This window comes from Ixodes scapularis, unplaced genomic scaffold (assembly GCF_016920785.2).
Source record: "Ixodes scapularis isolate PalLabHiFi unplaced genomic scaffold, ASM1692078v2 PGA_scaffold8__174_contigs__length_109621045, whole genome shotgun sequence".
Taxonomy (NCBI): Eukaryota; Metazoa; Arthropoda; class Arachnida; order Ixodida; family Ixodidae; genus Ixodes; species Ixodes scapularis.
In genome coordinates, this window is record NW_024609883.1 from 36,819,716 (window position 1) to 36,891,804 (window position 72,089).

The 72,089-nt window shown below is 46.8% G+C and overlaps 1 protein-coding gene and 1 pseudogene across 2 annotated transcripts; one reads left to right on the plus strand and one right to left on the minus strand.

Annotated features, from left to right (window-relative positions):
- The first annotated feature begins 12,810 nt into the window (after positions 1-12,810).
- Positions 12,811-17,821, plus strand: LOC115331843. Of its 2 annotated transcripts, none has more exons than XM_029994100.2 (2): positions 12,811-12,994; positions 17,194-17,815. In XM_029994100.2, exons 1-2 carry the CDS (start codon positions 12,834-12,836, stop codon positions 17,765-17,767), a joined length of 735 nt encoding a protein of 244 aa, XP_029849960.2. In that variant the 5' UTR covers positions 12,811-12,833; the 3' UTR covers positions 17,768-17,815. The 2 variants fall into 2 exon arrangements, with proteins under 2 accessions (XP_029849960.2, XP_029849961.2); XM_029994101.4 differs by having other exon boundaries at positions 12,859-12,994; positions 17,222-17,821.
- Positions 17,822-27,984: 10,163 nt separating this feature from the next.
- LOC115322481 lies at positions 27,985-28,748 on the minus strand (annotated as a pseudogene).
- Positions 28,749-72,089: the final 43,341 nt, after the last annotated feature.

Consider the following 72,089-nt stretch of genomic DNA (forward strand, 5'->3'; position numbering starts at 1 on the left):
GGCGACGTGCGCGATAAAAAGTGTAGCTTTGGCCGGCCGATCATGATTAGTAAAATGTTGAGTATGACGTCAACAAAGAATTTCTCATCAACAAAAATAAGAGTAATGTAAGAAATTAAAATGTGTTGGTTTCATAGCGCCATGATTACAAGCTTCCATCATGTTCTTTACGAACCTCCTTGAGCTCGTTGCTCGCACGTTACTCACGTCACGAGAGGGAACCATAATAGGGCGCCACCAAAACATCTCGCCGCTAATAGGGTTCAGGTGGCAGTGGTAGGGCGGCAAGCGCAAAACTGTCTGGCCAAATTGTGCGGCAGTCTGGTGAATCAGGTAATAATCCTTTTCGTCTGTCACTGTAGACACGCGCTTCAAAAGCTCGGGCTTGAACAGCCCCTTGCTCCACGTAATGCCCTTTGCAGAAAGCCCGTCGTGCATGTCCTTCTTCCGTGTGACCATTCGGGGAAACTTTCTCAGTTTTCACTGAGAGATATGGAGCGTTGTACATCACAATGGACGCTGTTACGAGCAAGATTCGGAAGAAGCCGCTCCGTGAACCACTTCCCGCAATGAGGGCCCTCCATTTCTTTGTGTTGGTCGCCGGTGTGCTCTCTGGCTCGGAATACTTCCGCAGCACCGTTAACAAAACCACTCTCATTGCCACATTGTGAGATGAATAAGCGCTCAGCTTTACTTGTCTGCTTTTTGGGGCCAGTAGTAAGGTTTGAACGTTTTGCTTCACTCTCGCTGGTGACCATCATGTCCCCCCAGACCTGGAATTTCGTGTGGCCGGCGTTGGCCCAGGTTTTGCTGGGGAAGTATATTGATATTTTTGTTGGCGGTACTTCTCAATTTTGCGAAAATAATTACTACGCCATTAAATAATGTTCAAATACTCGACCAGATGGACATTTCTTGACCCTTCGCCGTACCTAAAGCAGAGCTTCTCTAGCGTGCTATGCAGCGTTTCAAGCGATACACTGGGTAGGTCGCTGTTCAGGTCAATGTACTCTTGCAGCTTCGCGACAGTAAGGACCTCGTTCCTCTGGTACGACCCATGCACAATTATTTTAAGCACGCCGAGGCCAAAGTTGTCCAGCGTCTTTTCCCGCTAACCATGCTTTCCACCTCAAAGCATGGTCAGTGGAGACGTAAGGTAGCCGTCTTTCTTGTACTCAGCCATCCACTTGAATAGAGCCCGTTCCCTTACATTTGTCAACTTAGTCGTTTTCTTAACGACGGTCCTCAGGCTGACTGATTTTTCCCCTCCTCCGGCAGGGCTCCTATATTATTAAAAGCGACTTGCTTGGCCTCTTTGGGGTATTATACAGGCCTAGCGCGGTACTGCACCGGTGTCTCGGCAGCTGCCACTTTTTGCGAAGCGAAGCACCGCCTGAATACATATCTCCGCTTCGTCTTAATTGAAACGCAAGGCACATTTTTATTTTCAATATAAAATATATTCGAACGTCATTTATGACACAACGCACTACTCCTTTTTAGAAAGGCGCCTTTTTGCTTAACCACTGCTAATAATTTGTACGTGACTGTTTGTGGGATCTCTTTCTTGCGTGTTAGTGCATCGGACAAAACCTATATTCCTCACTGGATGGTTAAGACAAAAAAGGAAGGCGGCTTACAATCAGACGAGCTAAAAGCAGCTTAGAAACATGGACCTTTCTAATCTATTAAAAGGTAAAGAAGGAAAACACGGAAGAATTTTATAGAAGTATAGAAGGACGCGCCACACAACTTTTATCTGGTGCTGTCCACTTAGTGTGCGTGCACCCCGCAGCTTCCAAAATGTTGCACGGAACTTCTGAGACGAAGTATAGGAAGCAAACGATCATCCTGCATTTTCTCGTGGCACATGCCTTTGCGGACAAGCACAGTAATGGTTGCCGTTACTAGTAAAAAACGCGAAGCGTGAATTTTTTTAAAGGGCTTTGACAAATACTAGGGAGTTTTAGAATAACGTACGCAATTTTAGAGCACGCTAGCGCTAAATTTAGCGCTTATATTAGCGCACGCGATGCGAGAGAGTTTTAAGGCCGGTTCACACATACAGCGGAGCGCTAAGTTAGCGCTACGTGAGCGCTCGAAGGAGCGCTCGAAGGAGCGCTCATGTGGCGCTTCCTGGCGCGTGATGTAGCGCTCTGTTAGCTCTGTTAGCGCTCTCACGCCCCTTGTGCCGTGCTTGCTGCTGCGGAATAGCGCGTGCACGGCCATTCCTTTGTTGTTGTTTTTCCTTTGGTATTGAAAGAAGAGGAAGTAAAAGTGCCGCTCTCTAAGCAGAGGGTCGGGCATACGATCCAGAGTCATGCACTCTGAGCGACTAATTAATTGGGTACGACCTCATAGCTTTCAAGTCGATATATGTGACGCTGGCTTCAAGGACACGCAGGTAAAAAAAAATAGTTCCAGGCTTCCTTTTTTCAACACTTCTCTCTCTCTCAGGTAAAAATAATCGCCTTCGAAAGAGCTCTGTGTCTCGGTCCCTCAGCCTAGCAACAAGGTTCGCCGGGTACCCGTCGGTATATTTCGGTGGCGAAAGGTTTCACGCACCCAGAAGGCTTTTCTGAGAGTTAAGTCGTCCACACAGATATGCACCAATCGCGTATGTAAGAGCATTTGTGGTATTTCTATTTCAGTATCCCACATGTCCGCCATTGTGCTGCTGATGCACACCTAACCACAGGAACCGAAACCGCAGTGCTCCTGCTAAGTCGCAGCCACCGCGGTACAAGAAGCGCTAATGACGCGCAAACACGGCGCTACTGAACCGCTAACAAGGCGCTATATTAGAACGAAGTCACGCGCTGGAAGCGCCACATGAGCGCTCCTTGGAGCGCTCACGTAGTGCTAACTTAGCGCTCCGCTGTATGTATGAACAGTCCTTTAGAATAGCGTTTCTCCGTCGCGACGCAAAAGCCCAAGCATCTCGCGCTTGCGACGCCACCAAGATACAGTCACAATTTTTATTTCACACACGAAATGCTGTAACTTAAGAAAAAACGTTTTTTGGTCCAGAGTATTTTAGATTTGTTTAAACGTGAGAATGCGACGCGAGCGGTTGACAGGTCGTGTCCGCTTGCGTCACCTCGGCAAGAGAGGTCTCGTGTATTGACCTTCGCACATCGTACCTTCGACGAGAAATGTTCGCGCGTCACAAGTATCAAGCTGTCGGTGATCGTTGGGAAACCAAGTACAATGTCGTCCCGTATTGAAAATCGCAGCCGCGAGGATGCCGCCGACGTCGCACTCACGACGTCGCCAAAGCAGCCGCTGACATAATCCTGGAAGCCGCCATTTTTTTTTCAACTCTGCTCGTCTTGGCTTTAGCCAACTTCTCATCACGAATCCTACTTGGAGAAGCGCAAAGACCGCAAAGACTCTTTGCGTACGCACGCTATTTCCGAGAAATAGCGCAGGCTAAAATTGCACACGCAAAGCGCAAAATCTGGTTTGCGTTCGGAGCATGCGCAGTGGCGACGACGCTATTCTTTGCGCACGCAAAGCTTTAGCGTGCGCTATTCTAAAACTCCCTACTATCTATACACGTATTCCCGTCAAGAACCGTAGTGAAACAAGTACGGCTCCCCTAGGGCGGTTTGCTCATCTTGCGGCCGCGGCTGTGGCCAAGGGGGATTTTGTCGTCACGCGACCAGCTCTATGGGGACAAGAAGGTACCTAGCGTCCCTGCCTAATGGCAGAGAAACCCGTATCGCTTCAAGCACAAAAACCTAACTTCGCTCGCAGAAACTGACTGCAGGGACGTTCAACTGGAGTCCAGTTGACCGCCCCTTTATACTGTAGGAGCGGCAGGTAAAGTTGCGGCAAGGGAGAGTAAACATGAGCCAAAATAAAGACAAAATCACGCAAGATAAAAGCAGTCGATATCTGAACCCGTGATTTTCACGCCGCGACGTCAAGTACCGGCGCTCTGACCTCTCAACCTTTTTTTTTTTTTTTTTTGATTATTGCAGAAGACGCGAGCCGTCGGCGCTGGCGGGGTATATAAATATATTGCCACCGCTTTGATCTCGCGTGTTTTTTCCTTTATTTTGGCTCATATTTACCCTCCGTGGCCGTAACTTTACCTGCCGCTCCTACCGTATAGAGGGGCGGTCAATTGGACTCCAGCTGAAAGTCCCTGCAGTCAGTTTCTGCGAGCGAAATTAGGCTTTCGTGCTTGAAGCGATACGGACTTTTCCACCATTAGGCAAGGACGCTAGGTACTACCTTATACCCCATGAAGCTGATCACTTGCCATACAAATCCTTCTTGGCCGCGACATGAGCAAACCCCCCCCCCCCCCCCCCCCCCAGGGACATGCTCTAGGGGGTATTTACTGGACGCCATATCTGAGGGCGCTGTTTAGAGCGCATGCTCTGAACAAGCTCACATTAATGGGCTGCTTAGATGGGCAATCTTGATGGTGTGGAATGCACGTTGCAAAAGAAATGTGTAACCTCGCCGTCAGCACACGCTCAGCGGTCGCGCACACCACCCTGCGGTGCTCCTGTCTTCGACGTCCAGGAGAACTTCCAGTTTATAAAAAGAATAAACCAAGTACACCTTGGCACCGCAGCTTGAAATGTCGATAAAACGTTTAACCACCAACTTTCCGGGTAAACGCCAGAAAAAAAAAGCGCGAGAGATCTGTTAAAATTTTTCGAATATGCTTGTAAACCAACTTGCCTTTTTTACGACATTAAATTGTGCAGCCGAAGGCCGTCGCTAAATCTGCAACTTTTTTACCCGTGTAGCATTTATGCTTTCTAGCACTGACCAAGCTCGTCAGGCTTGCAAAGACGGGGAGACCGGAGTCGTTTCGGACGCAAGCGGCAGTTCGAGTTTGTAAACAGCAAAAGGGTCTTTACTCCGTTTTGTACGTAGTGCACGTAGTGTACGTGGTTTGATCTCACAGATGATTTTCACGCCAAACGCATGGAGGCAATAACCCAAATGTAGCCAAAGTCAGCAAAATTCGAAGTTGTCTATACAAAAAAAAATCATAATTGACCTACCAATTTCCAGATATATACAGTGCCCAAAATTCCCATCAAACTAGCAAGATTTCTCTTATTCTCACATAGACATGAATACTACGTTAATCTCGGAGATCTCCCTCGATCTGGCAGCCCTGGAAGACTCCCTGTCCCGCTTGGTCCCGCCGTGTATCATGGGGCCCATGGGCAAGTCGTGGCCACGCCACACCGTTGTTCTTAATTGCGAAAGCTACTACTTCGAGCTCGATAAGATGTCTTTCTTTTCGAATGGCTGTTAACAATTACCTTCCACTGTGCTTTGCTAGCCAACCTGTAGTTATGTGCAGCAACCGTAGAAAACCTTAGACTGCCAGGTGTTATCTCAAAATTTGGACACAGCTAAGCCGTGAAGAGCGAGCCTCGTACGTTTCGTCTAATTTACACAATGTGAAGGGTATGGTTCCACAAAAGCGTTTATAAGGCTAAGTGTATATCATAAGTATTATACTCATAAAAGATATCATATTCATTTTCTCTCGCGTGTTATACATGACTTGCACGTGACGCTGCCGCTTCGTATCAGTGGTCAATCCTACTTGTCCTTGCCGAGTAAATCAAACCGGGGGGGGGGGGGGGGGGGGGGGGGGGGGTTGGGGGGGGGGGTATGTTGCAGAAAGTACGAACGCAACAATAAGGTCCTTCCCAATGGCCATTGATGTTACGTCACTGAAAAAAAAAAAAACATGTATATGATGCATAATTCTTTCGTTGACATACGTATACCTCATTTTGTTATGAACGTTCTTGCGTTTACAGAAGGCGAGCATTCCTAGAACAAAATGGCGGATGGGTGCGAGAACGCTCAACTGAATTTATCCTGTTTTCTTCTTTTGCTTCGTCATTTACTGAGTGTTCAGTGTAGGCATTGGGTATGGCTGTTTGTCGTCACGCTATGTCATAGGGTGTTTTCACCTTACGACATAATTTTGTCCGCCATTTTGTTGTTATGAGCTGGGGGGCCTATGTTGCACGCTTTGGACTCCCAGGAGACTAGGGAGAAGGAAGTGACGCCAACAACGCTCTATGGATGTTGATTGGTGGAGTCGCTGATGACGCGTTGCGTGGTGCTGCTAAGATACGTCAAGGTTATTTGGATACGTTAATTCACAGCTACGTCACTTCCTTCTTCCTAGTCTCCTGGGAGTCCAAAACGTGCAACATAGCCCCCCTGCCTGGCGCTGGCCGAAGGCAAGCATTACAAATATTCACGTGACACCCTCATATACGGAATACCCAAGCTCCAATGGGTTTCGTTGAACAACAAAATGGCGGATTGACGTTTCGTGAAAAGACCCAACAATCGAAAGCGTAGGGTTCCTCTGGGCCGACTGCTTTCCAAAATAAGGGATGATACGATATTCAGCTATACGTTCAGCAGGACCCAAGAAGAAATCATTCGTCTTACCTCCGCGCCGGTTGTGGCAACGACGTGATTCACTTGTTCTGTGGAACGACAAGAACGCAACTGTTATCTGAAGAATGTCGTTCTTTGCACGCTGACCTCGAGATGACGCTCACCACGTGGAGCCCACTCTTCGTCGTTCTTGACTCCGCAGCTCGCGTGAAAACCGCTATACACCAAGGAAAATACAAGAAAACGTAAAAGCAGAGTTAATCAAAATGTGAACATTGTCGTTAGTTTTATCTGCCACCTTCCAAACATACTATTTCTAAATTGCAGTTACTATGTGATCCCGCAGGGGGATTACAAACCTTTTTTTTAGAGCAATGTCCGTTCTCCTACTTTACCGCCGAGCATAGAAACAGCCAATTAGTGTCACTCGCGCAACAAAGCCAGCTAATGGTGAGGCACCGATAGCAATTAAATTCCAACACAAATCGCACATCCTAGCCATCGAGTTACACTCCACCAGGGCGCTATCAGCGGCTCGTCGCTCGCTGGTCACCTTCCGTAAACGGCAACGAGAGGTCCCCGCATGCACTACAGGAAAGTAAACGCACGCGAAAGCTCGTACAATTATACCTTCTTAAACTACGGCTTTGTTACCTACGGCCACTGATGGCTTAAGGAACTTCGGGGTGTGATTTATTCAATTAAAATTACCTGTTGGGCTAGTTGATTAAATATCTTAATTACAAAAGCGCAAAGGACAAGGACAGGACAAAGAATGAACAGGACAAGCGCTTACTAACAACTGATTGTTTAATGGATAATAAGAGAAAGACGAAAATGAGAGGAGATTTGATAAATTAAGGCTCCAATTGTTTTCCAGCTTAAAATGATTAAAAATGATTTGAGAAAATTTAGGACTGACAGAAAAATAAAATTAAAGAAAAGCATCCAGATTAAGAAAAAAGGTTGAGGTACCCTATCTCTTTCTCAGACAGTGAAATTGATGGTGTGCTAATGCACGTGTCTCCATTTTCGATTATAGTTTTTGCCTCGAAAATCTCTCTGGCTCTTTTGCTCCGAACGCGTTTCAGTATTTGCGTTTGATTGAAAAGGGGGGTGCATTTATGGGGTGCTATGTTGCGCTTTTTGCACTCCCAGGAGACTTTCAAGAGGGAAGTGACGTCAACGACACAGCAAATGCAGATTGGATGTTGACAGAAGAAAACGAAATCAACACCCAATCTGCGTTTGCTGTGTCGTTGACGTCACTTCCCTCTCCCTAGTCTCCTGGGAGTGCAAAAAGCGCGACATAGCCCCCATGGTCTCTGGCATGTATGGCCAAGTGTCCAGACGGTGACGCATGCAGGGAAAGCTCATGCTCTCGTAGTGTCTTGACCGACGTACACTCTCCCACATGTGCACGGAATTTCGTAAACGATGTTTACGTTGCAGTTGATATATTTATGTGTGTGCTGGACTGAGCAGTGTTCTTGTCTTTCGTTCTGGGAGTTGATTTTTGGAAGGGCTTAAACCCAAAGTGATACAAGCAAAATCTCTCCAACTTTGCAATAGATTGGACTTAACTCAACTCAGAAAACAGATTACCGCGGCAAAAGGTGTCCAATTGGAAATGTTTTTTACGGCAAAAACTCATAAGGAAAGTTGCCCATTTCGAGTAGTGGTAACAGAAAAAGGATCATGGCAGGGAGCTATGTCTAGATTCATTCTAGACCACCTTAAAAATATTGAAATCAACGATCCTTTTTTGATTCCCAACTCGCAGACATTGATAGAACACCTTAAACAAGATGGCACGACAGTGAGGTATGGGTTTTCGCTTGACGTTGAAGACTTTTTTTACTCTGTCCCACACAAGGAAATGTTTGCGGCAACCAGTGCGTGCATCGAAGAACATGGAACTGTGTCCTTCCAAAATCAGTGCGGTATCTCCGTGGAGTCATTCATGGAGCTTCTGAAGTTCTACCTCACCTCCACTGTAGTGACGTTCACCAACAACACATATATCCAGAAAAAAGGAATATGCATTGGCTCATGCGTGGCACCAGTTCAGTGTAACATCTTCTTATCCCAATGTGACAAGAACATAGCCCAGAAGCTCTCAGCAAACCTGGTATCACGGGTGTTCAGATATGTTGATGATTATCTTGTCCTACTGCATGAACGACCTAAACAAAATGACTCAACTGTAAACAATATCTGCACCACGTTCCTTACTCAATCTCAGGGACTAAGCTTTACCCACGAGCTACCAGATAAAAGCAAGCTTCAATTCCTACATCTTCAGCTGTCCTTTGAAGACAACCATACTTGCTGGACATACAAACCACGGTCCAAAAAATCACTTCTACCATTTGATTCGGCCCATTCTAAAATAATCAAGAGAGGAATTGTAAAAAGCTGCTTCATAGCAGCCTTGCAAAAATCATGCGAGCACACAGCCAAGCAGAGTTTTGAGGCACAAGTTCAAAAACTACAGGAATCTGGGTATACCAGCTTTTTAATGTTCGATGTAGCAGAGAGCCTGACCACTCACAATGAAAGGAGAAGAAGAGATAAGACACGGCGCCCGGCAGTGATACCCTACCAACACAAAGTATCACACAACTTGAAACGAATAGCGTCGAAATAGGACGTACAGGTTGTAACATCAGCTCCTGACAAACTTAAAAAACTGTGTCCAAAAATCAACTCCCAGAACGAAAGACAAGAACACTGCTCAGTCCAGCACAAACATAAATATATCAACTGCAACGTCAACATCGTTTACGAAATTCCGTGCACATGTGGGAGAGTGTACGTCGGTCAATCTGGGCGCTGCGTTAATGTGCGACTACGAGAGCATGAGCTTTCCCTGCATGCGTCACCGTCTGGACACTTGGCCATACATGCCAGAGACCATAAATGCACCCCCCTTTTCAATCAAACGCAAATACTGAAACGCTTTCGGAGCAAAGGAGCCAGAGAGATTTTCGAGGCAAAAACTATAATCGAAAAAGGAGACACGTGCATTAGCACACCATCAATTTCACTGTCTGAGAAAGAGATAGGGTACCTCAACCGTTTTTCTTAATCTGGATGCTTTTCTTTAATTTTATTTTTCTATCAGTCCTAAATTTTCTCAAATCATTTTTAATCATTTTAAGTTGGAAAACAATTGGAGCCTTAATTTATCAAATCTCCTCTCATTTTCGTCTTTCTCTTATTATCCATTAAACAATCAGTTGTTAGTAAGCGCTTGTCCTGTTCACTCTTTGTCCTGTCCTTGTCCTTTGTGCTTTTGTAATTAAGATGTGATTTATTCTCTTCGCGCTCTTCGAACTTCGCCACTCGCTCTTCGGCGTCCTTGTTGGCTGGTGCCCAAATCCCATTGGCTGACGAGCGATAATAGGATGTTCGAGACGCACCATGCCCTGAGCTTCTTATGCTCTTGGAGCCTATGCCATCTTTCTCGATGAAAGAAAAATGAAACACTCATTCATCTCTTCATAGATTCATTAATTTGTTAATTGAAGTTATGGAGTAAACGGCACGACTTTCAAGGCTGCCATCCTCTCCGCAATTTATTTATTTTATCTATCTCTCTTTCTTTTTCTCTCTCTCTCCCTATCTCCATCTGTATTATTTTGCACACTTTTTATGTTTATAAACGTTTACTGACCACTGTGTTTCGTTCTTTTTTTCCGGCCAAGCCCAAAAGGCGTTCTATAGCGCAAAAGGCTAGAAACCTGACGAATCACTGGTTCCTTACAGTTTCCTTGAGTGTCAATGTCAATTAAAAGAAGAAGGAGTGCATTCAGCTAGGAGTTACAAACTCAGACATAGTGATCGGCATCTTGCCGATAACATAGTAATATATAAATAGCGAGAAATCAAAATACACAAGATACTAGAAGCATCGAATATATGAACGTAAACAGATAAACGCGAAACCCATACCAGCATAAAGCACAAAACACTTCATGATTTTTTTTTATTACAATGCGGCTTGCCTTTTATTTACTTATATTTCTGCCTACCAGTAGTGTCCTAGAATCTTTTTTTAATATTGTACGGTATTGTTTATAGTTTATATCGGTTGTGTTATTAATAAAGCTAATTATTTGATATTGTGAAATCTGCGTTTTTTAATTAGTTCGGAAATGGGGTTTTACTTGTGCAACATGACGCAAGGTATACCACAATGTTTTCATTTTTCTGGAAGTAACATAGATCTTTCTTCTATATTTCATTGTTGTAATCTAAAATAACCCTCGTGATTCGCCTTCAAGATATTATATTCAAGGGAAGGTGGCCGAGAGCGCGCTTTCTTGTGTTTCTTTTATAGTTTTCAAGTATTGGTTGAACTTTTTTTTTCTTTCTTTAGTTAGTAATTTGCTATAACTAGATAGTGTTGCTGTACACCACCATCAAATGAAACTTTAGTTCCGTGGGTGCATTCTAGAGAAACCGTGGTAGATTACTTCCGAGAATTCCTGCGTGCAACACAACGCGCGTTGCATTATAAAGATGCCCTGGTTGGCCACGGAGGGGAGTGGCATAACTTCGATTTCGATTGCGCCGTTGACGAAGTAGCGCATCTCAGCACTACTTCGTCATTACCCGCTTTCATTGCTCCAATTCATCTTCGTAAAGCCCCCGATGAAAAACGGACCTTCAGCGGAAGTAAGGATCTGCTTAGACTTAGCGGGGAATAGGTGTACGGACGGTGGCGCATACGTCTCTGGCATCCTGGGGGGCTACGTTGCATGTTTTAGACTCCCAGGAGACTATAGGAGAAGGAAGTGACGTAGCTGTGAATGAACGTATCTTAACAACACCACGCAACGCGTCATCAGCGAGTCCACCAATCAACATCCAAAGAGCGTTGTTGACGTCACTTCTTTCTTCCTAGCCTCCTGGGAGTCCAAAACGTGCAACGTAGCCCCCCTGGCTACTACTCCAGAGTGAAGCATTACCCTCCCGGGTCACGGGTCATTTAAGAAGCTTAGGACATTAAGACGATGGAACAAGGTGATGGGCCCAGTACACTTCTTCGTATGTTTACCTTTGCGTATACTCTGGTCACTTCGGGAGCCCCGAAAGAAACGTGCCCCAGCATTCTGTCTGTATTGGATGGCAACACCCACAGCATTATGAATTCAAAGAAAGTCACATACACGAAAATGCAGTGTATGCATTTGGTCATAACTGGAAGGTGAATCGGTGGCCCAGTGGGCTAGCGCACACCAGCTCGGAGTACGTAGAGCGAAAGCTCGCGCTGCAGAACCCAGGGATCCTGGGTTCAATCCCTACCCCGCCTGTTTCGATCTGGATGAGCATCCTACAGCGTGAGGTCGTCTATCGTTACTGCGTGGTGCACGTTAAACTCCTCAGGCTAGCGGCTGTACCGCACTGGCTAAATTTCTCATGTACAGCGAGTGACTCGTCGCAACATTGAAATGGCTGATCAACTATAATCTTTCTAAATATCCACAAAAAAATTGGGTTGTGTGTGTGTGTTTATACAGCCTAGAACTTGGTCTGCCTCACAGGGGCGACGAGTCTCCCAGGTGTAGATGAGAAATTTAGCCAGTGCGGTACAGCCGCTAGCCTGGGGTCTTTAACGTGCATCACGCAGTAGCGATACACGACCGCACGCCGGTACGATGCTCATCCAGATCGAAACGGGCAGGGGTGGGGCTCGAACCCAGGATCCCTGGGTTCTGCAGCGCGAGCTTTCGCTCCACGTGCTCCGAGCTGGTGTGCGAATATCCACACAACCCAATTATTAGAGAGTTTTAGTAGATCGTGTTTTCAGGCCAGGCTAATCGTAGCTGAAGCTCGCGCTGCCACTTCGATGCATGCTCTGAAGCGCGCGCCCGTAGCGGCAGCGGGCCTTTCAAAACTATCTACTAAAACTCCCTATTATTTATCGTGACGGGATGTTGCGAATTGAGGTTGGCAAATCGAAACCGAAACCGTGAGCAATGGGCTCCTAAGATGCTTTGCAAGGCACTTCGCCGCTAGGATCGCTTTAATTTTTGAAGAGGTCTATCCACAGGGTCGACATATCCAAGCCGGATCCCGACTTTGGTATGATATAGTTGACGGCGCAGTTCCGAGAATAATACTCAGAATATACAGAAACGAACTGTACACTGAACGGCAGACAGCACTAAGTACACTTCCTATGTAAGTGTTGACTGGACTTCCAGTTCCTAATATACGAACGCACATAGTTACCAGTGCGCAACACATGATAACGCCAGATCAGGGTCGTGCCAAAGACCGCCTGCCCTTATCCACAACTGATTACCTTTGGAGAGGCCCACATCAACCTGCCCTTACGTGAGAAAAGATAGGCGGGGTATCTTGTCAGAAACGCTGAAACGAGCGTGGCAGGTAGCGGGGACATTGTCTGGCTCAATATGACGCGCGTTATCTGGACGTCGGATACAGTTCTTAGATACCGCCCCTATCAAAGCCACTGGGAGAGTTCAGGACTTGCGATTCTCGCAGGACGCAAAATAAAGTGCGTTATTTGGGCTGCGTTGGAGTTACTGCTGACATCCCACGCAAGAAGGAAAAGGTACGTTGTAAATTGTATATCAAAACTGTTTCTTTCTCTCTTAATTTGAGGGAGGCAGGATTGCTTAAAAAAGAACGCTGTAACCTATTCATTGACATTCTAAAATCCAAGACGAAGGCGAAGAGGAATGACAAACGCAACGTTTCAAAGATGTTGTGTTTGTCCTTTTTTTCCTCCATCGTGGGTTTTAGTAACAACCTGCTTGCCTGTTTAATGATGTTGACTAACGTTTTCATGGTTAAAAACTTTCATTGGACTACTAGATTCTGCTACATATTCACAAAACGAATCGCAATATGTTCCTTACTGTACCCCTTTTCACTCGAAGTGCGACCGTTGCAGTAGCTGCATGTCCAAACTTCAGGCTTTCGGTGTCCCTGCAAAGAAACGTGCGGTCATGCCGTGGTAGGAGGAAAAAACGCTTATTCAGACCTCTTTGCGGGGACGGAGGTAGGGGAATGAGTCGATGCCGTCGAGGCCTGGACTCGCGGTGTGGGATATGCACTTGTAAAGCAGCTTCGTGATTAATACGCAGAGGCGTGTGTGCAAACATCGCGCAGGGTGATTTAAAATACCGGTAATATGATCGTGCACGTAGCCTCGACTTCGCTCGTACATAAGGTGAAACGAACTGTACCATAATTCTTTTTAATACACATATTATTCTGCAAGATAGTGTACTAAAGTAATGGACCGGCAACCGATGATCAAATAAGCGTTTTGTGGAGCAGTGTGGGTAAGTGGATACAACGAAGATCAGAACTTCGAAAAGCAATATGTTCCACCCGTTGCGAATTCCTACCCACCGGCCCTCGACCGCGGAAAACGTCAGGAATCAATGGGCGCCAAATTTGTTACACAAATATTCGGAGTGGCCAAACAACTAAAAGTCAAATCAGGTTTAATGGCATATGACAGGGCAAAGTTTTGCGGCAACCCTGGGTCCTGTCAACTGTTGCTAGACCCTATTAGGCTTGACAAACGCCTAATTTATCGAGGGGAAAAAAAAAAGAACATAACTCGGATTACGCGTTTCTTCTCCACCGAACTTTGAGTAGGTATATATACTGTATATAAACCTGCTGTTTTCTTTTCTATGCTGAAATCAAAATGTCTCTGCTTTCCAAATTTTTTTTTTTCTGGCGCGTATTTACAGCGATTCGATCGTAAATTTCTTGAGCCGTGATTCCCCTTTACGCTTTACACGGCACTTTGGTTACAACACACCACGAGACGGAAAGCATGCCACTATTTTCACTGAGAGCTTGACAGACGCACGGCGTGGTCCAAGTCCACAGCATCTCCTTATCACTCGACAACCAAACAGACTGCGCCATTCAGCGATGAAAACACCTTAGAACCAATCACGCACCAAGAAGAAGAATAGGCCACACCCTACATTCCTCAAGTTGTCAGTGAACGTGCAATCTCGCATAAAACAACTATACATGTTGTTTTATTTCGAAAATCCTTTGAATTCTGACGTAGATGAGTTGGGCCAAAATAGTAAATCGCTTTATTTACCGACTGAAATGCGCTAGAATTCAAGAAGTACGAACCAATTGCTCCACCTTTCTGTTGGCTATATTTTTTTTATCGTAGTTATGCTTAAACTATTTACTTTAGTTTTGGGTGCCCAACCCGACCGCGTCATATTTCAGCCTGGCAAACGTCACACAAAAACGGTCTACAGTATACTTTGTTTCACCTTCAGACCTGACGCAGCCGACGCTACGAGCTGATGGGACCAATCAGACAGCATCAAAAGTGCACCATCATGCTGTTCATTGTGTTTATGCACGTTTTCTTTCATGGCTGAACCAATCATAAACACGAAGGCCCACAGACTTCCCGTTTTTAACGCTGCTTTAAAATAGTTTGTTGTTGGGCGAGTTGGTGAACGTTTGGATTCACGGTTTTGCGCAAAAAAGACGGACACAAGAGAGAGAAACAAACACGAGCGCAACTTACAACTGTATTGAGGAAAACCTCAATACAGTTGAGGTTTTCCTCAATACAGAAAATCACTTATAACTTTTGATTAAGTTATCGGATCGGGCTAGAACTTTGACATCTGGTTGTGACCTCTAGCTCTACCTTTGGGCGGAGAATGAGCGTTCGGCGATGCCTAGTTTATTTTTGCGGTAAAAAAGACCATGTAAATTTTCTTTTGTGACACCCTGTATATATACAGGGTGTATTTTTTATCTGCACCAAATTTTCAAAAACAAGGAACGTGGCATAGAGTAATTTAAGCCCTGGGGAAGTGTTAATGGCCATGGCGGCCACTAGAACAAAGGTGAGATTAGGTAATTAGTTAGCTAATTAACTAAAATGTTTTAACTAACTTTTTTATTTTTCACTTGAGAGTACGTAGTCTATTAAAGCATTGAAGCTCGACCTGAATATAAGCTAGCCCTGCCATCAAAGTTTGATTAAAAAATGTTTAGTAGGTGCTAGGGAGTCGAGAAATTTCACTTCGGTACACGTCGTCAAACCGAACCTAAGCGAGAAAGAGCGCCGGTAGAGTTTTTGCTTCACCCTTTCGGGCATGCGATTTGTTATTATTACGGCCGGCTCCACTTGTTTAGGTGAATCTGGCTGCGATAACGACGATTCATGGGGGCCGGAAGGGCGGAGTAATTACTTTACCGGCGCTCTTTCTCGTTTATTTTCGGTTTCACGCCGTGTACCAAAGTGACATTTCTTGACCTCGTAGCACCTACTACAAATTTTTAACCAAACTTTGATGGCAGGGCTAGATTATATTGATGTCGAGCTTCAATTGTCTAAATACACTATGTGCCCTCAAGTTAAAAATTAAAAAGTTCGTTAAAAATTTTTAGTTAATTAGCTAACTAATTACCTAATCTCATTTTTGTTTTAGTGGCCGCCATGGCCATTAACACTTCCCCAGGGCTTAAATTACTCTATCTCACGCTCCCTTTTTTTGAAAATTTGGTGCTGCTAAAAAAAACACCCTATATATATATATATATATATATACTCAACACAATATTAGCCCTTAAAGGAGTTAGCCGAGGAGGTTGCCAAAAAGGAGATCAGTATATATATATATATATATATATATATATATATATATATATATATATATATATATATATATATATATATATATATATATATATATATATATGTAAAACTGAGAAGAAAAAACCCTTAGTGAAAACAGCAACAACGGACGATTTAATCTTTGACGTTTCGGCCGGAGTTATTTACAATCAATGGCCAAATAAGGACTACAATGACATGACGGTAAAATGCAATCCTTCCTCCCAAAAGAGATTTGTTGCTACGAATTCTCTTCTTTGACGGAATCACCTGTACACACCGGCAGCAAAGACCACAAATAACAAAAAGGTACGGGGTCTAAAGTATGTGACGAGAGCTGCACGATCAGGCGTATCATACCTATCCCAAAATTTCACTGACGCTGGGAGACCCTGCAATTAGGGTATATCCCAGGGGTGGCCAAACCGCGGCTCGCGAGCCGCATGCGGCTCTTTGGTGGTCCAAGTGCGGCTCGCAGATCCCTCGAAAGGGGACAAACCCCCCCCCCCCCCCTCTTTCGCCCCTTTACGCGTTTCCCCAGGAAAAAAAAGAGAGGATTTCAGAATAAAGCACACTGCAGCTTGCAGTTTGACAGCGTTGTACTCCCACGCGTACAGTCGTACAGCCTCGTGCCCCCATACGTGCAGTCAGACTCTGAACAAAAGTTAAGTCCCCCCCCCCCCCCCCTCCCGCAGCTCTAAGGAGTTCCGTGGTTTTGTTTGCGGCTCTTGAGCCAGGCCAGCCTGGCCACCCCTGGTATATCCTATAGTAACTGATAGGCTAGGAGCGGTAGGCCCTTTCCTTTAGAATGTACAGCCTCCAGTACGCGCTTGTTGCCTTCCGTCGTGCACTGGCTGCACTCGCAAACTCGATGCTCACGACACGCCAAAGTATTATCGAAGCTAGTCACTGATTTGGTGAGAACTCCGGGGAGGGCTTTTAGTTGTCCCACATGCAGAGCGAGCTTCGTACCTTTGATAACACCTTCGGCTTCTCGTGAGTCTCAAGTGTTCACGAGCAGCCAAAAGCACCGCGGAAGGCAACGAGCTCTTGCAGGATGCCGGACTTTCGAAAGAAACACCCTACCATTCTCACCTTGTAAGTGACTATGCTTCATACGCACACAACTCAAACGAAGCATCTATTACCCTTCAGCGGATCAGCGCAAGAATGCGTCCAATCCTGATCCTCACGCTTCTAGTCTCAAGCCTGGCACTGAGCAAGGGCAACGCCAGTCACAAGCGCGTCCGCTTGGTGCCGCCTGCCAACCTGTCCGTCACGTGCCCCAGCTCCGCGTTCTCGAGGCCGAGTTTCACCCTCTGGTACTACCCCAATGGCACGTTCATCGAGACCAGAGACAGGGTGATGGTCAACGAGGAAACGGGCGCTCTGTTCATCCAGGACCTGACCAACGACGACTGCGGCTTGTACTATTGCACGTCCCTGGCGGACGGAGGCGGTCCCGGTAGATCTGCCGGACTCACATTCGTGGAAGTCTACACCGTCGAATCTAAGCCTTACTTGGATAGGGCGTTTGCCGGCGGTGTGGCTGCCCTCTGCGTACTTACGACGGCGGTTTTCATAGCGCTGGTTGTTAGGTTTAGATATCGAAGCGAAGAGGAGAAGAAAAAAACCGTTCTTCCTGTGGTCTCGAGGACGAATGTAGGTTACGATCATACAGAAAGTTCTACGTCTTTTTAGTCTTTGTTTTCGGGAGGGCTCGGCCATGTTGAAATAAAAGATGATTATTGAAAACTAGCGTGTTTTTCTCACTTCCTTTTTTTTGCGTTCCTCAGAAACGTCTTTTTCTGTTGTTGTTGTTGTTTTGTTTTTTTCTTTTGACACATAACAGTTACGGAAACGGCCTCATCCTTTACGCTTTTGCACCGAGATAACAAAATTATCTTTAATGCCCTTTCGAATGCAGCATCATAGCCTCCTATATACTGACAAAGTTTGGCAGATCGTCATGAGCAGCAGCCGCCGAAATGGAAAAGGTGGAGCGGCAGACAACGAATGAGAGAGCCACATGACTGCCATCCCGCTGTGGCGAGACGCCGACACACACTTCTCCCGAGCGAACAAGTGTGTTTCGGGTCCTCGCCACTGTAAAAGCTGTGCGCTGACGTACAATTCCGAAATGGCTTTTTGATGCACAGTTCTGCCAGATCACCGCGCTCCAGATCAGCAACCGGGCACTTTATGGCCCCGTCATTGATCTGCCAGGCTCTGTGAGTATAAAGGAGGCGATGGCAGTGGCAGTACCAAGCCACCCTATATTGGAGAAGAGATTCAGCCGTTGTGCTCCCTCTAGCAGTTCAACTGAGAACTAAACCGATGTGGCAAGAACAACATGAATCATCTTTCTATATTACTGATGTAGGTTGGCTGGCCGTGGCGGAAGGCTGCGTGAGCGTTCGACGTGGGCTCGTGTTTAATCATTGGAGCACCAATAATCCGTTTTCAAAAGTTCACCGGGCAACATTGGCGGTCGCCATACCTTGGGCACGAAGGGTGTGACTGGATCGGCGTCCCGGCCGAACGCTGTAGCAGCACTCGGTCCCGGTATATGAGTTTAGCCCTAGTTCAAGCTGAACGCTGACGGAAACCTCGTGTTCAGTTATTTCTCAGAGTATATGCGCCAAAACAAATGCGCACTCGGATAATTGGCGCAGCCGCTAGATGGCGTGCGCGTTTTGTAAAGGATCTATCGAGCACGAGTTCCTTTCCGAACGCTAAGCCAGCCAGGGATTCTAATATGTGCCACGCACTCCCTCAAAGTACTGTGTGCAAAGTACTGCAAAAGTAGACTAGTATGCGTGGTCGAACGATCATTCTCCCACATGTAGTTCTAGAGGTTCGAACCAGATGCCAAAGTTTCATCATTGACCGTTATTCTTATTCGAAGGTTACAAGTGCTTTTCTGCATTTTCAATGGAAAAATGGCAGACGACAGAGCCCTCGAATACATGGGACTCTATGGTACCAGTTAGAGAAAACCCGCGAAAATGGATCCCGTTTTCTAATTAAACATTTCAGGAAATCACGTATAACTTTTGAATAAGATAACGGCTATTCCTGAAGTCCGTGGCATTTGATTCGTATCTCTAGCGCGACATTTGGGGGGATAATGAACGTTCCGGGATGCACAGCAAAAGAAAAAAAAAAAAAAGACGCAGTACTTTTCTTTTCTTTTTTTTTGGATTTTGTAGATTTCGTAAAAAATCCAGTCCCATTTCTCGTGTTGGGTAAGCACTGATATCTGTAGAAAGCTGGACAATGCGACCCCTATAGTTCGATGTCTTTGCAAATTATACATGAGAACTTCAGTGAAGGGCCCTGTTCTCAAAAGGCTTAGAGAGAAACGGCCTCACTTATCCACTCAGTACGATCGCCCCATTTTAAAGCGAAAGTATTATATGCTTCATTACGAGAAAATGCGGCGTCGTTGTCTCCGAAAGATGGCAATAAATATACGTCGCCAAGCAAGCGCCGCTCAACACAAAGAAAAGCACAGCAACTTACAGGGGTCATGAAACGATTTTCCCACTTCTTCCCTCTTTAGCTTGAATCCTCAACTCAAATGCAAATTGTGAAATCATGTCGGGGTGACATTCTTAAGGTTTGTTCACACGTTCACACGATGCATCTTTTAGGCGCGTAATAGTTTCGCGACACTCAAGTTTCGCGAAATGTGCTCGTTCACACGTACCGCTTCACGTGCAACAACGATGACGTTAAGACTCACGAAAATAGTTTGGGTGTTGACCATAAAGTGGCGCTTCAGTTGAAAGCCAACATCATCATCATCACCATTAGCCATTCAGCGTCGTGCTCTCCATCTCCCGCCACATTCTAAGAGTCAAAACGCAGGCGAGCTGGAGAACAATCATAATTAAGAAATAAAACCTTAAGACAAGGAAACAAAAAGGGACATACACACCACCGTCTTAAAACCAGCACAGCATACAGCTGTCATTTACTTCCATTTACTTAATTTACTCCTAAATTGTCATTTCCTAGTTGTTGAATTGTCATTTACTGCCATTTACTTTATTTGCTGTTGAATATGTATAATTTGAATGGAGGTTGACAAAGAAGAAGACTGTTGTGGAAGTAAATGAGAGCTGTACGCTGTGCTGATATTAGGACGGTACTGTGTACGTCCCTTTTTCGTTTCCTTGTTTCAAGGTTTTATTTCTTAATTATGACTAAAAATAGACGTGAATTATCATCATAACCAATTACGTCTTCGTCCATCGCTGGATTTTTTTTCCGATATGCTACTCAATTTTCCTTCAGTAGTGCTTGACGTGTTTGCGGAAGCGCCGGCAGTATCCATCGTTCGTGGTTTCGTTTTTTTTTTTTCGGATTTGGCTACAGCACCGGCAGTGAAGTGGTCTTCTCAAACAGCTCGCTCTCCCCTCAAAGGCCACGTGAGAGCGTTTCTGAGCGGCCATTGGCGGCGCCGTCAGAGTAATTGACAGGACTCGGCAAAGTTTCAGCAAAAGCTCGCTCCAGAAGCGAGGTGTGCGCGCAACTTTTTTTAGATGCGCGCGTCCTTTTCGGACCCGTTCAGACGGCGCAACCATTTCTCGAAACTACGTTTCGCGACACTAGATGCGCGAGAAAAATGCATCGTGTAAACGGGCCTTTAGGCACCGGTGCGATGACTCCCAGCTTCCACCGTGCTTTTTATGCACACCATAGAACTTGTCATTCCACAGTGACGATAAGTTCCGTCAGAGCGCTCATTGGCCACGAACGCGAATCCAAATATTCGATGACAGATTGATTGTTGACGAGCGCATACGTCCGAGTGACGCAGTTCTCATGTCCAATGCGTGAGCTGGGCTCGGCTGCCGTCAGGTTGGCACCGCTGACGCGCTTTGGGAACCGTGGATGTATAATAATAATAATAATGTTTTATTTTGAACCAAAAATACATGATGCAGGAGGCCTGCAGAAAAAGCTGTCAAATATACAGCTTGATAAAGCCGAAGGCCCCCATACTGGTAGCTTCGGTTCAAAGATAATATAATAAACTAAAAGTGGAAACATAGTGACAAATCTTTTCACATAAAAAAAATAAAGATACAGAAAAGATAATAAACTATACATATTAGAAATACAAATAAAAATGCACACACACTGATGAATCTGTTTACACACAAAATATAATAAACTGTACATCATAGAAATAAAATTATCATTTAGTGACAAGTCGAATGATTAAAAAAAATGGTCAACTAAAAATGAAACAATAGAAGTTCCTGGAAACAAATTATACCCCCCCCCCCCTTTCCTCTATTCTTTTCAGTATAAGAGTTTAAAGCATTCTGAAAAAGTTGCGCAGTTCTTAAAAATAAATATGTTCTGGCTGAATATTTTTATCATGTAATTTATTTAATGAACTTGCTAATTTGTTTTGTATCATTTGTAAGCCGTATCTTGTTCTACAGGTGTCTATTTTCCAAGGCTCATTTTTTCGCGTGTTGTGTACTGTAACATGTGGTTTTAGTTTTGCCAAGTTTCTTGAAAGGCAAATGTTCTTTCTTGTTCCTTGTTTATATTGCTTACAGAGGCGGAAATTATACATTTTTGTTATAGGCATGCCATTAATTTTTTGTAAATAGAGATTGTGTGTGATAATGATTACGCAACTTTTCTACCATTCTCAGAAACCTTTTTTGTACTATATGTATTTTCAGCAGATTTTCTTGTGTGGACGAAGCCCAGACTAAATGACAGTAGTTGAGTCTTGAAGAAAATAGTGAATTATATATTAAGATCATAATGTTACGTGGAAGTATATACCTATTCCGATATGTCACGCCGAGGATCTGCGACAGTTTAGTTATCACTGAATTTATATGATTGTCCCAAGACAATGTTTCCTGAAATATGACGCCTAATGTCTTGAAAAAGGGCACGATCTCGACAGTAATTGTTTTGCTTGTGATTATATCTTTGTTTTTACCATGAAATAAACTTGCTTTTGTCTTTTCAACATTTATTTTCAAACCATTACCTTTTGTCCAGTCTTCTAGCCTAAGTAGAGTTGAATTCGCAAGGTCAATTATTTCATCGGGTAATTTGCCGGCTAAAAGTATGCTGGTATCGTCCGCATAATTAATAAATTTGGCACTATAAGAAATACTTACGATATCATTTACATACGTATTGAAAAGAAAGGGGCCCAAAATGCTGCCCTGTGGTACGCCAGAAGAAACTTGATTAGGGTCCGATAGAGAGTCACCCAAGCTAACGATTTGGCTATGATATTGAAAATATGATCGAATAAGGGATGCTGCTATTCCACGAATACCATATCGCTCTAGTTTTTGTGTGAGAAGTTCGTGATTAATATGGTCGGAGGCTTTTGTAAAGTCTACAAACAGACCTAAGACTAGATCATAGTGAAAAGGCAGACAGCATTCGAAGGAAAGAAGGTACAAAGTAGTCCGCTATATTTTCAATTGTTCGTACCGAAAAGATGGCTTTTAACTTTCTAGCCTCTTTCTTTTGGCCAACTAAACGATATGGGATTAGTAAAGTCCCAATTTAAAATCATTCATCCCAGCCCAATATTCGTTTCATGGCCCCTTTAAGTGTGCTCCTGCATTTTTTTTTTATTTGGTCACCAAAAAAGAGGAGCATGCGTGAGTGCCTTGTTTTCAAGATAGGCGCGCACGAAATTCAGAGATCCGAATATAATAACCAATGTGATTCAAAGCATTAGGCATTAAGCCGAGTCATTAAGCCGAGCATTCCCTTCGGAAACATTCTGCTCTGTAACACGAAACGAGCTCAAATGCGCTGGAGTGTAGTACGTGGATAAACTGAGAAGTCATAACAAAACTGTAGATCTCCCCAATGGGGTATTGAACCAACTAATGAATCGAACTAATGAGAAACTAAAAAAGAAATAGCCAAGCCTTTCTTTCTAGCTTTTATTAGGGATTTCGTGAACTTGCCCAGGTTCCATTTCTAAGAGGCTCGACTTTTTCGAACTTATATCGCAAAGGTTTAAGTTCGACTCAAGTTCGACTGTTATATGCATATGAAGTTCGACTGTTATACGCATGCGCATGAAACACCCCTCTACCTGGCGGAGGAGGGGTGTTTCATTGTTTGACGGTAATAAAATGGCTAAACTGTTAAAAATGTATAGGTTTTCTTGTATATTGTACAAATATTTATAATTGTTCTATAAAATATAAATAAATTCTTCCATTGCATTTTTGTTTTTCAAAATTTTCAAACTTTCTGTGTGGAGTAAAGCAACACTGTTTATAAATCAAACTTCGTTGCCAAAAATGTTCTTAAACATTCGAAGGTTTGTCAAACCAATTAACTTCAGGTCTCGCACAAGTTTCCGAATATCCCTAGTTGTTGCGTTGAAACAGAGCGTACTTGTTGGTCATTTATAAAAATCTAAAGCTATTGCTTGGTACGACGTGATAACAAATATTAACAGGTGGATCAAGATGGCAGACTTTTACAACGGTCACACGTGAACCTAAAATAACTTAATGGATTTAAATTAGATATTCAATCAAAATGTAATCTTCGCATAAGGTCCTATCTAAGGACAGAACAAGCGGGTTCGTAAAGATAATTAAACTTGAGGAAAAAAACGAGAAGGGTTGTGTTTGTCCGTCCCTTCTCGTTTTCTTCCTCAAGTTTAATTAATGGTCCTATCTCATTTGGCGCGGTGCACGAAAAAAAAAATATTAGTATACGCATTCAACTGCATCTCTTGAAAACTCAGCTCTATAAAGGACTGTTCAGACATACAGCGGAGCGCTAATACCCGTGAATACGGGCAACTCGAATGCCATTTACAACGACTGAAATTTGAGCGGACGGCCAATCAGCGCGCGACACTTCGAACATGGCGCATTCCACGCGCGACGGATTGCGAGCTGATTCGCCGATCACACAAATCTCATTCGCTGTAAATGGCATTCGAGTTGCCCGTGTGGCACGGGTATTAGTTAGCGCTACGTGAGCGCTCAAAGGAGCGCTCATGTGACGCTTCCCAGCGCGTGACTTCGTTCTATACTTCGTGTCAGCTTCCGTCCGAGCGCAGCCAAAGGCTGATGAGGGACGGTTCTCAACTTCGAGAAGAGCATTCCTACGTACCACAAAGTAGTCCGCAAATGTAACTTTTTTTTTAATAACTGTTTTGTGCGTAAACATTGCACACTATTCCTAATCTGTACTGCGAGAGAATGATTTGCAACTAAAAGAATTAAATATCTGAAGTGTATGTTTTTTTTAATATATGTAAATGCATGTGGTTTCATGAAAACACATACATCCGCTGGCAACACGTACGGATGGAGCGCTCGGTTTTTCTGTGTGATTTCGTTCCCGTAATAGCCAAATCATGTGCTTCGCTGCTTTCCTCACCGAGTCTCTTGAAAACAACCTTTCGCAAAGGTACGTTTGGGCGCCAGGCGCGAGAGATCGTGATGAATGTCTACTTTCCAATTCGGCATGAGACTCCGGCCGCGTCGTACCGCGAATGCGTTGTAAACAAGAAAAGCGTCCGGGCCATTACAATTCACTGATACGCGGCGAAATCGGGGCACCCCATTATCTGCCGATAACATTGGACGCCGAGAAGCTGGTGGAAAGGACTTCGCCTCAAGCCCTGGTATATCCAGACATTACAAGGAAACATCAATGGCCAAGTCATCGGGCACCTTGCAATGCGTACTTTGATCTCGAAGCTATGCCGAAATTCCGAACAGGTGGAAAGCTCGGACACAGACGCCAGCGGCCAGCCTACGTACTGACATCCCCTCTGACTACATTTAAAAACGTGAAAGGGCACTTTTTAAACCTGTAGCAGACGATACCGTTGATACACCCGTAGCAGACGAAATACTCGGCGAGCTCGGGCGGCGCGGACGACCAGCGGCGCGGCGGAGTGGTACAGAAGTGCAGGCGAGATCGCCTGACCTATAGCCGGCATATGATTGGCTCCGGCCACACGTAGCTTTGGCTGCGCTCGGACGGCAGCTGAAACGAAGCGCGTGATTAGCGCTCCAGTAGCGCCAGTGGCGCCGCGTTAGCGCTTCCGTAGCGCTTCTTGTACCGCGGTGCTGCGGATTAGCGCGTGCACTGCGGTTCCGGTTCCTGTGGTTGGGTGTACGTCAGCAGCACCATCGCGGACATGTGGGATGCTGAAATAGAAACGCGACAAATGTTCTTACATACGCGATTAGTGCATATGTCTGTGAACGGCTTAAAGCCCAGAAGAGTCTTCTGGGTGCGCGAAATCTTTCGCCACCGAGATACCGACGGGTACCCGGCGAACCTTGTTCCTATGCTGAGGGACCGAGACACAGAGCTCTTTCGAAGGGGATTATTTTTAACTGCGTGTCTTTAAAACTAGGGTCAGGCATATCGAATAAAAAGCGATGAGGTCGTACCTAATCAATTAGTGGCTCAGAGTCCATGACTCTGGATCGCCTGCCCAACCCCTTGCTTGGAGAGCGGCTCTTTTACTTCCTCTTCTTTCAATGCCAAAGGAAAAACAACAACAAAGAAATCGCCGTGCACGCGCTGTTCCGCAGTAGCAAGCACGGCACAAGGAGAGTGAGAGCGCTAACAACGCGCTTCTGTAGCGCTAACAAAGCGCTTCTGAAGCGCTAACCGAGCGCTACATCACGCGCTAGGAAGCGCCACATGAGTGCTCCTTGGAGCGCTCACGTAGCGCTAACTTAGCGCTCCGCTGTATGTGTGAACCGGCCTTAAGTTGTATCATACCTATTTACACCGGGTGTTGCTGCGAAGACGTTCAAAAATATCTTAAACTAGGGTGTTTCACATTAAAAAAAAGATTTTAAAAATCTCGGAAGCTATTTTTACTATGCGTGTTTTCGCGTCGCCGGCCTTGACCGTGTTAATAGGATAGTAATTTCCTCGTGATTCCCACGTGCTTCTAATTGTCTTAAGGTTAACTGATTTAGGTATTTCGATGACGGCCACCACGTCTCTAGTTGAAATCATATATTTTTTTCTCAGTAACTGCAAAGGTAATTGGTGAATATTCTAATTATTCACTCGGGTTGTTTTTTGTTTTTTTTTCTTTTTATATGGCTGGCTGTCTGTTCCCGAAAATTTTTTTTTTTTCTCTAACAATCTATTTTTAGTGATGTTTGAATGTCACCGCAGAAACAACCGGTATTGTATATATGTCTGAAAGATCGACAGAGCTGCTATCAAGACGTGCGCAGTAGTTTGAAGTGCAAAAGATTGGTCATAACGGATCGTTATTAGGATGGTGGCGCCATCTATACGTATATCTCAGCACTCTTTACCGAGAAAGCCACTAGGAAGTGTTTTAACTGGTCGCCGTCAGATGGCACGACATTTCTGGTTTCTTCGTGCGAACGCGATTCAAACCGCCAAATTCAAAGGGCACAGCAGTTATGTCATCAACATTCTGCACTGAAGCCAACGCTACTGGAGTAGGGGTGTCGCGAGCTTTTGTCGAACCAGATTTTTAGGTCGAACTTTCGGGGTTCGACTGGGTCGAACCGGTTCGACGAACCTTCGACCTTTTCAACAGATTCGACCGGTTCGACTTTGTGGACAGTGTGGCCAGACCTTGATACAAGCGTGTCTAGGTTTGGAGGATGTTTTTTTTTAAGAAAAGGGTTATTTTATTTTATAAACGGTTGCAATTGAAAGAAACTAATTCTAACCACTGAAGAGGTTAATAACTTAATTTGTTTTGTACTGTATTAAGTGCAATAACCAATCAGCGCTGCCCTTAATTTATCCCTTAGCCATTACCATCCAATCCAAAGCCAACTGGCCAGCCTGTCGCGCATGCGCACACCAGTCGAACCTCAGTACAAGGTTCGTCGAATTTTCCACTAAAAGTTCGAAAAAGTTGAACCTGGTCGAACTCGAACCTCGGCCGGTTCGCGACAACCCTATACTGGAGCAAGCTCCAGCAACGTTGATTGGACCGGTGGAGATGGTTTTGAAGGGTAGTGTTGGAGCCACGACCTACTGTAATCCTGACCTGCCGACAGACGAGAGCGGCAGCGCGCGGTGTTTAGTACACACAGAATCCGCAGTGTCTCGTAACGCTATGAGTGCATGGCGCCACTTAAAAGTCTTTCTGCTTCATAAGATATCCGCACGCCAATTCCAGGCGCGCAAGTCGCGGCTGCGTTATCTGGTCCTGACTATAGAGTTATTACTAGAGGCCGGATTTTTAGGCACTAAAAAAGCACGCTTTAGGCGCCAAAAATACGCGGCAAAAACAACGTTTTGGGCACTAAAAAGAATAAAATATGCCCAATAAATTTTTAGATAAATGCTAATAATTTCAAGTGAAGACGTGAGCGAACTGTAAGCACGACAGGAAATCTAAAAATGTCATTGCTATGAGGCCACAATGGCAGTAACAGTTCAATTCAATTCAATTCAATTCTTTATTTTTCTCTCATAACAAGTTCTATACATTGACATTAGACGTGGAATTGCCCCGTAATACCTCTGGGCTAATGGCGATTAAGTGGCTTAATTTCACAAGCGCATTGCTTACGTACATGTTCAGATGCGAAAGTCACTCAAGCGTCGCATATTGTGAAACAGGCAGGAGAAACAATACTTGAAATATGGTAATACTGATTTATAAAAGCGCAAAGTTATGTCTGCCTGACGCAATTAAATTACAATAAAGCAAGAAAATAATAAATGCAAGATAGACAAGGTTTGTTAAGAAATTAACATGTTGTTACGTGAGAACTTACCTACAAACTTTAGCAATTTTCTACAGGTACCTTAATTATACAGGCAATACCTTTCAACACTGCCAAATACACATACGCTCATTCGAAATATAAATATTAAGAATTGTGTTTGCACAGAACGCGGAACCTAGTTTAAGAATCACTATGAAAATTATAGAAACAATAGGTAACTACCAGCATCTCCAGATTTCCGGGTTCAAAATTGTGCCTCTTGTCGCTGAGAATGAGTTTGTACGCGGAGAACGAACGCTCGACGTCGACAGATGTGATTGGTGCGTACTTATACTTGGGAAGATTCGATGGGTTAATTGACACTGTGATCCTACAGTGCTCAGTGCTCACCAGCAAGGACGTCTGAAGCTTCTTTAAGGACAGAAAACCCCTTGCTTTTGTCCAAGACCGATTGCAGCTTCGCACGTGCCTTTTCGGCGACGGGTCCTTCGGGAACGGTGGCGATTCTTTCCTGTACGCGGAGAATTAGCGCAACGTTCGTAACAGGAGTTTCTCCCGCACTTTCAAGTTTTTTGATAGAATCCGCTAAGAACGTGAAGTTGGCGCAAAGGTACGCGAGGTCTCCTGGAAGGCTATTCACGGAGAGGACAGCTTGAACCTTTGTGACTGCAATACTCTCGTCAATTGGAAGGCCGTTGATCACGGCCTTGATGTCCGAAAAGTAGCAGTTGTAGTACTCAACAGCTTCTAGCCACGTTCCCCATCGTATGACGACGGGTGCTCGCAGTACTCGACGATTGCTTGATGAGACGGTTCCTTTAGAGAATCAACCCAACGGAAACACCAATGGAACCACCCAGATGCGTTGCATCACACCAGGGTTCCCGCGAGGGGAGGTGGGCGTAATTTTTCCCCATCACTTTCTTTGCCCCTGACGGTATCATAGTTCCCCTATGGAGTAGAGTTCTGCGTCCACCGCCAAGTCCTGCGGGAAAGCCACCCGTAAAGCATGCAGCAGCCGCCGCTACGGTCGCACCGGCGCAAAGGGAGGGGGCGGGGGGGGGAGTGTTAAAAAGAGGACCAGGTTCAAACCCATAAAATTCAGAACAGTAAATATTTCCAGGTAGGATGAATAAAGGTATCAAAGTGCACTCGAAAGCGAAACTTGACGCTTCATAGTGCTGATTTAGGCGCCAATTTGAGAAAAAAGGCATTTATAGGCATTTATAGGCATTTATCGGAGTTTAGGCACCAACACCCAAAATAGGCATTTATAGGCACTATAAAAACACTATAAAAGCCATCTTTGACCTCCGATTCGTGCTCATATATCGAAATGGGGCGATAGGAATGCAAGGAAACAAATAGGCATTTGCCTAAAATCCGGTCTCTAGTTATTGCAGTGAACGCTGTCGTATCCCTGCGGGCGTCCGGCTTCATCACCAAGTATCGGCGATCGGCGAGATGGACCGGTCACACCTGGCGCCCTCGTTTTCCCGAGGCATGAAAGAAAGGAACTGCCTCGGCTGCCCCGACAGAACTGGCAGCGCCGGGAAGTCTACTCATCTGGCGTAGTTTTGAACGTCCCGGACAAAGGACGCTCCTACAGCCTCGAGCTACCTGGGGGTAGCAAGACAACGAGAAAGAAAACGGTCTGGTGCAAGAGCGCGCGCAAGAGCGGGGTGTTTTTTTTATCTTTTGCTGGAACTCGCAACCTCGATGAACGCTGCTGACGATCAGCCGCCTAACCTGTACATAGGATGTAATTAAATCTGTACATACTGTACAGTTCGTTACCGCTGATCGGCTCCCAGTCTCCTGCCCCACTCCCGCTCCCGTGCCTGGCATGAGTCGACACACCACCAACCAGGGTCAAACGCTCGGTCCCAACAACTGGTAGGCAGCGGTGGAGATCGGGTCACATGCGTCGGACATCGGAGGTGGGTGGGTGTTCATTTTCGTTCGGAGGTTCGCCAAGTGTCGTTCCTTATAGCTAGGAATTTATCGGTGACATTTGGGTACCTAAGTGGCTACTGAAGAAGCGTGACATTAGAGTACTTCTCAGTAGAGGGATATTCCGAGCGTGGGTGGCATTCACGATAGACATGGAGTGGGCGAAATTGAAGAAACCGGAACTGATTCAGCTATCAGAGGAACTGGGATTAGAAGTAGTAAGAACCATAAAAAAACAACAACTCATTGCTAAGATTCGGGCTTTAGATCTAGAAAATGAGGAGATCATTGAGAGCTGGGAAGAAGTAGAGAAGAGAAACCATGACCGAAGGAGGGAACTTGACTTGAAAGAAAAGGAACTCGAGCTTCGGAGACTCGAGTTGGAGCAGCGGCAGCTCGACAGCGGGCGGGCTAGCTCAGAGGGGTCAAGTCAAAGGAAGGTCGAGAGTTTCAAAATGTCTAAACTGATGCAGCCGTTCAAAGTAGGCGAGGACATTGGCCTCTTTTTGGTGAATTTTGAGCGTACCTGCGAAAAACTGGGTTTCAGACGCGAAACTTGGTCACAGAGACTGCTGACGCTCCTCCCGTGTGAAGCCGCGGACGTTGTCGCGCGTCTGAGCAAGGAGGACGCTGAAGTGTATGAGAAGGCGAAGGCGAGTCTGCTCCGAAAGTACCGCCTGACCACAGAGGCCTTTCGTCAGCGATTCCGTAGCATGCGTAAGAAGCCCGAACAAGGATACCCGGAGCTCGCGTACGACCTGCGGGCAAACTTAATCGAGTGGCTAAAAAGCGCCGATGTGTACGGAGAGCACGATAAGGTAGTGGAATGTGTGGCCCTTGAGCAGTTCTACCGTTGCCTCCCTGACGCGGTGAGGTTCTGGCTTCAAGACAAGCCTGACGTGAACACCGTCGAGAGAGCGGGGGAGCTGGCCGAGGAATACGCTTCACGTAGAAAAGCTGGAGAGGAGCGTCCGCTCGAGAGGGAAGCCAGAGGGGAACCTAAGAAGCCCGACGGAACCGGCAAATGGCCTGCGGCAAAGGCCGGTAAACGTAATGGGGAAGGTAGGCAACCTGAACAAAAGCTTCCGAGCGAAGACGTCTCATAAGTGTCGAGATCCAGTGAGAAGGGGAAACCCGAAAGAGAGAAGTCGTTTGAAAAGCGCAAACCGCCGGTGTGCTATAACTGCCAGGAGAGCGGGCACATCGCGGCGGGATGTCGGAAGCCAAAAGTGGTGTTTCACTACGTCGATGACGAGGAGAACCGGAGGCTTCTAGAGCCTTATGTACACGACTTAAGAGTCAATGGTAGCCCGTGCCGAGTTCTTCGCGACTGCGCAGCAACCATCGATGTCATGCACCCGTCTCTGGTTAGGCCAGATGACTACACGGGGGAATGTGCATGGATTAAGCAGGCAGTCGAAGATCAAAATGTCTGCCTCCCCATTGCTCGCGTTAGTGTAGAAGGTCCCTTTGGGAAGCTGGAGACCGAGGCCGCGGTTTCCCGCAATCTGCCGCTCAGCTGCCCCTATTTGTTTTCAAACAAATCCGATCAGATGCTGCGAAAAAGGGGCTTAGTGTTTAGCGAAAGGAAGGTGCAGGCGCTAACGAGAGCCAGGGCGCGCCAAATAGCCGCGGAAGTGGTGTGTCGGAGTGAGGATGAAGTTCCACCGAGCTGTCAGTCAACTTCGGACGGGCCCTCTTCCTCCGACAATGCGGAGACCACTTCTACGGACAAAATGGGGTCAACGCGACACGGGAGCGCCGCCGGGGAAACCGGGAAACTCGCGAGAAGCGATACCGCGGCGGAGATAGAAGAGGGAAAGATTGTGCCTGGCTGCGAAACGGGGGACGAGGGGGGACTCGTACTCTCCCCTTCGTCGCGTAGCTTTCATGCCTTGCTACAGGTTGACCGAGAGCTTCTCATTGAGCAACAACAGAGTGATCCGAGCCTTACAGTACTGCATGATACCGCCAAAGATGGCATAAGCAGACGGAACGTCTCGTATCAGATCAAGGCAGGGGTACTCTACCGCCATTACAAAGATCGTAAGGGCAGGGTTCTCGACCAACTGGTCGTGCCCCAGAAGTACCGCTCGGACCTCTTAGAGTTGTCTCATTGGAGCTCTTGGTCAGGTCACCTCGGCATTAAGAAAACGAAGGACCGGCTGTTACAAGAGTACTACTGGCCAGGCTGCTTCCGCGACGCGGAAAACTTTGTACGGTCGTGCGACGCGTGTCAGCGTGTGGGGAAGCCGCACGAGAAGAACAAAGCACCGCTGAGACTAGTGCCGCTGATCACAGAGCCTTTTCGCCGCCTGGTCATAGATACGGTAGGTCCACTGCCAGTGAGCAAGTCAGGGTACAAGTATGTATCTACCCATGCTACATATCGTTTATTTTTTATTGGAGGATGGCGTCGCACAAGCCACGTGTTGGCTTTGATGCATCCGCAATACCAAACTTTTCTATGATGGTAGCAATAAACAATTATTATTATTATTATTATTGACGCTACTTTGTCCCGCGACGAAGTTCCCAGAGGCATGTCCTCTGAAAGAGTTGAGTTCAGCCGAGATCGTGGACGCGCTGCTGTCTGTGTTTGCGAGGATTGGATTTCCCGCTGAAATCCAATCAGACCAGGGTAGTGTTTTCACTAGCGCCCTCACGAACACATTTTTGGAGAAATGTGGCATTCGTGTTGTGCATAGCTCCGTGTACCACCCTCAATCAAACGCCGTAGAGAAATGGCATTCAGTTTTCAAACGAGTTCTGCGCGCGCTGTGCTTCGAGCAGAAAGTAGATTGGGAGGCGTGTCTTCCGGCAACCATGTTCGCATTGCGCACAGTGCCACATGAAGCCACGGGTTTCAGCCCGGCCGAGCTTGTGTATGGGCGTTCGCTGCGCTCGCCACTACGCATGTTGCGTGAGTCGTGGGAAGGCCAAGGGGAAGACCCGACTGTGGTGGAGTACGTGTTGAAGCTCTTAGATCGCATGCATAAGACACAGGAAGTAGTTGAGGCGAACATGCAGCGGGCGCAGGCGAAGGCGAAACTCTACTATGACAGGGGAGCCAGGGAGCGTAAGTTTGAAGTGGGAGACCAAGTGATGCTGCTGAGGGTTTCCAAGAAAAACAAGTTAGAGGTGCAGTGGGAAGGTCCAGCCAAAGTGCTGCAAAAGCTCTCTGAGACGAACTACGCTGTGGAGTCGGGGGGGAAACGAAAGAAAGTACGGATATATCACTGTAACCTGTTGAAACCTTATGTGGGGAGGAAAGAGATAGTTAGCCTTGCTTGGAACACCCCAGAGGAAGTCCCCACGGAGATTCCTACTTGGGAGGGGAAGAGGGGAGAGTATGATGTAGACACCGTCATAGCCAAGGCAGTAAAGACCGACGTTCTTACTGAAGATCAGCTGAGCGATCTGCGCAAAGTGATCAGTGAGTTTGAGGGGTTGTTTTCCGATCGACCTGGCCGTACTAATCTCGTGTGCCACGATATTGAGCTCACCGAGAGTACTCCAGTGCGATCGAAGGCGTACAGGGTCTCTCCAAGACGGAGAGACATACTAGCTGAAGAGATCGAACGCATGCTCCGGCTCGGGGTTATCGAGGCCGCCGAGAGCGACTACACCTCTCCACTCATACTGGTGGAGGTGCCGGGCAAAGACCCCCGCCCTTGCATAGACTATCGTAGACTCAACACGATCACCCGAGATCAAACGTACCCTATCCCTAACATAGAGGAGAGGGTAGAACGAGTCAGTGCCGCTAGGTACATTTCCACGCTGGATTTGATTCGTGGATATTGGCAAGTGCCCCTGACAGAGCGGGCAAGCAGGTATGCGGCGTTCATTTCCCCACTTGGAACGTTCCGCCCATTGATGCTCAGCTTCGGGCTCAAAAACGCCCCGTTTTGCTTTTCAAAGCTCATGGACAGCGTTCTTCGTGGAACTAACACGTTCGCACTGCCATATCTGGACGATATCGCCATCTTTTCAGCAACGTGGCAAGAACACGTTTCGCACCTGCGGGAAGTGTTTCGCAGGCTACGCGAAGCAGGCCTTACCGTAAAGGCAGAAAAATGCCAACTGGGGCAAGCGGAGGTGACCTACCTGGGGCATGTAATCGGACAGGGCTGTCGGCGACCCTCAGAGATTAAAGTAGCAGCCGTTGGGAGCTTCCCTAGACCCGAAACAAAGACGCAGATTCGTTCGTTTCTGGGCTTGACTGGCTATTACCAGCGATATGTCGCGAACTATTCTCAGGTAGCCAGTCCCCTCACTGATGCTCTCAGGAAGAACGAGCCCAACAAAGTCGGGTGGGACGAGAAGAAGGAGCAGGCTTTCCAGGGCCTAAAGAAGGCGCTCACCGAGCGGCCGGTGCTAAGAGCACCTGATTATGATCAGCCATTCTTTTTGCAGTGCGATGCAAGTGACCGGGGCATGGGGGTTGTTCTGTGCCAAAAAGAAGGGGACGAAGAGCATCCCATTCTCTACGCGAGCCGCAAGCTGACAACACGGGAGGAAGCGTATAGCGCCTCCGAAAAGGAGTGTGCTTGTCTAGTCTGGGCCGCACAAAAGTTGTCTTGTTACCTGGCGGGAGCTCCATTCACCTTTGAGACGGACCACTGTCCCCTGACCTGGCTGCAGCAAATGTCGCCAAAAAACGGACGGCTGCTAAGGTGGAGCTTAGCACTTCAGGAGTTTAACTTCCGAGTAACATACAAGCGGGGGAAGCTGAACTCGAATGCAGACACTCTCAGTCGCATGTATTGAAAGGGGGTTGTACAGACGCTATAAAGCCTTGAGAGATTTCTAGCCATTCTAGTGTTTTAGTGCTTTCTCGATGTCTTGTTTGGTGGGTCAGCCGCGCTCGGACGGCAGAATTTGATGACAGTGAGATTAATTAGGGTGATCTTTACTTGGCGAATTTCCGGGCGGGGTGAATGCTTGCTGATTTCTGTTGTGTGATGTTTTGTGATTCCGTGATTCATGCGCTGCTTGCATGTTTGAGAGGTGAAAAAGTAGCAGCGCCGATTCTGGGGCCTGGAAGACAGCAGCGAGCCATCGGCTTTCGGCAGAGCGGTTGCAGACCCCTCAACCTCAAGACCGTTTACCCGTCGGCGGAGGAGCTGTTGTATCCCTGCGGGCGTCCGGCTTCATCACCAAGTATCGGCGATCGGCGAGATGGACCGGTCACACCTGGCGCCCTCGTTTTCCCGAGGCATGAAAGAAAGGAACTGCCTCGGCTGCCCCGACAGAACTGGCAGCGCCGGGAAGTCTACTCATCTGGCGTAGTTTTGAACGTCCCGGACAAAGGACGCTCCTACAGCCTCGAGCTACCTGGGGGTAGCAAGACAACGAGAAAGAAAACGGTCTGGTGCAAGAGCGCGCGCAAGAGCGGGGTGTTTTTTTTTAATCTTTTGCTGGAACTCGCAACCTCGATGAACGCTGCTGACGATCAGCCGCCTAACCTGTACATAGGATGTAATTAAATCTGTACATACTGTACAGTTCGTTACCGCTGATTGGCTCCCAGTCTCCTGCCCCACTCCCGCTCCCGTGCCTGGCATGAGTCGACACACCACCAACCAGGGTCAAACGCTCGGTCCCAACAACGCCAGAGGCTCAGCTGGCGCTAGTGTCTACGGGACTTCCGGTTGCAAATCGAAGCGGACAGCATGCAGTCTACATTCCCAACCTCCCTGTGTATTCCTATGTTAAAACGCGCGTGAATTTTGTCTCTGCGCCGGAAAATAACATGAATAACTTTTGTCATTTCGGTTGTACCGGATAGTATGTACCTTTATTGGTAGTGTGAAAGTGTAATTGCTTTAGTTACAGCATTTTTCTTTACCACTGAACGATGTTAAACTTCGCTCTATTTCAGGCCCAAACCTCTGTTTCAAGGAAGGTATGTGAAAACGAGCAACGATTCTAAGCAAACTAACGATCGAAAGGAATGTAGAGTCTGTTCAAGGTTTGCTAGCATTTCGGTGGTGCTTATATATTGCTAATATGCCCGTCCTACATGTCATTGGATAAAAATGACCCCGTGGTGCATCGTTACGATCGGTTAAAGAAACATTCGAACACAAAAATAGTAAAGAACGTGAGCTACGAAAGGTGTGCATTTTTATTATTTCCTATGTCGGGCAGTTTTTATCGGGCACCTGCTCTCTGGGTCCCCTTATTTGCAAAGATTTGGAGCGTGCGGGCGATGATTTGAACCCAGAACAAGCATCTTCGCACATATTCATGAGCAGAAAGAATAAAGCAGTATTTATTTATAGCAAATCTGACTATATTACGTGACTTTCAATTTATTTTGATCATCTGCGTGCACAAGGAGTTACTTATCCAGTGTTACTGCGTAGTTCTTCCCGTCTCTCTTGGTTTTCCACATGTCCTTAGTTCGCTTGGTACGTATATCCCCCATGCTGGAAAGCGTGTTCGCGCTAACAGTGTCCGACAGTGCACGTAAATACACGTACGAAGCGGTTTTAACAGCATTTTTCATGCCACGAATTTCAAATAAAAATGCTGTAACTGACCAATTATTTCATCTGCGTGACTGAGAAATGTTCTAATGTGCCTAGTACCTACAAATTATTCGTTACATTTGCTCTTATAATCGAGCGCAGAGAGAAAATGCACTCGCTTTTTCCAGAGGAATGCATTACCGGAAGTCAATTTCAGACTGCTTGTTGTCTGCTTCAAAATGCAACAGCACACTAGCGCCAGCTGAGCCTCTAGCGTTTGTTGTAATAACTCTAAGTCCTGACCTGTCCGCGGAATAGCTCTTCTACCACGATTTCGCCACTGCGTGTGTGAAATGTTTTGCCACTAGGGGCGCCAGCTGCCATCATTGTTATTGCCCCGCGCCAGTTGCAGAGAAAACGTGGGTCGAACACGCGTGTACTTATTAGACAGCTTCAATATGAATATGCGACGGAGGATAACCGGTTTCATGGTTATCATTATTTATTGATAAATGTTTGATAATTAATACATCAAGCCGACCTCAGTTCTTTCACAATACCTGGGTCATTGCGGCCCGCTCATACCGTCAGAACCTTCCTAGACGGACGTAGGCTTTGCCTTCACTCTTTTTAACATTGCATTTTTTTCTCTCTTTTTAACTTCATGAAAACTAACTCCAGCCAAATTTTCACTTGCCGATTTACATTAGGGTACGCGGCAGTAAACCATGCCATCGGTGGATCGTTACGGTTCAAGCTCAAGTAAAAGTTGCAGAGCCCGAAAACATAAAAGCACTTCAGTTCTGTAGTCCAATGTTGTTCTACCTCCTGGCTTTGCCTCATCGCCCCTTAATCAGCCAGAAAGAGGCGATTAGATCAACATTGAAAAACGGTTATTGTCCCTCTACGAGCAAAAGCGTTTGGTCCCGCCACTGGCGCCGCTCTGCGGCGAGGTGGAAAGGAAGGAAGAGCGGTAATCAGCTAGTGACTAGGGGTGTCGCGAACCGGTCGCGGTTCGAGTTCGACCAGGTTCGACTTTTTCGAACTTTTAGTGGAAAGTTCGACGAACCTTGTATTGAGGTTCGACTCGTGTGCGTATGCGCGGCAGGCTGGCCAGTTGGCTTCGGATTGGATGGTAATGGCTAAGAGATGAATTAAGTGCAGCGCTGATTGGCTATTTCAGTCAATACAGTACTAAGAATTAAGTTATTAACTTCTTCAGTGATTAGAATTAGTTTCTTTTAATTGCAGCTGTTCACAAAATAAAATAACCCCTTGCATAAAAAATTTTTTTTCCAAACCTAGACATGCTTGTATTAAGGTCTGGCCACACTGTCCATAAAGTCGAACCGGTCGAATCTGGTGAAAAGTTCGAAGGTTCGTCGAACCGGTTCGACTAAGTCGAACCCCGGAAGTTCGACCAAAAAATCTGGTTCGACAAAAGTTCGCGACACCCCTACTAGTGACAGGGGTGGCAGGCCGCAGGGAAGGCAGGCTGTGAGCTGCGAGTGGGTCACAGAAAAACCTTTACTGCGCGCCCTCAACGGAGAAACCAGGCACTCCGCCGGCGACAAGCTGGTCCCATAGGGGACCCTTCTATCGGCAAGTCAGGATTACAGTAGGTCGTGGTTGGAGCCACCGGTTTGAGCCACTGATCTCTATGGCAATTTTCTGATGCGTGCATCCTTGCTTGGTCGCTGCAGTGCAAGTGCATTTACCGGAAGTTCGGAATCGGCCATCTTAGGCCTGTGAAAATCTGCCGGGTGAAGCGTTGCAGAGGCTGGGCGGCTGCATGATGAAAGACACGTTCTCCGTTCGTTCGCCGTCATTAGCCGAAGACGTTTTTGAAAACCCTGTAGCTACCTTTGAGTACCTGCTGAAATTTCTACGAAAGGGCAGCACCGCAGGAAGGAGGGCACAGTTCGCTGAACTCAACTTTCGCGGTATGGCGGCGCAAAGAAAGGGCATGCCTTGACACGAGGAAAGGCGGCATCTCTATGCCTTCGCAGGCATGGATACCGATAAAGTATCGACGCCGTGTCAACCCCACGAAAACAGGTGCGTGAAGATGTATGAACCTTTGAAGGAGCGTTTTATTTTACTTCGACGACTGCATTTATAACTTGTGGCACTCGCGGGTAAGAAAGAAGTTTGATCAAACGGTGTTCGGAAATGTTTGCGGAGCGCAAATTCGTCTGCTTCTTGTACAATGCTTGCGATAATGTCAGAACCCCGAGCGCTTATCGGCTGATAGAAACAAAAATAGTAGATAGACCTCAATGCACCTAGCATCTGGGTCTGCCCACTATCCTTCCAATCAAAGCCAATCCTTCTTGTCGTTCTGATGTCACCACAACTCCTCCGCTACAAGCAGACGACTTGCTATTTGCATATCTCCCGTCCGGCGCTGCTCATCCGCGTTGCTCGAGCTGTGTTCCCAGGTGGCGTGAGTAATGTGGATCTGTTCAAGTAGATTTCGAACATATCCATGGTTGATGATGCATGATAGAAGCTGACATATGCACGTTAACCCCCCCCCCCCCCCCCTTACACGCATGCAGACAGGCTCTACAAGTGACACCGCAAAGCGGAAGGCAGGTCCATCTTGACGTCACCGCCTGCTAGCGTCGCGCTCGTTGTAAGACGGTGCTCGACGCGCTGGCGGCAATGCTGACGCCAGCTAAGCGGAGCGCGAGTGCGTCTGCTACTTTTGCAGTGGTTGTGGTGACATCAGAACGCCGAGCTATGACTGGCTCTGACCGAAGGATAGTGGGTAGACCTCAAGATAGACTGCCTTGAGGTGTACCCATTATACTTTGTCAGAACCAATAAGAGCTTGGCGTTCTGACGCCCCCACTGCCACTGTAAAAGAGGCAGATGAACTTGCGCTCCCGCATAGGCGGCGCGGCGTTGATCCACTAGCAACGATGTTTATCGGTGCAGTCTACGTGGTATTTATTGGCTGGAATTATACCCCTCAATAAAATTTACGTTGTTGCGTTTCTTGCAAGTAATGACGACCTCTCGTGCGCAAACGCGCAAAACTCGCGCCACGAGCATGTGCTGCACTGTCATCGGCTTGTAAGGACCGCTCATTTCAGTGTTGTGCCGCCAGTTGCTTCCAAGGGCGGCGCGAGCTGCGCTGGCGTACTCAGTGCGCCATGTGTGCGGTAAAATGTTGTCTAAGCATTAGCCAATGCTACGTGCACGAGCTGATTCACATCGAACTGCGCGCACTTCAAAAGACATAAAAAAGACGATTCGCAGAGATGTCACCACCACGTCACCACTCAAGCAAAAGGGCGTGTGTGTATGAAGGCAACCTAGTCTGATGAAAAGCCCCTCAATAAATGAAAAGTGGCGTCCTTCATTGTAGTGGAAATACTCGAGACACGCGCCGCGCGCCACTTCTGGGAAGAACATGGCGTCTGAAATCTATAGCTCAGTGCTGCGCTGTGCCGCCATGACCTTTTTATGCTGCACGTTGAACATGCCTTTTGCATCGACGCACCTTGCGCTACATTTAAAACATGAAGAGGTCTTAGTCTGATAGCATACCGAACGCCACCGAGCGGACGCGCCACGAAAGGACGCCAAGCCTTCTAAGCAACTTTGCAATAGATTTTGATCTAGCGAAGTTCATCAAAGTTTCATGTGGCGTTCGCACGAGCGCGTGCCAATGCCACAGGAAATTACGTGCACATGCTCTCGCAGCATGTATGAAACTGCAGCACTGTGGGCGCAACGCTAAACTCTATTTCACCATATGAGTTATGATGTACCCCAGAAAAGGCTACAACCGCGAGCTCATTGCTCTAGGGCACATCTCGGAAGCACAAGCTCTCGTGCATTATTCTCTGCTGCCAACGCTATGAGCCCACGCTTCTAGCTTTTGCTGCGGTACAACATAAGGTGAAACGGAGTATAATTGCCTTTACAACGCAGCACAAAATAGATGACGCCGATTATGCCCAGACTTTGAGCGATGCCGTTACTGATCGAGGCGTGAGAATCGGGTGCTCTAGCTCCTGCATGGACGGCTTCCAAGCGAAGGTGCCTTGCTTACCCCTTTTTGGCGTATTTCAGAAATTAGAAGTACCTACGCGCTACGCACCCAGCCTCGTTCTGCTGTTCTACGACGATCATCCAGATGACAGCTATTCTGATAGGAATTAGAGCGCTCCTTATATGGCCGTGAAAGTTGCGCATAGATCTTTCCAAAAATCGTCTTTTGTACACTGTCATATTTGTCTTCTGGGTTGTGGAACACACTATGAGCATGCGCAGAGGAATTTTTATCAGATTTGAGAAGTAATCCGTTACAAGTAACGTATTACCTGTAAATCGTTACTTTTTCAAGTAATGTTGTAATTGATACGTTACTTTTATGCGGCAGTAATTTGTAATGTAATTTCGTTACAAAATATTGGTAACGGTTTACTTTATTTACTCGTTACTTTTTGTTTAAATATAGGAACATAAAGATAGCAAGTTCAAAAAAACATTAATGGGGTGATGCAATAATTCTTGTTCTTTGCACGAATACCGCTTAGAACGGATCCCTGACGTCAATGACCTATAAAACACGTGTTTGATTTTCACCCCACGCAATAGAAGTCCCAGAAAAAAAAATTAAACAAAAACGAGCAGAGTTCACCCCCTCAACTCGCAGCCAGAACAAGTGGCCACGTGATCTGGAGCCGATTATATGCCGCTAATGTTGATCATAGCCACGCGCTGGGGTTGGCAAAGGCAGCAAAGCACAGGACACGCGCTGAGTTCCAGACATTGTTATGGCTCGGCTATTGTCGTCGCTGCAGCGATTGGACACGGGCCACTATCCGAATGCTTCTCGAGCTTGTAATTATCACGAGCCCAAATCGAGTGTCCACGCAATGCTCGGGTCCAATCCATGAACCGTATTCAATTATTGTCATTCGAGTGTACTGGGATCTCCACGTTACTTCATCGAATTTTGCAAAGGAGAGATTAAATAAAAATGATCGCTTTTGTCCTTCAAATTACACCGCAGAAAAGGAGTTTCTTGGCCAGTGGCGTTGCGTGAGAGTATCCTTGAGTCCCACTAGTGCCAGCAAGCTCGTGTAAAGTGAAAAACATTCCAGTTGAATATCGTTGCACCGCTCCTTTAAACATCGTGAAGAGAAGAAGAACTGAAAAGAAAACACGATTTTGTTTTGTGTGTGTGACCTGTCACTAAAACCGCTAGAAAAAAGTGCAAGGCCTATACAAATATGCGAAAAACAAAGATTAAGAAGACAACGCCAGAGCCGTAAATGTAGAGAGTTTGGCCATTCGTTGGGAAGTATATGAGACAAATGAGCAGGCGCCATTGGCCGAAAGCGGGCTGGGCGTGTTCCAGGGCGTCTTAAGAAATTTGAATGTGACCAACCAGAAGCCGGAAATAATACCCTGGTGGTGGTCGCGAGAAACAGACCTGATAACTGCATTAGAGTAACTCTCGATGACTGAAAATATAGATACGTGATGTTTCAATCACGCTCATTCAAAATGATGGTGGAAGAGTGCGACTAGCGGAATGATCGACATAATCCGTGCGCCAAGCGCCGAGGACTGGGAATCTGCCGTCCGAGCGGTTACACTCTCTCTGAGCAAAACAGAGTTGAGCGGCGCATTCGTTTCTTACATCTTTCTGCATAATCATGATCAAAACAACACGTGACCCTATTTTCAACCACGAAGAGTTACTACATTTTACTCTTATGCGCTTATAAAAATCATATACGAACATAGACTTTTGAGCAGAACAGTTTGCCGCTACCACCACTAGGGGATTCTTTTCGGCTTCTGGTTGGTCAAGAGAGCATGCCAAGCCCTCTTTCCGACTCTGCCGCACGCCCCGACTCTGCCCGCGCCTCCCATTGACCAAACTCTCTACACTTCGTTTCACTTTATCTGCGAGCGAAGCCAAAGCTATAAGCGCGAGACCAGCGCTTTTTGCATTTCTCACCAGATCGCGCGCTCGAGCAAAGCCTGAACGCACGAAGCTTCCGTGCTCGCGCTTCCAGTTTTGCCTTCGCTCGCACATAAGGTGAAACGAAGTATACATATACGGCTCTGGACAACGCCTCCTCGGCGTTGTCTTCTTGATCTCCTAGCGGAGGTAGACGCTGGTACTAGGCACGCGCACCGCTAGCTTTGTCTGCTGATTCCCAGGGATCTTTTCCAGTCGCAGTAAGCTAGCGGGATGGCGGGTTTGGTTGCAGCTTTCGCTGCCTTGGGGTTATAAGTGAACGGAGTGCACCTACATTCTTTCTCTTAAATACTTCTTAAATACTGTATTTTATTTTTACCTGGACTATCATAATGCGAGCGTATGAGAAATGGACAGCAGTGGAGCGGGAACATGCTTGAAAACATCAAAACTGCTTCTATTGTTTTCCCGTTAAGTGTGCGGGAAAAGTAATGTGAAAGTAATTTGCAACATAACGAGTAAAGTAATCCGTTACTTTTCAACGAAAGTGATTAGTAACGGTAATCTACAGGGTGTCACAAAAGAAAATTTACACGGTCTTTTTTACCGCAAAAAGAAACTAGGCATCGCCGAACGCCCATTTTCCGCCCAAAGGTAGAGCTAGAGGTCACAACCAGATGCCAAAGTTTCAACCCGATCCGATAACTTAATCAAAAGTTATAAATGATTTTCTAAAAATTTCAATGGGAAAATGGCGGCCGACGGAGTTTTCAAACACATGGGGCTCTATGGCACCAGAAACCGAAAACGGGCGAAAATGGGCTCCATTTTCCCATTGAAATTTTCAGAAAATCATTTATAACTTTTGATTAAGTTATCGGATCAGGCTGAAACTTTGGCATCTGGTTGTGACCTCTAGCTCTACCTTTGGGCGGAAAATGAGCGTTCGGGGATGCCTAGTTTATTTTTGCGGTAAAAAAGACCGTGTAAATTTTCATTTGTGACACCCTGTATTACATTTTAGGCTTCGTAATTTGTAATTGTAATCCATCATATTTTTGAAGTAACGGGCACAAGTCTGACTTTTATGCAAAATATCCGATATCGTGCATATGTCTATGGCCCAGTCGGTCGGCATCATTAGCTTGAGTGATACACGCTGGAAAGGTGCAAATAAAGAAGAGTTTTAATACAATAGACCTTTTCCACACGGGCGCCGCCATCTTAAATGTCGTCACTTACAGTATGGATGAAAACATTGTTTTCCTGTTGCAAGGCCCTATGAATACATTTAGGATAGAAGTGTAACGGTCACTCATTCTAGTTTTGACTCCTATCTATTTTTGTTACTATTTTCAGGTTGAAATCTTACTATTTTTTGTCGCCCCTACCGGATGTGCCCACCAGATGGCTGGAGACGAGAGTAAACGGAAAATGACGATTGCAAGCAGAGCGTGTGGCCGCCGCCATGTTAAGAGCTTGCCAATGCTACGTTCCCGCGCACGCCGCACGCGCTGGCGTGCATGGGGCACCAGTGATGGCGGACGAGTGATCAAACTAAGCTTCAAACTGACAGCACGAGCTCCCGCTAGCAACCCAGGGCTCTAGCTTACGGTCGATTCAAATTCTTTATTACAGCCAACGAGGTAGAGGGGCTTAGGGCCGGTTGCACCAACGCCGCTTACCTTAACCCAAAGCGGCGCTTTCCTAAGCCGGCTTAGCGCCCTAAACCGAGCTTAGGTAAGCACGGGTTTAAATTCCGGTTGCACCAACGTTAAGCCGGCTTTACAGACGCGCCCCTAGCTAAACGCTGGATTTGCGTAGGGAATCTAGGGACAAACAGAGCAAACTAGGGAACGCTCAGAGCGACGAATACGATTGGCGGAGAGGAATCACGTGATGTAAAAAAAAAAAAGAAAAACTGTCGTAGTAGTCGTCGTCGGCGTCTGCTTTTCGCTGTATTTCTTCGGTGAGTAACAAATTAAAGGCCTCCAAATTCAATCATTTTTTCGTTTAACTTTCAATAACAGAAGTCAAAGCTTCAAATAAACACGAATGCTCTTTACATCTTTGATTGTGTGTTTAATATCGGTTGATAACAGGATATTTTGACAGTGGTAGTAGTTTTCTTGCTCACATTTTGAGGCGAAGGAGCCATCGGGGGCCCCAAATCTCACCGAACGCGAGAAGGACACTCTACTCGCTACATCGCTGAAGACAAAACATCATGGATATAAGAAGCAGGTAAGATGACTACTAAAACCAAGTCAAGCCTGAGACCGATGAAGTTCAAAACAGTGACGAACTCGCCACGGCAGCTGCGAAAATGCCCGGAAATCTTCGAATAGAAGTCGTCGAGAGGTCAGGTCAAGAGTCCTTGCATCGACGGTACTCGTTGCTATCAGCAAGGTGACAGAACTGCACTGTACCGTCGTTGAACATCCGCTGCAGCCTCAAACGGACTTCAGTTTCACACTGTCGAGTTCAGAAAAAAAAAAAAAACTCCCACTAGTACATTACATCGTGCCGATAAGAACGGTCGTCTCTTCGCATCACCTGCCCCAGCCTGCCCCGATACAGCAATGAACGAATCTAACATAGTAGTCGTTACGATTTGTCGTCACCACGAATGAAAGATATAAAGCAAAATATTCCTAAAAAATCGCGATCACCAAAAAAGTTACGGAGGACACAACAAGGCGCAACTTTCAACTGAATTTTATTGAAAACGTGTTCCGGTATATAGTCTCAACCATCGTCACAATGACAACAAACGACAAAAGTAAAGGGAAAACACCATCACAGAGAACAACTCGGAAACAACAGTATCTCGTTCTCGGGAAACGAATGAAAGATATAAAGCAAAGTATATAAAAAAAAAATGCGATCACCAAAAAAGTTACAGTTATGGAACGATACAGTTTTCTGAAGCCAAGATTCTACTCGCGAGATAAGGAAAATTCAATGAAGATCGTCTCAAAACTCAGAAAACGAAAGAAATTGAATTTTCGCTGTTTTATTACTTAAAAGCGCCGCAATCTAATGCAAACGGCAGAGGTGTCGACAATCAGCTGATCGCCGAGATCATGGACTGCCACTATTCAACGCGCTGATCAGATTGAAGGATACGCGCTGCAAGTGTAAATAAACAAGGTGGTAAATAACAATACGTTACAGCTATGCAAAAATAAGTAAGTACATACGAATAAGCTCGTTGACAGAAGAACCAACGGGAATACAGACGTGAGCCCCACAGCTCCGTACGTTTCTCGGTTAGGGCTAACACGCCCTGAAAGTGGAGAGCCAACTTGAAAACAGGGGTCGATCAACACTTCACGCGACAATATTTTGCATCCTTGTCACAATCGAAGGTCATTTTGTCGAGACTTTCACGCTGATGTAGCCTAAAACACTTTGCACAACCAATTTCGTCCACCGCGTCGACCGTGACAAACCAGCCGCCATGTTTTTAATCCAGGATTAAAAAACAACCAGAAGCAAAGCGCCCAATGTTGAGCGCTTAAGTTAAGCGTAGTTTAGTGCTAGGTTTAGCGATAAGCGAGTTTGGTGCAACCGAACGAAACCGAAACTAAGCTTAAGTTCGCGGCTAAGCTCCGCTTTGCGCTAAGCGACGTTGGTGCAACCGGCCCTTAGAGCGATAAACCGGGGTTCCGGTCTGCACTCGAAAGTGACCCCCATAAGGCGGCTGCCATTGTACGCAAATTTGACCACTCGTCACATGACCAAACCAAAGACGTGACGTCACAGGAAAGATGGCAGCGCCCATGCAGCGGCTGGCCCCAGCTGGGCCGGAGCATTGGCCGGAGCTTGTCGGATGCTTTGTTCGTTGTCTATCGTCTCGGCGAGTTGATTTTAGACACTCAAGCCGTCATATGAGGCTGTATGAGGCCGGTCGAAAGCGACTTCAGAGTTCAGCGTGGTGTCTGACGTAGGTATAACGTGAAAACACGGAGGAACGGTGAGCATTTCGCTAGTGACCTACGAGGATGTTGCCACGAAAGAGACAGTCGGCTCTACGTTGCTCGGACCTCGGATTGATTCGGACACCGCTAGGATAAATTTTAAGGCAACGTTTTTGTGCTCGCGTTGACCATCGGAACCTTCAAGATCTGCAGTGAAGCGTGTGCAATATATTTGGATACACAGTTTAGCGACGGAAATTGCGTGAGTCGTGCTTGGCAGTGTGCAATCGTGGTGCCGCTTCGTTCAAATGCCCGAAGGCTCACTTTGGTTGTGCGGTGCACCGGAGAGCTGCCTTGCCGCTTGTAGTTCCCGCGCCATGCTAAATGATACTGTGCTGCTTCCCAAATTGTTCCGGCGTAGACGTGCACTTTCACGGAGCACAGGTGTGCGACGTACCGAAGAGCTGCCTTCAAGCTGGTAGTTCCTATGCCATGCTTTAGGTGATGCTGTGCTGCTTCCCAAATTGTTCCGGCGTAAACGTGCACTTTCACGGAGCACAGGTGCTGCCGTTGGTATTGATTCCGCTGGTCTGTCGCACGTTTCGTCGACACCAAAGTTTCATCAACACTCGTTACGCGAATTGCAAGCTGTATGGACATTTCATCGCGCGTGTCACCTACCCAGTCCACCCGTTCACGCCGCTTTGCTACGGCAGTCTGCAGCGGCTCATTACCAGAAAAGTGGTCCCACATCGATTTCAGTTCAGCTCGTCCTCGGCAGTCGCCAAACCCCGAAGGAGAGGATTTAGTCGAACAGAATGCCACTAAAGCAATGCAGCTTCTTTAGTGGTCAGGATAGACTCTTTTCTGTCTGTTTTGTTATATTGTGACGGATGCTTGCTCCAGTCCTATTTTCTATCAATATTTACTATTCTGGAAAGTTCCAGGCCATGCTCAGCTGTCATTGTATGTTCTGGTGGAGGTGCTGCGCACTTTATCCATAGCCCTTCACTCTGTGTGGACCCTGGCGGCTCCTCAGCCGAGTTGCCCGATAAGAAGACACGGGTGGCACATTATCCCGAGTCTTAAACCCCCGGCAAGCCGTGAACCAAGTGCTATCCCGATCCCGGCAGAAAAACTGCAAGACGAGAGAGTATCACAAGGACGAAACTCGGAAATACACCACGAAGAACTTGAAATCCAAGCCAGTCGCTGCTATCAGCAAGAACCACCGGAATTAGGTCTTTTGCCAGAAAAGCTGAAGCTGACTAAGCCAACAATGACAAATCTGTAGCAGCAAACCAGGTCCGCTCCCACTATCGTTTGCATGCCCGTTGCATCCCACCAGTGGCGTACAAAGGGGGGGGGGGGGGGGGGGGGCCGCGGCCCCCCCTCCCCCCCCCCCCTCCGAAACTTTTGAGCGGGGGGGGGGGGGTGGGCAAGGTCACTGACTCTCGGGTTCATCAATATCAGTGCGGTGTTTTTTTATTTTGTTTTTTTAACAGCGGAGCCAACTTTGTGGAGAAGTTGTAAAAAAAAGAAATAAGAAAGGAAGGGAATGCAATATCTCATTTATGACATAGTACAAATAATAAAAAATGTGTAGTTTTAACGTCTTTCGTGTAATCTGACTGAGGAATAATTAATTAACAAATTTATTCATTAAATAGTCTATTAAAGGGTGGCGATCAGTCGGATTAATTTGGTAATGAACCCCCATTTCCAATCAAGATTCAACGCTTTATGAAAGTCATGGATTGTGCGATATAACAAAAATATGTAGGACCAAAGGTTCTACAAACCACAGCACTAAGATTATGGAAGCATCCGACTTAATATTTAACGCTTTGCTGATTTTCCACGCGTGTGAAACGATACAGCACAACCTTTGGTAAGAAGAAAAAACGACAAATCATCAAACATTTAATAAGATGGGTCCAGCTTGTAGGGACCCCACAGATCGCGACAAACCTAACCAAGGACTGCGGGTTGCGCGATTGGGCGTGTAAGCCGCGGCCTCCGCAATCTGTTTTTGTGTATATGTGTGTTGTTGCTTTTGCGTATTCTTCTGTTCCAATATAGTTTCATATAACGGTCGCCGCGGAGTAGCCGGCACTGCGGGATTTACACGCACACGCACACACACACACACACACGCACACGCACACGCACACACACACACACACACACACATACACAAACACGCGCACGCAAGCACACACACACATTATATATATATATATATATGTACTATAATCGGCCGCATATCTCATTTGTTAAATATATTGTGAGGTAGGCTGCACTTTAGCGTTATTCAGGAAAGAAAATATATTCGTTTACTTCTACTATTATTGCTTCGCGAGTGCCCCAATTGCGCGGAGTCGCCGGGGCTGGTTTGTCGTCGCCACGGAGCGGCCCCCGTGTCCCCCGTCTTAATTGTTCCTCGAGAACCCCCGCTCTGGGTGCGTACCATGCACTGTGCCCCGCTCGAGCGCAGCGGGGCCCCTCAATGTTTTGTAGCCTTTTTTTTTATTTTGAGAAGAAGCGTCGGTAGTCGGTACTGCTCTTGCACCCCGAAGAGGTTTTTTTTCCTGGAAGCGATGTCCGGCTGACGGTGGACAGTTAGGGCGAAGGTTTTTGGGAGTTTTCGGGGGTATGTGTACATGTACTTTCTTAATTGGATTTTCTATTATATATGTTTGTTTTGTACCACGTGGCTCCCATTGGTCTAAAAAGAGCGATATCTGATTGTCTCCTTGGGTGGCGGGTAAACTCTTAACACAGTGAATATAGGCGCCTAAAGGCGCCGGATTTGCGGTTCAAGGCTCGAGTACTGAAGTTGTCATCGGCAGTTTGGGAACTGCGCGAGATAGGGGCACGAGTGTGTGACCTGCTGCCTCAGAACGAGAGCCAAGTGCAATATGGGAGTGTACAAACCATTTTCCAGCGTTCCTTTGTTGCGTCGCGTGACTTTCTTGACTTTCTTTCGTGAACGGACTTCGAAAACCTTAGAAATCGACACCAACGAACAAATCGCGTGAGATTTTTGTTGGTTCGATCAGGTTAAGGTGGGAAGTAATTTATGGTGGAGCAGCTTTCCAGTGTTTATCGTCTATCCATCAAGGTGTTCCGCATTTCTACTCATGCATCATTGCTTTATCAGCCCCGATGACTGGCGGCTTCGTGCATTGGAGTCGTGCTTTATATAATATTTGTTTTTATGATTCTTGTTTTCTGCTAACTTTGGTGCCTTCTGTCGACGTGACTTGTAAATAAAAAAAATAAAGTGCAAATGCCTTCCCGGTGAGGAATTTCCGGGGCACCATTTATATGTATCATAATCATCCCAAAACCAATATGACAACTTTAATTTAATTATTTAATAGAAGAATGCATATTTCTTTAAAAAAAATTAAAATGCTTTTATTTCCTCTTGGACTTCCTTTTCTCTTTTTATCTTGTCCCTCTTTACCCCCTTTACCGCTTTACCCCCTTATCTTATCCCCCGTTGGTCCGGCCCCCTCCGAAATGAAATCCTGCGTACGCCACTGCATCTCACACTCTGATGCACTTTCACGCAAGGTGCGTAAGACATCGAGGGCTGGATTGAACAATATGTCCGTGTCGCCCGCCACAGTGGGTAGATGGACAACCAGCTCCTGCAGAACCTATACTTCTCCTGGAAGAAACTGCAAGGCACTGGTTTGAGAACCACGAATCCTCCTTAACGTCGTGGGAAGTTTGCAAGATCGAGCTGAAGTGCACGTTCATCAGTCAACAATGACGAGAGAGAGCCGAATTCCTAATTCTGTCCAGGACACAGCCCCAACGAGAGCGTCACCACCTTTGTGGAGGATGTTTTGCTTCTGATCGAGCCCCCACGCCAACTCTGATGCTACAGAAGACAAGAAGCTAAGAATCCCATGTCCCTCATGTGAGGGACAACACCTTCAGCAGCCTTGTCCGCAATCCCACGACAACAGTCAAAGGGTTCATATAAATGAGGCTTCTAACATTGAATGTACACTGCAGGCCCGAGCCTGTCCCTATCAACAACTCCCCAGCGTCTCGACACTCGAGTTGTCCAGCTGCAACTTCGACGCCAGGCATCCGTGACATCATCCACAACGGTGTCCGGGAGGAGATAAGGAAGCTAGTTCCTGCCATCAGTTGCCCGGGTTTTATTTTGATCGCCGATATTGTTTCAGAAGCAGTTCGACAGGCATTTTAACTGGAGACTCCTTTGAGTGAAGCGGCATCTGACGAACTGAGGGCGACTTATGCCACAAAGTCACAACGACCACCACCGGCTACCTGTTACTATTGAATGCCAATTCAACGAGACACCCAACGCCGAAGCATTCCCGACATCGGGAAGAACCAGTTTAGGTCCGCGCTAAACAAAGTACGCCGAGGAAAACGGAGGTATTGCGAATGGCCGACCGAAAACCACTCTGCTACCACTGCATGAGGGCGACCATGTCTACTGAAGGTGCCCGTACCAATGAATTGACCTGCAAAGGTTCGTGCCGAATGACCCTCGACCACGTCTCGACGAGCGTCTGCGGAAGATTGAGGATTATCTTCGGCGGTCTTTGTCCCTGGTGCCGACATTACCCCGAAGCTCCTGATCTACTTCATCTGGACGGGAGGTAAGCACGACAAAGCAGGTGAGCGGCAATGCAAGGAGAGTTGATCTGGTGTCGGTTGTCGTCCAAGGACAATACCTAATAATTTGCTGACACTAATTGTCTGTGTCCACTCCACGAAGCACACGATTTCCAACTTTGAGGGAGAATGCCGCTCAGTGACTTAAAGAAATAGAATGTTTGGTTGCTCTCGAAAGTGGACTGCAAGCATCACCAGACTTCACTTTGCCACACGAGACTTACACAACTTGCAGTGGTCGCGGGATGCAGAATAAATTTCCATTACAAAATGGAAGTGAAGTGGCTTGGATAGCAAACAAACATTATTGCCAGCTATCAAGTCAACGGTACAGCAAAAGGCACAGCCAAATAACCAATACGTGCCCGAGCTTGCTGCATTAATGCAGAAAACTACCAGGAAAATTTTGCGGATTAGAAGCCAGCCCTGCAGCTTCAGTGCATCAGATGTCAGTGGCCGCACATGACGTATGATTACAAGACGGCATCGGTCGGTCAAAGTTGCTACTCGGCCAAACTGAACACCGACGTGCCAGGAGCGTCATCCCACAACAAGCTCCCCAGGTATTACGACTCAACGCCTGACAGGAGACTGTCGCAGAAAGAACTCGTTCTGGAATCATTAACTAAGAATCAATAATTACGTAATCCAGTGGAAATAAACATATTTGATACACTAACCAGATAAACATATTTCCGCTTGCCTTTACACCTCAAGAGTTTATACACCAAGAATTGTGCTCACCGCACGCGCAGGTCCTTTTGAGGGCACTCGCATCTCTGACCCTTCAATATTAATTAATGGGACATGCCAGACTGGCAGACTTGTTGCATTGGGCTGCACTCATTCCACTTCTCCTGAACGGCACATCCGAAAACCAAGTCCAGTGATGTGAAAATGTTATTTATTAATTTATTCCCTCCAGGGGCCTTCGTTGGCATTGGAGAGAGGATACTTCAAACTACACACATGATAATAACATTAAAGCACACTGCTGTAACTTCTTCATTGCAAAAACAAACACACCTCTGAGCATATACTTTAATGGTATGTGTTGATGCATTCTTATATCGCAGGACACTTTCTATATGTATGACACAATAGACTTTTTGCAGAACCCGATGAAGCAACACAACTGTTACCATTTTTTTCGGCGTAGAGCACACAAACGGGCCCCAGTTCATGTCGAATGCTAATGCAGCATTCGAGTCCAATAGGTGCCGAGCCGAGTTCACAGTGATGGCGGACATAACATTCTTGTCGAACAAATGGCCAAAGTATGAAAGTCTGGGGTAATTAAAGTAGTAGCTACTGTAATTCGCTTCATCCCAATTTGGCAAACGGCAAAGGCTACACTCTCGGTGAGCCAATATGAACGTTGGAGAGAGGCACATGACAACATGTCATTCAGAGTGCTCGTCTGCACAGATTTGTCACACACCTTCGCTCTGTCTCTCTGATTGGTTCGAGGGGGCTGTGGTGGCTGCCCTTTTCCAGGTTACAATGATACAAAGTATAGGCAACCCACACTTTTCAAAAAAAGTCTATTGAACAGACCGAAAGGGATGGTCAACATTTTTTAACAAGACTGCTCTTCAGGCAAGGGATGAACACAAATATGAATCATCTTATCCAGGTAATTAGAACAAGTAAATAATTGACCGACTAATACATTGCACTCTTGACGAAAAAAAGTATTGCTGCAATAAATCCTACGAAAGAGAAAAAGCTGCAGTTAATCTATGCATACACCAAAGCAGTTGTTCTTATTGCAAGTCAAATAGCTTTGAAGCAGGTGCCTGCAACGATTTATTCATCCCCACACTCAATAAAACGTCATCCTCGTAGCTGAAAATAAGTGTGCACTTCGCACTCACCAAAAAAGGAAGAAAAGCGATCGAATGTAGAATCGTCGATTAGCACAAAGGGCTAAAGATCGCAGGAGCTTCCTCGCTAAAAGTTGCTATGGTTATTCGGTGACGCAGGGCTGAAACAACTTCTACTAGGTCCTAACGCGACGTATACCTTTCGCATCGATTCTCAGACATTCCGACGTTCAAACAAAGCTAAGAGAATGCGAAAATTTTATGGTAAAACCACTCAAAGTTTAATCGATTCTCGAACAGATCCCGAATCCGAGCACCGGTACGGCGATACGGCTGATGCTGTCTCACAGGTGTTAATATCCAAATGATTCAGAGCGATCTTGCGCAAAAACGGTACAAAGTCTCATTCCTTCATATTTTCACATTATACCTGCGTCAGCGAGCACGAAAAAGCACGAAATCGTCGGAAAGCAGCTGCACTTCACGGCTGCCGCGCACCGAACAAACTCGCATCCACCAGCTCTGGGCGCTGCCATCTTACCTGTGACGTCACGGCTCTTGGGAGGTCACGTGACGAGTGGTCACATTTGCGTAAAGCATGGCGGCAACCGGGGGGGTGCCACTTCCGAACTTCCCGTTTATCACTCTAAGCCCCTCTACCTCATTGATTACAGCGGAGCTGTTAAAGGAACTCTGAGACGCCAAAAAAATGTTTTTGTTTTTCAGGCTAGGCGTTAAAATGCTGTATCAGGACATAACTAAAAAATTGTTTTACTTTAAAGTTGCGTAGTTTTTTTATACAAAATAGAAATACGAAGCATACGACCCTTTCCGAAATTCAGTGCCATCTGGTGGTTTGTAAAGCAGTTTAGGTTTTGCCATATCAATGGCGGAAACGAACTTGTATCGGCACCGTCACTTTCGCAAGTGAACGGTACGCGAGGAATTGTTCAGTGTGTTTTTTCTCGATCACTTTCAGTTCGATGGTGACAAAGAACCTGCATTCAGAACAAAGCTCTAACCCACTCAGATGCCTCGAGAAAATTCTATACACCAAAATGCTTTAAAGCCGATTGTGTGTCGCCCACAGATTGACTGAATCTGAGTTTTTAGAAATAAACGCTTACGTAGCTCTTGTGTTCCATTCCTACGTCGCGTCGTACTGACCCCCTGGATTTACAGGCCTCGCAAGATCTGCAAAGGAGAATTTCAACGTCTTCCTTTATCATCACTAGAAGGCCGCCATTGGTATGGCACAGATGCCGTTCCACAGATGATGATAGTGATCAAAGTGGCCAGACTGAATTTCGGAAAGGGTCTATTCCAAGTGCCCGTCAACGTTACTGGAGCAAGCTCAGTTTCACAGCTCCGCCTGCGATGTGGGCTCAGTGGCGGTCACGAGAAGTAGCAGCGCTGCAGTCGAGTCCTGCTTCCGGATTGTCTAGCCCGCCAAGTTTGAATCACAATACTTGAGCTTCGGCGAGTTGTTGATTCATACTAACACTTCACAGCGCAAGGAAACAGACGCACACAAAAATTAATTTCAAACACTCCAAGAAAGAACACTCACAATGCGCTGACTCTGATCTCTGTGGTGTATTACACTTCATCTTCATCCTCTTTTTTTTTTTTTTCGCTATTATACATATGGAAGTAAAAAAAGGAAGAGAAGAAAAAAAAAAGGGAGCTCTAAACTCAGTGGTAGCAGACAACGCGCGAGACAGGGAAGCAAGAACCGACTGCAGCGCCGCTAGTTCTCGTGACCGCCAGCTGGGCCACTCGCCTCTGCAGGCGAGAATAGGGAGCTGCGAAACTGTGATGGCGAATTCCACGGGCGTTTTGGAGCGCGCCGGGATCAGTAGACCAGATCCGCACTGGAGCACACGATCCGAACGGGGTCGCGCCGCCTACGGATCCCCAGTGGAACATGACCACTGCTCCGGGATCGGCGGATGCCTTTCCGTCATTCAACTGCCCGGGAATCCCCTTTCCGCAGCCGCCGCGGTCGTTTCAAAGACGTTTTCGCAATCGCGGCGCCAAAGCGCGAGACACATGCGCGAAAAATCCATCCGATCCGACGTCCGATCCGGCAATGCGACTGCCTGATCCGAAAAATTTAGTCGCTTCAGACGCCGGATCGGCGATCCGACGTGCGTCCAACGCGCCAGATAGTTTCGCACGGCGGACGGATTGTCGGATGCGTCCAGCCAATGACAGCACAGCTAGCGCGAACGTCATGATGACGCACTGAGTCTGGCGGGACGAAGCGAACGGCGAGGGGAAGCCGGAAGCGTGGATCCCGCTGACCCATTCGAGAAAGATGGCTTCGGCAAAGAATGCATGCGCTAACGAGAACGAGCTTCTAACTTCGCTCGTGTGAGCTAAACCGTCAATCTGGGACCAGAGGTCTGTGAACGCGGACCTCCGCTGGAGTGCTTGGATCTCCTGGGCGGAGCCGAACGGATAGTCGTGCCGCATGCAAGTTCGGAAGCGTGTGTCGGCGTTCGCACTGTCGGACGCACGTCGGATCGGCGATCCGACGTGCGTCCAACGCGCCAGATAGTTTCGCACGGCGGACGGATTGTCGGATGCGTCCAGCCAATGACAGCCCAGCTAGCGCGAACGTCATGATGACGCACTGAGTCTGGCGGGACAGACGAGGGGAAGCCGGACGCGTGAACCCCGCTGACCCATTCGAGAAAGATGGCCCAACAAAGAATGCACGCGCTATTGAGAACGAGCTCGTAATTTCGCTCGTGCGAGTTGAACCGTCAATCTTGGACCAGAGATGACCTCCGGAGTCCGCTGGAACGCTTGGATCTCCTGGGTCCTGGGCGGAGCCGAACGGATCGTCGTGTCGCATGCAAGGTCGGAAGCGTGTGTCTCAAACTGTCGCGTGCGGCGATTCGGAGCGGCGTTCGGACTGTCGGTTCGGACGTCGGATCGGACGATTTTGCCGTCCATGTGTCTCGCGCTTAACACGTGTTCGACGCACGAGCGGCAGGAATGGCTCAGGCGCCTCTAGCAAAGATTGCCGGAATGCCCGAAGCGCGGCAAATAGCTTCTCTTCTCCCTCCTGGAAAACGAACTGGCTGTCGAGCCAAGGGGTAAGCAAGCAACCATTACGAATTCTTCTGATGCCGAGACAATCTAGGAGCCCAGCCCGCGACGTGCTTCTTCTTCTGAGGCGAGATGGGCGATATCAGGCGAGATTCCCCACGAGAAAGGAAGTCACGTGTGTGCGCTGGGGGCTGGCCCGGCTGGCTTCCGGTTGAATCCGCCGAAATCGTGGGAGCGACTTTTCTCGGATCCAGATCGAGATCTGGAGCGGGAGCTAATCCAAAACGACCAGTGAAACACGTTGGTCTCGATCCCGATCGCCCAGTGAGCTCCAAAAAAGTCGATCCCGGCGCGCTCCAAAACGACCAGTGTAATTCGCCATGAGCTTGGTCCAGTAACGTTGGTGCCCGCCAATGCCCTGTGACATAACAATGTACCGCAAGATGTCGGGGCGGTCAGAAGGGAGGCATCGCCGGAAGTCACGTGAGTTGTATTACTCCTCGTGCTTACCGCGACCGCGTGTAACATTTTCTAAATATTTTTGTTCTTCTCCGCACCTCCGCGAGCAATCCAAGTAGACAAGGTCTCTTTTATTTGCTTTTCATCGCCCAATGTTGCTGTAAAGGTAGAAGAAGAGGAGTGAGTGAACCCAGTAAACAAGTTCTACTCATGTTCTAGACAAAACACGTACTTTGTGCTCGGGGTTTCTTGTACTTGGTACACTCACCAGTTCGTATTCTCTAGACGGCAGGCATCTTCAGCTTCGAGAGTATCCGATGATTTGACGACCTCGGTGTCTGAACCTTCAGCAATGCAATCCGGCGTGTCGTATGCTAGCAATCCTAATTTCTGCAAGCGTTCTAATTTTTTATTTTTTTTTTTCAAAACTCGGTAGCTTGTTTTGTGCCCAGTATGGCTCTGTACCATCGGATGTATGGCTCTGTACCATCACTGGCCTCCATCACGCTGATCCATTGACTTTTCGCCCACAACTTGTACAGCACTCAAACTAACCAATTGAGCAATGGTGGAAAGCTAGAAGAACTGAAACTGCGTTTTCTACAATCGCTCGTAAAGAAAACCATCATTAAAAAAAAAAAAAAAAGTCCTAGGCACGGTCGTGGAGAGCCCGAGGAGTGAAACTCGCGTGACTTTCGGCGAACCCCCTTTTAGTGACGTAGGTCGATACCTCCGTTCTGACTGTCCCGACACTTTGCGGTACACTCTTATGTCACAGCGCACTGGCGGGTACTTTTAATTTGTTAGGTGTGTCAGAGGCCCTTTAAGGGCTAGTTTCGCCAGGATAGTGTCCGTCAGCAAACAAATGATGACACAGAACTCTGGACATCTACCACCATCTATGAGTGGTGGCGGCAACCTTTCGAGCCTTTCCACTCTGGCTTTCCAACTTGCGGCCGGCCATTACTTCATTCTCGCCACCAGTACAGCTTCGCTGGTCTTCCTTCACCCAAATAAAAAAGCTAAATTTTTTTAAGGGCTTATTGTTGGTACGCTTTCAATGACCTATAGACCCTTACAAAATTACGCCCTCTTACGGTTGATCTGAAAATACTGCATAGTGGCGTGCGCAAAAGACACCATGAAATGGCAAGCCTATCAATTGTATACAGTCTCTTGGAAGTAAGTTCATTACATTAGCTACAGACTTTCCAGTTTGTTGGAGACGGTGTAATTTTCTAAAGGGCTTGTAGGGGTTATTCACTGGACGCCATATTTGAGGGCGATGTTCAGGACGCATGCTCAGAACAAGCCCACATTAATAGGCTGGTCGAACCGGCAATATTGATGATGCAAAAGGCACATTCACAACTATGGAAGCTCGCCATCAGCACATGCTCAGCAGTCGTGCACACAGCAATGGCCGCCAGTAGATACCCCCTATACTCTTCCCAGAAAGGCCAGGTTAATACATAAGGCTAGGAACATTTTTACACTCCACCCTGTGTCAAAAGACGAAAGGAATATTTTTGTAAACATGTGACGACATTATTGAGTCCCTATAGACGCTTGGCAGGAGCTGCGCATGGGTGCCGCCTTAACTGACCTTCCGTTTTGGTTTCCTCTTACTCCGTTTACTTCACTTCATCGTTATCATAACATGAGAGGTTATTGCCATCCAAGTTTATACTGTGTCCTTCTCCCCAGCATAGGTCTTTGTGGAGGCTCGTTAACGCCCGCTTCAGTGGCTCGGCATCTCGGTAGACAAGAGAAGGTCGGCAATGGCGGTTGTAATCTGGCGAGTGTGCAAAGCGAATCCGAAACTGGCCTTGCCTCGTTCGTGATAAAGAAAAATATTGATATTCTTTATTTAAAAGATTGTAGATGATATTTTATACACTTTGACGCGCCATCATGCAAAGACGAGATAGCAGGCTTTTGTACTCACTTTCCCATTTCATTTTCTAATATGTTATTGGTTTATTGAGCGCGCAGTAATCTTGACACTGCGAACGACAGCATTTTTTATTATCGCAATCTCCGTTTACTTGACATGGTTTCAGTAAACGTATCATGTTGCAGATGTGGCCTCGGTCGACTACAGAAGGCGGCAAGCATATGTGATCTGCAAGCAAAATAAGCAAATTAGACATTCGTCCTTAGACAGCATAAGGTAGGTCTTCATTTGAGGTATGAGACACTGGTTTATGGGGTACACGAGACATTCCCCCAGTGCAGTACAACTTCTAGCGTGGGGTCTTCAACGTGCGCAAAGCAGTAGTCACACGAACGCACTCCGGTACGATGCTCATCGGGATTAAAATCGGGCAGGGGTAGGCATAGAACCCGGGATCCCTAAGCTCTGCAGCATCAGCTTTCGCTCCACGTCTCTGACCTGCTGCTCTCTTTATTGCAGCAAAACAACAACCAACATTTCCTTACTACAACTTAGTGTACTACTAGTCACGAGGAGAGCACTGATAGTAAGACAAGCTTATTCACTTAATCGAGATATACCGACATTGAAAAATCGGGAAGTTATAGACATCTTTCATGGAAGAACACAATCGGGGCTTCTCTCCGAACTCATCGAGGACGTTTTGAATGTTATCGCATGTTTCGATAAAGTTTGACTTCGTGGTCCTTGGTTGCTTAGCGTTACAATACATCACGCGGGTTTCCCAAAGACCCTTCACGAGGAAGATACATAGAAAGGGGGGACGGACAACGAAGACTTCTATGTTATCGCATGTTTCGATAAAGTTTGGAAGTCTTCGTTGTCCGTTCCCCCTTTCTATGTATCTTCCTCATGTCTAATTACCGTTACCAACACGCTCGTTTTGTACTTAACCCTTCACGCCTAGCACGATAAATAGATAAGAGGGAAATGCTTTAGGGTTGTGTGCGGGAAGAGGACAGATCGGGTACGCGTTGGTATAAATGTATTAAGGTATTTTTAAAGGTATTTTTAAAGGTACTTTGAAGGACACCTCAAAAGATATGACCATCTAGGCAAAAAATGAAACAGTGTTCAACGGTCTTCGGAGTATTGCATAAAAGACAGGTCAAATACCACGGGACAAAACTGTCATTATCAAGTGGCCGTGACCTTACTGGTAGGGTGGCGTTGTGAAGTTTAAAGAAAATTTATTTGCCGTTTGTGCGACATGTATTTTCCACACGCGCAGTCTAAAAATAAAATCAGGTCGTTAAATAACTCTTAGGGGTTTTCCGGGTTGTCCATATTTTTCACCCTAAGAAGCCTTTTAAGCACCCCCTAAAGAGGTTATTCGTGAATAACCCCTCGAGGCCTGTGAGCGGTTCAGTCGATATTTTAGTGACGTCTTCTCAGAGGACCTGTTTCCTCTTCCGGATTACTACCCTGATTATAGCATGTATCAAGAGAAGCCTCAACTAACCATTTCTGCAACTGGCGTTCTGAAACTCATTGACGAACAGCACTCAAACTCCGCTCCCGGCCCAAATAAAATTTCAATGAAGCTTCTCAAACTATGCAAGCACGAGTGCTCAACCCTCCTTTCCCTAATATTTCAACAATCCTTAGACACGGGCGAAATTCCCGAAGATTGGAAGCACGCGCAGGTAATTCCAATACACAAAAATGGTTCAAAGAATGAATTTGGTAACTACAGGCCAATATCGTTAACAAGGGTCTCTAGTAAGCTCATAGAGCATATAGTATTTTCTAACGTTATGAATCACTTATGCATTAACAACTTCATTTTTGTAAACCAGCACGGTTTCCGGCGATCCCACTCCTATGAAACGCAACTTTTCGAATTCAGCAATAATATTCATGAAAACCTGCATTCCCGCTTAGAAACGCACCCCATTTTTATTGATTTCAAAAAAAGCCTTTGAGCAAAGCAAAAAGCAAAAAAAGACCCGTTTGTAACGAACTGGTTTGCAGGCTTTCTTTCTAACCGAACCCAATGTATTCATTATGAAAGTAAAGATTCGTCACCCCAACACGTAAAATCGGGCTTGCCTCAGGGAACCGTGCTTGGTCCACTGCTTTTTTTTATATATGTCAACGACCTGCCTACTCGTATTTAGTCCACGATAAGATTATACGCCGACGACTGTGTTTTATACCGGAAAATAGAGGGCCTGGATGACTGTACGCTTTTGCAGAGTGATCTGACGTGTCTTGAGACGTGGTGTGAAGAGTGGCAGTTGCAAATTAACGTTTCCAAAACAAAATATCTGAACTTCAATAATAAACGCGCATCAACACAATTTAACTACACCCTTTTCAGTGTCCCCATAGAAAATGTTCATACATATAAATATCTTGGACTTCATTTCACACCCAACCTTTCGTGGGAACCTCATATTAACCACGTCACGGCAAAGGCTAATCAAACTTTAGGCTTTTTAAGACGTCACTTACACCTGGCAACGCGGGAAACAAAACTTATTGTATACACATCTCTTCTTCGTCCCAAGCTGGAATACGCATCTCTCATCTGGAACCCGCATCAGTCATATCTTATTGACAAGTTAGAAGCCATTCAAAACCGTGCCATCCGCTTCGTTCTCCGCAATTATACCCGCACAAGTATAACAACACTAAAACAATAAACTAATATACCCCTTCTTGCTGACCGACGTAATATAACACGACTAACTGCCCTTCCCCTTTTGAAAATAACCCATCAGCCTTGATGTGTTATGGGACCTTAGCCCTTCAAACCCTTTAGACCCGTGAAACCTTTAGACCCGTCAACCCTTTAGACCCGTCAACCCTTTAGACCCGTCAACCCTTTAGACCCATAAACCCTTTAGACCCACAAACCATTTTGACCCGCAAACCCTTTAGTTCCATCAACCCTTTAGACCTATCAACCCTTTAGACCCATTAGCCCCTCAGAAATTGAATTCTCTATACTCCGTTTCATAATTAGTGTAAAACACTGTCAAGGCTACTAACACGCGCATGTGGCTTCATCAAGTGCAAAGGCGTGCACAAAGCTCATCATATAGTCACATGCTCGTGCCAGTAGCCTTGACAGCATTGCGTACCAAGTATGAAATGGAGTATTGGTGTTCAAAAACCTCTCGAGCCAGAAATACAGCTTTAAAAAAGGTGCACGGCAGGCCCAGATGATTTCAAACAATTGACCAAGACAAGATTTCAACGTAGGATGAAAGCAAAATTTCATTTGAATGTTATACACAGAACAAACATTTGTACTTAAGTTGTAGGTCACACAACATAAAACGTGATCCTATTCTAACGAATTGTTACAGAAAGTCGAGGTAAACACAGAGATTTAGGGGCAGATGCTGCACGACGATGACCTAGCTAATTATAATGTAGGTAAGAACTTGGAACTCCTACACTTTAAATTTCTGTTCAAGTTCAGTGCCACATGTTCAGAAACACACTATTTTCAGCATATTCACTACTATGCTGCAAGAGAAGGCATCAATCAGCACTGGTTTACTAAAATAATGGATATCTCACTTTACGATGGCACCATCTCTTTAAAAACAATAAAAACCTAGTTTGTCATTCTGGAATCTCACTAAAAAACAAGTTAACATGCAAAGTACAAAACACTAAATTGTCTTCAATCAATATTCACGACCTGCACATTGGTTACCAAGCTCTGTTAAAATATTCATGACTGCTGTATCACATAAATTTATTACCATTAAAGGGACAGTGAAGTGATTATCACAGAAGTTTGGGCTATTTGGTATACAGACAGAATTGAAAACAAAACAGTGCAAAGACAAGGACAAAGGGAAAAGTCACCGACAGGACACAACACTGACTCTCATCTAAAGATTTATGTTAGCATTCAATATAAATAGCACACATGCCATACCAAATAAATGAAGGAAAAAATAAATACATATCACGTGTTCAATACAAGATTGTCACTGCATGATTTGCCCTCCTCGCTTTAAATATTGCGGCTCATTATCAGAGAGCACGACTAATTACAAATGTACAGTTGCAATAAAGAGGTCCATCTCACAACCAGTCCCGTTGACGGTAGGTTTGAAGTTGACCTCAGCCTTCAGGTTCTTGGTCGATATTCGAAGGTCGTCACTTCCGCACCTGGTCAGTTCACTGTCGAAGTCCGTCGCTTTGGGAATTGGTCAGTTCACCGTCGAAGTTCGTCGCCTCGGGAATTGGTCAGCTCACCGTCGAAGTCCGTCGCCTCGGGAATTGGTCAGCTCACCGTCGACGTTCGTCGCCTCGGGAATTGGTTAGCTCACCGTCGAAGTACGTCGCTTCGGGAATTGGTCAGCTCACCGTCAAAGTCCGTCGCCTCTGGAATTGGTCAGCTCACCCTCGATGTCTGTCGCTTCGGGAATTGGTCAGCTCACCGTCGGAAGTCCGTCGCTTCGGGAATTGGTCAGCTCACCGTCAAAACTGTGGTTCAGCCCGCCGGTGCCTGCTCGCAGTCCACCGGTGCCTGCTCGAAGCATCGCCAAACACAGCCGGTCGCTTGTTCGGATCGCAGCCAAATAGTCCTTGCCGCGAGCTCTTCCAGCCCGAGCCTCTCCGCTCTTCTTCCACCTCTACTTCTTCAACAGCTTACAGCATGAAAACCCTTTAAGAAAGATTCTGACGTGGCCCAGAACGCATCAAGGAATCTTAAAGGGTCCTTCAAACCTTTTAAGAAATCTTTGTAGTCCCCCTTAGACCTTTCAAAAGGTTTTGACGGGCCCTTTAGACTTTCTTAAAGGGTACGTCAAACCCATCAAAACGTTTTGATGGGCCCTTTAGAGTCCCTTAAGGGGTACGTCAAACCTGTTGAAAATTCTTGAAGGCCCCCTCAAACCCTTTAAACAATTTTGAAGGGCCCTTTAGACTTATTTTCAGTAGGGTCATCACATGTACTATCATTCACCCTCAAAGAAAGAAAAACATTGCCCAGCTGCCCACCATGTCTCGGCACGCACAAACAACTCACAGAAACTTCAGCTTGCCACTCCTAGAACTAACACTTTCAAATTTTCTCCCTTACAGTTATCTATATCAGACTGGAATTCCCTCCCCGACGACATCGTGACAGTAAAAGAGCCCATTACATCTCGTTCCGCAATTGGCACTCTTCACAATATGTAATAGAGAGCGGAAGGAGGAAAAAATTCCTAACTCTTGTTGACTTGTATCTGTATTGTTGTTTTTGCCCCCCCCCCCTCCTTATGTAAAGCCCCTACCGGGCGCTATAAGGGTATAATAAATTAAATTAAATAAATTAAATAACCTCTAATAACCTCTAAAGCTCTTTTAGGGTCTTTTATTTATGTGAAACAGTTCTTCATCACCCAGTTTTCTTTCTGGTGCACCAGGGGGCGATAGTGCTCGAGGCGAAACAGTTCTTTACGAGCTGGAAGAGTTTTTGGGGCGTCGAAGCACCTTTGAAGAACAGATTTCTTGTGCGTTTCAAGACGTTCTCTTGATGGCCAGGACCATCAGGATATCGGCAGCGGTATAAAGCTGAGAAAAGTAGTGTATCGAGATCAACTAAAGTATGATAATGATAGAGCTCCTTCTGGAAAACAAGTATTATACAGATTCCCTCCCCCCCCCCCCCCCAAAAGAAAAAAAAGTATATATATATATATACATACCCCTAACGACCCCCCTCCCCCTCATGTCGGAATACCATCACCATCGCCACCGCCGCCCGGGTGACCCTGGACTCTGAACGCCGCTTCCGCGCGCGGAACCCTCTCTACACCAGATCGCAACCAAACACGGCACGACTCGCACCAGTATTGCTACGCAGTTCAATCAATCTTATCTCAACCATAACATGCAACATGCGGGCAGCGGTGCTAGCGTAGCAATTCAACTGCTACAGTTCCCCACCCATCCACATCGACGCCCTGGCCCAGCCTGAGCAGCGACCAGAAGCAACGGCTCAAACGCCAGCCTTAAACTTATTTGTCGTCGATCTCCCAGAGGAGCTCGACTTCCACTGTTCAGCTAGCACCTCTGCCAGCCTGTCGTGGTTCAGATAAGATTGATTGAACTGCGTAGCAATTCAACGGCTATAGTTCTCCACCCATCCACATCGACGCCATGGCCCAGTCTGAGCAGCGACCAGAAGCAACGGTTCTAACGCCAGCCTTCAACCCATTTGTCGTCGATCTCCCAGAGGAGCTCGACTTCCGCCCTCCAGACGACTGGCAGCCCTGGATCACGTGATAGGATTTCTACCGAGTCATCTCAGGACTCAGCAAGCAAGACAGCGCTGCTCAGGTATATACTCTCTGTACGCCATAGAAGGCGAAGCGGAGGGCTTTCCAGCCTCTCTCAAGCTCAGTGAGTAACAAAAGCTGGACCACGACTGCGTGAAGAATCCCTTTGAAAAGCCTTTTACTCCGCGGAGAAACATCATATACGAACGCGCTACGTTCAACCGCCAAAACTAAGAGAGCCACAAGGCGGTCGAAAATTTCGTTACCGACCTCGTCAAGCAGGCAGAGAGATGCCAAGATGGCACCATAAAAGACGAGCTCATCCGGGACCTACTCGTGGTAGGCCTCCTCGATACGACTCTCCGCGAGAAGCTGCAACTCCACACCGAGCCTACTCTAGAGATCGCGGAGGCTGCCGCGCAAAACTCCAAAACCGTCAAGCAAAAAAAAAAAAAAAAAATGACCGCTTCTTTACGTGGTGAATGAGGCTGATTGGGGCGAAGCTCTGGTGGTGCTGATGGTATTGATTTTATTGTTCATAGATAGTGCTGATGGTGCTGATTTTTTTTTATTGCTCACAGGCAGTGTTGAGTTCCGGGTTGCGTTTCGACTTCATTATTACTGCTTTATGGTCGGTGAAATGCAGAGCCAGCATTTCACCTTCATCTTCTAGCGGATCAGCTTGGATCCGCTAGAAGCCGTGGGAACGCATCTCCGCCGCTTAAGTCATCGGTCCATGTCAGAAAGGGAATGTGTGGTGTGGAACGTGGTTGTATACGCATTTGAGCATTTGACCGCAGCGCCCTCTCGTCTGTAAACGTTGAGCCAATGCATGCAAAGTTTAACGCGATTATATACGCATTTGACCGCAGCGACCTCTCCTGTATGGACGTTGAGCGGCTACATGCAATGTTTCATCCATGACAGAGACCCCAGCTCTTGAGTTACTACCACATCTCAGAGCCCCCCCCCCCCCCCCCCCCTACTCGGCCCGCAGTCGTGGCCGAGTGGTTAAGGCGATGGACTAGAAATCCATTGGGGTCTCCCCGCACACGTTAGAATTCTGTCGACTGCGCAAACATTTTTTTCTTTTTATGTGAGCACGGACGCCGGCCGGACGGACGGACGGACGGACAAGGCTAGACCCTAAGGAGCTTCACCTCTAAAAAGAAATGCGAGGTACGCAAGGTCAACACGGCGCTGCCGTCGACGAACTGAGCTCCGCACACAGAAAGAGAAACTGGAGCAAGAAAACAATGCGGACTTCTCCGGATTCAGGTCAATTATACATATCCTGTGGAAAACAAGGCCACTACGCTTCCGTTTGCCTGTCTTCGAAACATAGAGAGAGACCAGGTGCTTCCACAGCAGCTCGCCCAGCTCGCCGCACAGCGGAAATGTAAGAAGTGTACCTCGGCGAACTTAAAGACGCTTTAGCTCATGACGCTTGGCGAATCAACTCGTCAGTGAACGGCATATCGATCACATTCAAGGTCGATATGGCGCTGACGCCACTGCCATCGCACCGCAGGACAACAATTGCGAAGTAATGGGCACTCTGTGAAGGTCAGTTCAGCGTCTTAGGGCCACATTCAAGAGCCAGCGCCTCAACCCCGTTCTTACGGGGTGCTGACGACGACCGGTGCAACATGGCGAACAAGAGGACACCGGCAACCGGCTGTGGCACCTACCGTCACTAGGAGTGGACGAGTGAGCCGTCCACCTGACCGCTTTGGGGAAGTGGGAGTGTTGTTCTTCCAAAGTGTGGGAGGTGTCGGGAGATCGTCATCATCGCCACCACCGCCGGGTGACTCTGGAGTTTGCCCACCGCTTCCGCGCGCGGGCCCTCTCTCCAACAGATCGCGACCAGACACGGCACGACTCACACCTGTATTGCTGTGCTAAAATAAACCTACGCAGTTCAATCGATCTTATCTCGACCAGGACACTTTACATAAAGAGCGACCCCCTTCCCACTTTTTCTCCCCTTCAATTTGTTTTCTCCATGGGAGAAAACATTTTTTCCCCTTCTAATTCAGTGGAGTAATGTCTTCATACTTTCTAATATTGAGTCCACCACCTTCGGACATTTAAGTAGTAAATAAGAGCAAAAGACCTCGAGAAGAAACATTATTTAGTCATTTCGAAGAAGGATCAATGACACATCGTGAGAAAAGAGCCGCAATCTCAAATCGAGACTAGTGAGAGATATATCTTTGTGAACCTTTTGAAAACTCGAAGCGTTCCTGACGGTGAGGCCCGCGGTAAAACTCTAGGTTTCCATTGGCACATTCGGTGCGTCATCACGTAGCGACCGAATGCACTGCTGGCAGGTCTGTAGAAATACGTACCTCGCCACTCGAATCCTGCCCCTGTGTGCTTAATTTTAAGAAACCATTTCAGTACTCATGCAACATACTCAATATTTGGTTACTGGAAGCCCGAAAGGCGTTGGTTTGCCGGCAGCTTGCTCTTTGTCACGTCAAGTCGAGCCTCACAGGTACTTGGTGTATGGACTACACGCCTTTCTGTGACGCCTGTGCTAACGAGCGCGAATAAGTACTGCTGCTGCAGCTGCAAAAAAATGAACCGTGGCTTCCCTTTACACGCCCGTCACTGTAAATAATAAAAAAGACATTAAACACAAAAGTATTGTCAGGAAGGTTGTTCCTGAAGGCGCCCGCGTTAAGAATGTTGATAAAATACAACACTCCTGAGAAATCTTCTTAGGAACGATATTTCAGTGCGTGGAACTCTTGCGTGGTTTCTCCGGAGCCCATGTCAATTTTCGATTCATATCCCGGTAAAAGAAGCAGTTTATCACCCACATGCTCGGAGATCGATCCCAAAGAATGTATTTTAACGTGGTTCGGGCTAACAGACCATTATAACAAGAAACAAAATACAAGCCAGTCACACCTATGATCCCTACTATCCGATGATGCTTCGCGTTATGTGACACCACGCTGTTTCTATGGCTGTCAGCCATTGAGCCTTGCAAAATCAAGTCGGTAGTTTTGTACCTACGCTTATGATACGTTTTACGAATATTGGGGTACTCTAAAAACAAATGAGCGTGATAGACGTGAATGAGTGAGTGGCGTGCAGGCACGACTCAAAAAGTACGCACCAGACTTGCTTTTCGAACACTGCCGCAGTCAACTGCTCCAGCTTGCACCTGTACAAAGCTGCAGGCAAGCCCCTCCTATCAAAAGAGTCCTTAGTGCAATGAACAAATTGTATAGCACCATTAGGGGAAGCCAGAAGAGGCTATCTGTTTCGGAAGGCACTGAAATAGCCATCGATGGACTATCTCACAAACGTGTGCAATCTGGCGACACTCGATGGTTTTTGTGTGAGGGCAGTATGAAGGTCTTAATCCAGCATTATGCGTCCATCTGTAATGCACTGAAGAATATCTACTCAGCCGCTGAAGACCATTCTTCTGACGCAGGGGGACTTCCCTTCTTCTTCCGAAAAACAATATCTACCGGCTTTATCATCGCCTTGTTGTCGGCTCTTCTAACCTTCTAACCCACTTGCTCGTTTGAGCAAGTGCTTACAGACTTCGACAAGGAATTTTAACGAAGCCACAGCGTTAATCCCACCACTCACGTCATCAATTGCAGACACCAGTTTGGAAAGTCTCAAATTGGAGGCTGAAAAACGCGTGCAAGAAACACAAAAAAAAGAATGAAGTGCGAAGGGAGGTTGACGACGCGGCGAGCGGAGAAGAGCTCTGAAGACTAGCTTTTTTGTACAGAGAAAAAGTTGTAAGCAACAGGCAGAAAAGGTTTTCTGGCGAGTTTCTAGAGCTGGCAAGATTGCATGAAATCTTTTTTTTTCAAGAGAGGTAAATCCAGATTTCAGAAAAAAATCAGAGATGCACGGGATGAGCGAAGAGGTTATGGTCAACGAATATAAGATTTACCGAAGATATCCCGGCGACCTGACTTCGCAGAAAGAACTGCTGGCACTTGCTTGCGGAGTCGAGAGGAAAGCCATGTTCCCTGCCCTTTTTGCTGCATCAAAGAGGATCTTGCTCCTTCCTGTTTTAACTGCTGGTGTAAAGGGAACCTTCTCAACCATGAACAGGATTCCTAACTCAGAAAGGTCTCGTCTGACACCTGCCCATGTAGATGCCCTAATAAAAGTTTCCGTGGAAGGCCCCAACATTCTCAACATCAGAGACGCCACGCATAAGACGGACAAGTAAGTACTATCAGTTTATCCACAAATCTTATGATATTGTTACGACGAATATAGATATATACAATGATTTAATTTACATTAGGTGAAGACTGAAAATGGCGGTTACAATCATTCAAAGCTCGTTGCCTCTGCCTCTTCTCCTTCTCTTGTCTCCCCACGAAAACGTGACTTCTTTTTCTTCTTAACATCACACCCCCTCGGGTGGAAACGGCGTCCCGCCGTTTGAATGGGGCATGTATGGTTTGAGCCGGAGGACGTGAACTGTTTGTACTTGACGATGGCGGTTATTGGGGGGAGGTTCGAGGGGTTCGACTGTATAATTGACGTCACTTGTTCGGTTGAGGACCCTATAAGGACCGCGATATCGAGGTAGTAGCCTCTAAGCAAGGTCGACTTGTCGCTGTGGGGTCCAGATCAGAACCAGGTCACCTGGGGAATAGGCGACGAAAGTGTGGGTGCTGTCATAACGGGCGCATTGCCGTTCCTGAGAATCAAGAGTTCGCAGGCGTGCAACTTGTCGTGCCTCTTCAGCACGGCCTGTGGCGTCCGATGCATAGTCGGAAAGTGAGGCTTCGGGGCGTAGCGGAAGCAGTGAGTCCAACATGAAGAGGGGTTCATGACCGAAAAGAAGATAGAAGGGAGAGTAGCCGGTTGTGTTATGAGGAGAGGAATTATATGCGAAAGTTACGTAAGGGAGTGCAACGTCCCAATCTTTGTGCTCGTGGGTAACGTACATTGCGAGCATCCACGTTCTACGAGGCGTTCTACGAGGCCGTTCGTCTGTGGATGGTAGGCTGTCGTTTTTTTGTGAAGAATGGAGCAGAGGTTCAAGATTTCACTTACGACGCGAGATATGAAGGGCCGTCCACGGTCGGACAAAAGTTCACGAGGTGCACCGTGCTTGAGGATGATGTCTTCGAGCAGGAATTGGGCGACGTCAACTGCCGTTCCGGTCAGGAGGGGCCTTGTGATTGCGTGGCGTGTGGTGTGATCGATCGCGACCGCTATCCAGCGATTACCAATTGAGGAAGTAGGGAAGGGACCAAGAAGGTCAACTCCTACACGGTGAAAAGGTTGTTCAGGAGGATTCAGAGGTTGTAGAAATCCTGGAGGACGGGAGGCGGGTGTTTTTCGGCGCTGGCAGGAGTCACACGAGGTGACGTATCGCTTCACTGTTCTGTACATATTTGTCCAGTAAAATCGTTGCTTCGCTCGGGCGTAGGTTCTGACCACACCCAGGTGACCGGATGATGGTGCGTCATGTAGCTCGGCGAGAATAGACGTTTGTAAGTGCTTGGGTATGACCAGAAGCCAAGAACAACCGTCGGGTCGAAAATTTTGTCGATAGAGAACGCCATCTTGAAGAGAGTAGAGACTTGAAGAAGGTGTATTGGTTTTACCTCTCAGATCTGAAATGATAGAGTGCTGCAGTGGATCAAGGTTCTGTTCCTGGACAATGTCCAGAAGGTTCGAGATAGGAAGAACGGGAATATCGGAGTCTTCATTGATGTGGCTAGCAGAGTCCACGGGGTAACGGGATAGGCAGTCGGCGTCTTGATGGAGCTTCCCTGATTTATAGGTTATGGTGAAATCGTACTCTTCGAGTCGAAGAGCCCATCGTCCAAGGCGGCCGACAGGATCTTTTATAGACGATAGCCAGCACAGGGCGTGATGGTCAGTGATTACAGAAAACTGGCGGCCAAACAAGTATGGCCGAAATTTTGTTATTGCCCACACAACCGCTACACACTCCCGCTCGGTGATCGTGTAATTGTTTTCGGCTGAAGAAAGCGTACGGCTAGCGTAAGCAATTACTCGGTTGTGTCCGGATTGAATTTGAGCCAAAATAGCATCAATCCCATGGCCACTGGCATCTGTGCGTAGCTCAGTCGGTGCGCAGTCATCAAAATGACCTAGAATGGGGCTGGTTGTTAAAGCGGTCTTTAAGCATGTAAACGCTCCTTCTTTGTCCGATTGCCATAAAAATGTGTGCCTTTTTTCAGAAGGTTGTTACGTGGGCGGGCAGTATGTGTGAAATGGTGTATAAAACGGCGGAAGTATGAAGACAATCCCAGAAAGCTACGGACATCCTTAGTGCAGCGCGGTCTTGGAAAGTCCTGAACAGCTGCTACTTTGTCAGGGTCTGGTTGAACGCCGGTTTTATCCACCAAATGACCCAAAATTTTTATTTGACGACGGCCGAAGTGGCACTTAGACGAGTTTAATTGAAGGCCAGCGTTACGGAAAAGTTTGAGTACTTGGGCCAGGCGCGTGAGGTGAGAGGAAAATGTGCTTGAAAAAATAATTACATCGTCGAGGTAACATACACTGTAAAAAATTTCCGTAATTTTACAAACAATTTGTCGTAATTCTGACGGACAGTGTGTCCGTTTCTTACTTAACGGACATAAAACCCGTTTTTCGTTAGGTTGAATAAAATAGTACAGTTGTGTGCCCAAGAGTACCATAGTAGAGGATAAAAGCGTTAGCAGTGCTTTTATCGTCTAATCCTGCTAAGAGCAATTCATTATAGTAAAGAGGCCAAAGACTATACCAAGAAACCCGCAGTACCCTGCAAAAGGAACAAATAAAAGTGGGGGGAAACACAAAATAGAAATCAAGTAAAAGTCTGCAATTCACGTTAAAGCACATAGGCACTGCTCTACCTCAGTGGGAGTGAAGGTAGCGAGTTTCCTGTCTACAGATGTTTTCGAGCTTGTGATGATTGTTAGGGGGGTTCTGCGTGAGTGCAAATAAAGGGATTGCCAGAACAGTGAAGACCACACCAAGAAGGAAGGCTGTTGCTCTACAGTACGAAATGGTTGAAAGGCACCAGCCCAATTCTTGCAAACAACTCCCTTCAGTGCTGTCTCATGAACTTGCAGTTCCACAACGCTGTTTAGGAGGCATAATAAGACAACCCGCTGGAGGGCCACACTTGAGATCAACTGGTCGTCCATTGAAGGGCCAGAATTCTAGCCAATGTCAAAGCAGTGAGTGATCCGGAGTGAGCTTGGCTGCCGAAGAATAGTGTATAGTTGCCCTTCGATGAACACTTTCAACTGATCTTACAAGATCAACCTCACAGGAGTCTCATATGGAGCTGCAATACTTTAGGTGTGGCAGGACCAGGGCTGTGAAAGGCATGGGCGTACCAACCGGGTGGTCAAGGGGGGCGCTTGTCCCCCAGTTCTTAGAGTGGGGGGGGGGGGGGGGGGCAAGTCATGTGTTTTGCCCCCCCCCCCCCCCCCCTAAAACAGCCACCACTGGGCAGGGCAAACACTGGCTGGCAGCGCCCAAGGGATACCAAGGGCACCGCTCCTCGGTCCCGGGGAGGAGGAGGGGAGGGGAAGGGGGTTTAGTTTGCCCCCCCCCCCCCCCCAACTCAAAACCAAGTTGGTACGCCACTGGTGAAAGGCACGTAAGTCTGTTATGGCCTGGTCTACTGGACACGCTAAGTACAATACCCAGTGTTCCGCACGTTTTGAACAAAACTGTCGTCAGGCTGTGCGAAGAAGCATAGCTGGCTGTTTATAGTAGACCCTGTCGATGTTGTTCT

What these genes read in the sequence shown, in the direction of transcription:
- LOC115331843 (XM_029994100.2), top strand. Translation starts at nt 12,834, where the DNA reads ATGACGCGCGTTATCTGGACGTCGGATACAGTTCTTAGATACCGCCCC. An exon ending in TCCCACGCAAGAAGGAAAAG is followed by an intron (nt 12,995 to 17,193) that starts GTACGTTGTAAA and finishes ATACGCACACAA; the next exon opens with CTCAAACGAAGCATCTATTA.